We start from the raw sequence: 72089 nt of genomic DNA, 5'->3' as shown, positions 1-72089 counted from the left end.
AAGAAGCAAGAAGAAATGATGACTGGTCCAGGAAGCAAGCAATGAAGAAGTTCTCTCACAAAGAGAATAAGGTGGTTGATCAATTTATCCAAAGAGAATCAAATAAAGAAAGAGATCAAGGATGTGAACAACACCATGATCACCGAGAATCACTATCTGACAAGATACTTTGAATAAATCTTTTGAAAGAAGGTAGGACAAATCTGACAAAGAAAGGAAGGACCCTTAACACTTATGAAGGCCTTGGAGATATGAAAGATGCAGATAATTGATTCTACTCTACGAAGATGTTGTGATGAAGAATCCATCCAGCGTAGGAAAAAGCAATGTTGAAGTGATATCAGGATGAAGTCATGATGAGCTACTAGTTCGAAGCATGTAAACAAGAAAGTACAACGAAGCATCCATGGGAAGAGTATTCTCAAGCATGGACAGATGAAAAAGGAGTAGCCAGATGACAAGAAAACCTTATATATGACAAGAAAGCCACTTTACATGAAGGAAGAAATGACATGACAAATCAGGAAGGAAAGTGATCGATGGATGGTGCCCTACCTAGAAGAAGTTCGAACAAAGACTTCATGACATCAAAGAAAGGAAGAAGATAAAGCAGCTGAAGGACCCACGAAGAGGAAATTTTTGATAAATGAAAGAGTCCCTAGTTAAGAGGGAGCTATGACAGGTCCTTGATCAAGAGAGAGTTATGGATCACCCCTGATTACAAAGGAGTGACAATTGTGTTTTTCCATTTCATGTATCATGCACTAGACCAGGACTAACAATCATAAGTCTAGATGAAGGCCATGAATGGAAATGTAGACACAAGATAGACACAACATTATTGTCTTAACTTGGAAGAAAGAATGGGAGGATTAGGTAATCATCTAGCATCCGATACTCGTTGAGGATTTGTAGGGCATCCAAGACAAGAATAGGCAAGAGGACCGATATTCTTTGAGGGTTGGGAACCCAAGATAAGAATAGTCCTAGAAGGTCATACTCAATGAACACCCAGGTGGGTATGTACCTTGAGAGAAAATGATGAAGGTGTTTATAAATCATTGGTCTCGCCAGCATTGTAGCTCATGGTATCATGAAGAGATGGAGTTGTTAGTCAAGGCCTTGCACTATGACAATGTTGATTGACATGATGCTATAACAGATGGATTGCAAATCCAGTTTCTCTTATGTGAATTCTTCAAGAATGAAACATATCCAAACACCTTGTAATGTTGTATGAATACCTCCCTATTTAAGAGGGAGTGTTGAAGGAAGTGTAACTAGGTTCGGTCTTCATAAATGTACTTTTGATATTTGTATTTATTCAAGAAAAGAAATATTATTTTTATAATATATCAATCAGTTTCTTGCTCATTGAAACAGGCCTAGCATAAGTCAAAGTGCTATAGGTGAGTCAAATAGTCAAAAGAAAATGTTGAAGACCTTAAAGGCATGTTACACTATGCATATAATTGTATTAGAGTCAAAAGGAATACCTCCAAGCCAATTCAAGTCCTCTCCATGCAACGACATCCTTCAAGAAGAAAAAAAGATGAAGAATCTTCAAGTCGCGATGCAGCCTTCAAGTCGGCCTAAAGGAGGGACAGACCTCTATATATAGAGGTTGTCCACTCCCTCAAACGACAAGCACTTACCTCTGAAATTAGTGAAGAAGGATAGCCGAGAAAATGTGAAGAGAAGGTGAGGTTGAGGAGCCCCTAGTGCAATGAAGAAGGATAAGTCAAGACCAAAGTCAAAAGGACTATTTTTAGGGTGAAAAACAATCACACATGCAAGAAACAAAGTCATCTTTGTGGTCATAACAACAGAAATATAACAGTCCCATATCTATCATTGTTTGGGCTAGTAAGTTAGGCCTATAAGGCCTTCTACTCTAGCGAAGGAAAGACTCATATAAGCAAAGATCAAAGGAGCATAATATACAAGTAAACCATCCACACGTGCGAAGAACTAGGACTGTTGTACAGCCACACCAAGTCTATATCTACATCTCAAGAATGAACTCTTTTGGTTGAAAGAAGAAAAGTATCTACATAAGTAAAGGATATGGTTGAGTGTAGAAGAGAAGCATCTCATCTAGAGTTCACATAAACAAGGTATATGTACAGCTGGAAGAAGGAGGAAGAAGTGTCGGGGAGTGAAGTGTCGGAAGAAGAAAGACTAAGTGTCGAGGAACAAAGTGTAGACATAAGGAAGGACTTGACTTGTGCTTGGAGGACATTCTAATCAAGGATCTAGGGTTTGGCATTGATCAATAAGAAGCGTCAATAAGAGAAAACTTGCCGAAGGGTTTTCCTCTCAAGAGAAGAGAGGTTTTGGCCCTGGAAGAGAGCCAACATTTTGTGTTCTTGTTCTTATGTTTTGGTAGCAGTTTGATGAAGTACACACACATGCATTAATAAGAAGAAGAAGAAGATTAAGCTAACAAGAAAAAGTAAAAAGAATCCATAAATTGTTATCAAGTCAAGAAGAATCACACTACACCTAATTTCCCTAGATTCTTCAACAATACACACCAATCAAAATACCAATACAGACTCAATAGGACCTATTCTGATGGTCTCTAATCATCAAGATCCTCTATCTAAGGTGAGTTGAGAGCATACACACTAGTTGGAACAACAATACATACTCGAGGAAATTACATACTCAATAGGACCTATTCTGATGGCCGTTTGTCATTAAGATCCCCTATTTGAGGCGAGATGAGAGCATACACACCAGTACCAATACAAACCCTAGGATATCGTAGGCTTAATATCTTCAAACTCTCCAAGATTTCTCTTCTCCAAATTCTTGATGTCTTGAATGGAAGACTCCTCTCCCATTTATAATAGAACTTTAAATATTTTTGTCCTCGAATTTATCATAATTATTGTACTAGAACATCTCAAAAGATATTCAAATATTGTCCTGAAAAGTAATTACACATTGGAATTTTCTTCTTTCCAAAAAACCCACAGAACTAGCCTTGAAATTATCGTACTCAAAATATCATAAGGAGACTCAACTACTTGTCCTCAAAGAGAACCAAAGTATACATTTACTTTTATGGACTCTATTATTTTCCTTCAAATATATAAGCAACGGAATTTTGTCATCCAAACCCACAGAAACAAACATTTACACAGTGGAGATTTTCTTAATCAGATAACCCACGAAACTACATTATTAAACTGACACAGGTAGTGAAATCATTAGGTCCACCATGATTCTTCAAGGGAGGATGAGTCATTTAATTTGTAAGTATATGACGTTGCAACATAACCATGAGGTGGAAAATGAGTATACATATGGAAGAATGGTGAATTCATCATTGTTGGGAGCAAATCATCATGAACGTCTTGACAGTGTCCATAAAAAATACTTGACTTGGAAAAAAGTATCCAATGTGCTTCTTCTTGAATTAACTGCAACCAGCTTCCATGGTATAGAAGTTCAAAACAGAACCATGCATACGAGTGTGTTGTCTCTAGTATATCCATCTAAAATATATATGAAAATCGTAGGCTTGGTATATTGGAAAGAATATTATCTCTAGGACAATATTTATACATAAACACAGAGAACCATATATTCCACAGTAGTTTGGGATCTCCTATAGAGTTACAATCAAAGATAATCCATGCCGATCTTGTATACGTGACATATTTAAATATACCACAATAATCTTTGAATGTGATTCCTAGTTTAGACACTAAAACATAATGTTGATAGGTACCTCTAATATTATTACAAGTGATTCTAGGAGATTGATGGAAATCACTCGAATGATCTAAGTTATTCCTAGGACAATTTATCCAATAATATAAAATTAAATCTAACGCAGGATTGGTCTTTATTTTATGAACAAAACATTCCCAACAAAATATATATATATATATATATACAATTCTGAAACATGAGAATCCATTTGTATGTCAGTGGTGCTTTAGGAAATATTAGTTGGATTAAAAACATCTTCATATATGTCAAGGCATGGCCTTCTCTTGCTAGCAAGTCGGCAACATAGTTTTATTTTCCTACTTTGTACTCAGACACATGAGAATCCATTTGTATGTCGATGGTGCTTCAGGAAACATTAGTTGGATTAAAAACATCTTCATATCTGCTAAGGCTTAGCCTTCTCTTGTTAGCAAGTCAGTGACATAGTTGTCTTTTCCTACTTTGTACTCAATAGAAAAGTCAAATCCATCTAACCATAAACTCCATTGCAGAATGCTATTATTCCCCTATTTTAGAAGCCTTTTATTGGAGAGCGTCCCTTTCATATGTTTAAGATTTGTTCTTTCTATAAAATGAACTGGTTTAAAAAACAATCGAAATATTTTAATTCCATTATTTACAGCAAGTATTTATTTCTGTGAAGAGGGATATCAAGTAAACAGTCGAAATATTTTAATTCCATTATTTACAGTAAGTATTAATTTATGTGAAGAAGGATATCAAGTCTCTGTATCTTAAAGCTTATTTAAGTATACATACAAACTTCTTCTTTTTCGACATGTTTCTGCAATAACACTCCTGCACACACTATATATGATGCAAGAGTCTCCAAAATGAATGGAAATTCTAAATTTGACAATGTCAAACTTGGCAAGTGTTGTATCTTTTGTTTGATTATTTTGACATCACTTATCATTGAATTGATCTGTTTTACATTTTTTCATAATCTTTTCTACAAGTAGTGTACATCTCTGATCTGATTTCCATAGAATTGATGGATATAATTCAAGACCCCAAGGAATCATTGCATTTCTTTCTTTATGTTATTTCATCTAGGAATTCTTGTAAAGCCTTTAGCACATGGTCTCGCAGTTCCACTTTTCCCAATTGTTGAGATTAATCTAATATATTCAATGCGGGTTTTTGTAAATTCCATTTTATTTTTAGAGCAAATTAGGCCATGTTTATAAATTCTTTGATAAACAACTTCTAATGTTATTTATGTTGCCTTAAATCCTTTGAATAAAATAATAAATCATCAATATATAATTAAAAAAATCAAAATCCTGAAAGATGTCTTCCATATGTTTATGAAAGTCTAAGGGTGCATTTTTAAATCCAAATGGCATAACACACCATTGGTATTGTCCTTGTGGCACAAGAAAACTTGTCTGCTTGAATTATCCCAATTAGCTATAAACCACTCTTCATATCAAATTTGTTGAAAACATTATTTTAACTTATTTTAGCAAGCAAGATTTCTTTTGAGGGAAGAGGTTACCTTATTGGTAGTGATGCCTCATTGATTGCCCTATAATTGATTACTAATCTTGGCTTGCCTCTCTTCTGTTATGAATTCTTATTCACATGAATGCTAGACAAGCCCATGGGCTTCTACTAGGCTCAATAAGTTTTCTTTGCAAGAGATCACTAATTTATTCTTTGCACGTTTGAAGTTTTTGAGGTGACATAGAGTTTGCAGAAGCCTTCTATGGTCTACCTCTAAAATCTTCTTTGTAAGGATGATCTACAAAATATTGTTCTCGTGACTAGAATGCATCAGGATAATCAGATGTACAACCATTCTCATTTTTTCTTTTATCTCCTTGACTTCATATGCACTAGGTAAGGTATCATGGAATTCATTAATGAATTGTAAATGAGATAATATTTTAGGATGGTTTTATTTATCTCCCGAAAATCAACAAACACGCAACATTTACCATTTTTCTTAGGTACAATAACTAGAGGTGAGACCCGCGTACTGTTAGAAATAAGGTAAATGAAATCTGCATTAAGTGGTTTTTGGGGTTCTTCGTTAACTATATCCTTAAAAGAAAGATTTGTTCTTTGTTGGGGTTTCCTTATAGGTTAGGAATCCTCCTTGATGTAAATGTGATGGGTAATAAAATTTGGATTGATTCTTTTCACATTAGTATAGTCCCATGTGAATGCACTAATGTGTTTCTGCAACATCTTAATCAATTTCCTTGTTGAAAAAATTTTAAACTATTATTAATGTTTAAAATCTTACCGAGGTGGATTTCGACAGATAAGCTATGGTTCTCATATATAGCATTTAGAGGGGTTATAGTGTAATAATTTGTACAAATTCAGTTGGAGAGATATTTTCTTGAAAATGTTCTAAAATTTGTCTAAATGGTTGATAAATAGAGGTGTGAGGATGTGTTAAAAAAATACAAATTAGATCATCCTTTATATGTTCCTTAAACATTTAACTACTTGATCCAAAGTCATGACAGGTTGAAGGGCCTCCTCGTCATCGTCCTCGAGCCAATAAGGGCCCTCCTAAGTGAGAGAAGGATTTTCAGGAGGGATGAAGAGTGTTTCTTAGTGGAATTTCCAAAGGAAATGGTCATATTCCCTACTCTACAACTAATATATGCATTTATTGTGGCTAACCAAGGTCAACCCAGTATCATAGGGATACCCTCCTAGGTTGGCTTTGAGTTGTAAGACCATAAAATTAATGGGGTGCTCTCATGAATCCATAGAAACAATTGCATCTTCAAACTAGGTAATTGGATATTTTCCATAGTTTCCTTGGTCATGGCATTTATATCTTCCCCTAAATCCAACAAGATGTTAGGCATGGAAGTGTTATTGATATTAACAATAATAATCTGGCTCCCGGGATCTGTATATTTGGCCACAAATATTTTTCCTAACATTATGTCAAACATTTTCTCAATTACATAAATCATCTTAGGGTCTTTACTTTTTCTTCCTTAAACAAAGTTCCCATATAGGCTTACTATAAAGGGGAACATCTTCAATGGCTTGGAATAGGGGGATCTTAACACAAGAATTTCTCAACACCTAGAAAGTCAAACTCCATTTGTGTAAGAGACTCCATTTGTGTAAGAGACTTTGCTAAACATAGCCTTTCGAGATATGGAGTTGGAGTTGATTCTTCTATATGTGGTTATTTGGGAATGTTGATCTAAGTTGATTGAGGAGTTTGTTATGGTTGTCTAGTTCAGCAAGATTTTCCCCATCATCGTGTTCTCGGATAATGGGACTAGTTGGATCATGAATCACCTTTCCTAAGCATAAATAAATGTTTGTACAATCCATACGAAAGATGGCATGGGTTAAATAAGGGGGTAATTCGCCGTCGAAGGTGGGTTGTGCTACTTTATTATTTGTGTTAGGCATGGGTTGGGAATGAAACTCAATTGTTTCTAAGGAGGATGATTGGATGGTAACTAAAGCCATTGTTGAATATGAGGAAGGTGTCGTAGGGTTTGCAAAGGCATATTTGCGAAAGGAAAAAATCCTCGCCATCCTTGTGGCTTTTGGGTTTGGACATACCATTATTTCCAAGGCTTTGGGGAATACCAACCTTGAGGTGGATATTAGTACTAGGTAAAATGTTGAGATGGGTCGTGTCATACCTTGTCGTCACAGAGGCCATGATTGTTTCTTAGCTACAAAGAAAATTTGCCTAGTCTCTTCATTGGCTCCTTGATAAGTTGCCCTATGTTCTAGCAATGAGGGACAATTTTAGGTAGCATAGTTCTACTCATAAATGCCACATATTTCTTTATTGTTTAGTGGGAATTCTTGTATAGGATGTTTTTTCTGACACTTTGAACAAAAAATAGCCAATGTTAATTATGCTTCCCCCTTTTTCTTTTCTTACAAGGTATCTGACTGATAACTGAGGGTACTGAGGATTTCATTTTTTAAGTTATCTTGTAAGTTTCCTAATTCGACCTTTGTAACCCTTAATCCAATTTTTTTTAGCAATTCTAAAGGTTATCTCTTGGGGGCTTCTTATATATATTGAACTGTCATGTGAATAACACCTACACAATTCACAAATTGCATCATGTGACATTTGAGAGATGACCTTAACCCCCATAATATTTAATATATCAATACAAACCTCTCCAAGCCCCCTAAGAAAAATAATTTGAAGAGTTTTAGGGTCTAAAGCATTTTATTTCGTCCTCTGAAGGTTATATTGAAACCTCTTGACACGGTCTTCCAAACTTTGGTCATCTTTTTGAGTCCTAAAGATTTCCTCTAGTCTTGGTATATATCCAAGAACTTTTTCCTCATCTCGTCCCATGTTCAAATAAAATTTCCTCCCAATACCAAGAACTAGTGTAATTTTGCATCCTTAAAAATGGTTGAAAGAATTTCAATTTTTAGACATCAAAAGAGTAATCTTAACTATGACAAAGGACATCAAATTCAAAAAGAAAGATATTTGGGTCTTCACTAACTAAATTGCAAAAAGTTGTGAAGGGTAGAAAGTGGAATGTTCTTGATTTGAACCAATCCATTAGGATCTTGGATAGGGAATTCGAAACTGAGTGGTTCTTTTATTTTGGGTTTGTTACTTGTTCCCCCCATCCCAATATATGCGTTTCTCCAAAGCTCAAATTCATTTGATTCAAGTAAAGGCTCAAGTTCTTCTATAAGAATTTTGCTCTCGACTTTAGAAGATCCTATGGTTGGATAATTTATAATTGCATCCACTAATGATTCAGCCTTGGAAGGATTTCCTATTATATTGGATGTGATTCTCTTTCAGATTCCTTCATCAGGTTCATGGACCACCTTGGGGATTACCTTGTCCACCTAGTATTGTGTTAATGATTTAGGTGGCTCCTACTACACAAGGAATTTTGGTCATGTTCCTCTTTGTGCATCTAACTTGACTTAATGCAAGATACTCTAAACAAAGGTTTTGAAAGGATAGTCAACAATTCCCTAGGCTTACCTTGATCCAATACTCTGAACAAAGGTTTTCAGAGGGTAGTCAACAATTCAAACAGAAATCCTATTTCTATGAGAGCTTCCCCAACAATAAGCCAAAAATGATTGTGTTTGTGTTTTTTCTATTGTTTAAATTTATTCATACTACACAATCATTTAATTATCAACCCAAAGTCATGTATAATCTTGCAAGCCATTTGGTGCAATATACATCGCTTTAGTCAAACCCACTATCAAGCAATTAGTATACTTAGATATAATGTGGAAGCAATTTTAATCACACATCTATATTAAAACATAAAGGAATCAACCATGTTCTAGATCACATCCTAGTTGATAGCACCTCACATGGTAAAGCCGCTAAAAGCTATGCTCATGACTTCCACCACTCAACTTTGTTTCCCAAGCAAAATCAATAATCGGTTGATTATTTAGCACCTTGAATCCATATCACAACCTATAAGAAACTTAAAACTAGGGATGACTATGCCAATGAAAACTCTCACATTTATTTACTGGTAGAGTTCAAAGATCATCCCATGCACTAACATAACTGATATACTAACCTAGAGATACACTTGTACTTAAATTTGTGCATTGACTTACAGTTACACTTGTAGCTAACCATCCTTATAGTAATTAGGTTAACAAAGTTTATAATCACAACACATTATGACAACAATACATCTAATCTCAAAATAAACCTTAATATTATCCATAAAAGAAAATAAAAAACAAATCGTAATTATATATACATTCAAGCAAAATCATGATAAAAATAAAGTGAATCCTATACAAAAGAAAAGTCAATAAAGCAAGTAATTAGGTTGACAAAATTTATATGCAATCACAACACATTATGACAACCATACAAATAATCTCAAAATAAACTTTAATATTATCCATAAAAGAAAATAAAAAAGCAAATGGTAATTATATATACCTTCAAGTAAAATAATGATAAAAATAAAGAAGTGAATCCCATACAAAAGAGAAGGAAGTAAAGCAAGTACACTAGAGGCAACAATAAAATATTTTGGTACCAAAAAAATGACAACCTATCAAATGTAAAAATAACCAAAAAAGAATAATATGTTGCCAAAATCTTACAATTTCTCAACATAAACATACAAATGCAATGTACAACCCCACGAGAACAAGTTAACTGTCACAAAAACCAAAAACACAAAAATCATGAACAATTCTTAAGGGAAAAAAAAAAAAAAAACAAAACAAAAACAAAATTGTAATGCTCTGCAAAGATCAACAAAAGTTTTCACAATTGCCTAGATTTTTGTGATGGGAAGGATATTTAAATAATATCATTATGTGCAATCATAATAGTTTACAAATATCAATTCAAGCAAAACCATCATATAGCTTAACTTCAAAGTCTTTTAGCAATTGGTACATGCACATATCAAAGCTATACGCTAACTTCGAGAAAAAATAAAAAATGGTGGACCTAGATATAACGGTTGCAATTTAAAATAATTATGCTGAAAACTGAAACAAGATCGGATATTAATTGATATGAATCATGAGTATAACAAAGAAAAAAGAAAAAATCAACAAAAACTAAACAAAGAATTTTAAAATCAATCATTTTTATTTTTAATAATTTGATACTAATTAATTTATCACAACTAAAATTGTGAAATTAAATCAACTAATAAATAATACAAACAAAAAAACAAAAAAAAATAAAATAAAACAAAAATTATTAAGAAATATATTTATAATAATGAAATCATTTAAATAAAAACCATCTATCAACTCGTTTACATAGCAATTAACTTGAATTTAAAAAATAATATATAACATAAAGCTTGAAAACAATTTAAATACAAATAATAATAAACATAAAATTAAAAAATTAAAAACTTTGATCATCTAAAAAGTATTTGCAAAGGCTTGAATATTCTCGTATAATCATTTTGCATTCTCCATGCCCATTTAGGCTTATACTTTGTCCATGTTCATTTAGTTTTATAAAGAGTCCCTGTTCATTTAGTTTTATAAAGAGTTAAATCTCTGTTGAAAATTTCTATCAATCATTATCTCATTTTCATCTATAAAATCTGTTCATTTAGTTTTATAAAGAGTTAAATCTCTGTTGAAAATTTCTATCAATCATTATCTCATTTTCACCTATAAAATCGCTTAATTATTAGTTCAATGTCATCTATAGAACTTTTAAATTAATAAAACATAACATTAACATAAAAGTAATGTAATACATATAAAAACCAATTAAAATAATAATAAACCTAAAATACAAAATTCGAAGTACTTACATAGTTATAATTTTGATCATCCTTCGATAAGGCTTGAATATCTCATGTAACCAATTTAACCAAAGCACCCATCCATATTATATGTTTTACATTTGATACTATTATTTGCATATCAAAAAGGCCTAAGAAGACTGATCATCCTTCGATAAGGCTTGAATATCTCATGTAACCAATTTAACCAAAGCACCCATCCATATTATATGTTTTACATTTGATACTATTATTTGCATATCAAAAAGGCCTAAGAAGACCTAACCAGAATAAGAGGTGATAATTTAATTTTTTTGTCACCTTGCCACCTAGTTATTTCCTTACAAGGCACCATGCATATTTATATGTACATTTTAATATTATTTAAATATCAAAAAGATGTAACAAGAATAAGAGAGAATAAGTTTTTATAATTTTTTTTCACCCTTCCACCTAATTATTTCCTCACAAAACATCCTATTTCCTCACAAAGCATCCTACATTGATGCCACCACAATAAAATTCAACCACAAAGTTTGAAATGGGCGGGAACAGTCCCTCTGCACCTAAAACACCAAAATCTCAACTCATGAACAAAGAAGAACATAAATACAAGAAAGGAAATCCTTACGGCAAAGATTTTAACAATATAAAAATATAAAAATATATATAATTACTACACACAAAAACATCAATCCAATTCATATTAAAAAGATAAAAATATATATAATTACTACACACAAAAACATCAATCCAATTCATATTAAATATAAGTAATCCTGACTGCAGGGATTTCGACCATATAAAAAAATAAAAATATAAATAATTACTACACAAAAAAATCAATCCAATTCATATTAAATATAAGTTTCTCATTCCAAGACCTTGACCATATAAAACTCCGTGGCAAAGACAAATGGACTACACACAAAAAATCAATCCAATTCATATTAAATAGAAGTTTCTCATTCCAAGACCTTCACCATAAAACTCCGTGGCAAAGACAAATCGATTATCTTTGTACATTTGCACTTTCTCCTTATTCAATTTGGTGTTTGCACTTTTTCCATATCTTGTTATTCTATTTAATTAGTCTATGTAATAATGGACATGATAAAGACATCAATTTGGCACATTCAATCTTTGCACTTTCTCTATATTCAGTTTAGTTTTTGCGCTTCCCCATCATGTATCAATAAACTCTCCAGGTCTATTCTATCTTAGACTTTCTTCATATCCATTTAGTCCCTACACTAATCATGTACTTGGGAATAACGCTTACAATAATATTAGTAGATTTGGCTTGTTAACTAATCATGTACTTGGGAATAACGCTTCCAATAATATTAGTAGATTTGGTTTGTTAATTGGTTGGGTGGTTGAGATATTTTTCTTGGGAATAAGGCTTACAATAAAGTAGATTTGGTTTGTTAATTGGTTGGGTGGTTGAAATATTTTTTTTGGGAATAACGCTTACATTAAAATATTAGTAAATTTGGTTTGTTAAATGGTTGGGTGGTTGAGATATTTTTCTCAGTCATGTTTGGAATCTGTTAATCTTATAAGCACTATATACTTGGAATATATTTTGGCTTTAAAACATAATATACAATTTGTTGTGTATTTGTGCACTGTATTTTGTGTTGGTATCAGAATCTGTACGGGCTGGAATATGAAAGAAATGTCACCAAATTTTGTTTTAGGATTAGGTTAGCTTTGATGTGTGAAGATAGTGTGCTTTGTGATATTGTTTTTGCTAAGTTTGTCCATTGTTTAATATAGTCGCAACGTGGAGTCGTGGTGGAGGCTCTGCGCATACGGAGTCGTGGGATGTGGTTGTCGTTGGGTGATAGATCACAATTCGATTCGAAAGAGAGTGTGAAATCTGGCACAAAACGAACCATACATATGCGTGTTGGAGCTGCATCACTTGATGGTTGTCTTAAAAGTCTATTGGGGGAAGACAGAACAGCCAAGTTGAATCCCCACCTCTTGCACTAAATATACCTTGTGAAGTCTCAATGAAAACTCAGCCACGGATCTTCCCGGTCCTCGCGCGCAAGACGGTGAAGCCAGTGTTCGCATGATGCAGGAAGACGGTGTTCTAGAGCAGGTCATTTCTGTTTGTGAGAGACGACTGAATCATTCAATGCCTACTTGCGCATTCATCGCCAGGCATATGAAACGTCTGTAGTTCTGTAGTGAATTAATAACAGTGCAGACATTCAATTTCTTCATTATAATAGTCAGATCCGCGAAGTCAGCATCAATATTGGTCATCGGATATTTTGTTTTTTGTGCCTGTTGTTCTTGCATGACGAGAGGGAGGTGATCCATGAAAAGATACGAACCAAGCTGTTTTTCGTTCCATTTACTTACAGTTCTGTTGTGCATTCTCGACAATAGATCAAAGGCAAGGAGATTCATGACGGTCGTTCCATTTACAGTTCAGTTGTGCATTCTCGACAATAGATCAAAGGCAAGGAGATTCATGATGGAAAGCCCGACCTCCCAGGGTGAGCAATTTCATGAAACCCGACAGCGAATCAAATCCAAGAGTCAATTCCAGACCACCTGCAACAGAAAATTCTCTCCAACGATCACAGAGTAGCCTATGGATGGAGGCATGACTATAATCAACACAGCCACAGCGTGCCAGCGCTATTTTGACTTGGCTTAAATTTGTCCAAGAATGCAGGTAAATGGGAAATATGCTTGTGGTTGAATTGCAAAGTTTTCAGGAGTTGCATGGGTCGAGGTATGCATTTGATTTTCAAATTTGAAGTTTGTATTTGGATATATTGAGTCTAGCCAACTCAATATGTGAATGTGAGTTCATGGGAATTGACCACTCTAACAAATGCTTTGTGAAGACTAGAAACGTCAATACAAAGATTGTCAACTCAAAGATTGTCAACTCAGTATGTGAACGTGAGTTTGTGGCAATTGACCACTCTAACAAATGCTTTGCGAAAACAAGAAACTCTAATACAAAGATTGACCCAAGATGAGAAGAAATGATGCAACAACAGAGGAATAAGGCAGACAAGATTGTGTGGTTATCAAATTTGACTTCCTGTTTTTCCTCATTTTTAAAAAGATTAATTGTAAAAGTGCAAAATCAATTAACGCACAGAGGAATATAATTTAACTAGTAGTTCTCGACATTAGTTCTCGACATTGAAGCCTTCAATGTCGAGAGAACAAATTGCTAATTTGATTGTGAGCTGTGCAAAATCAATTAACGAACAGGAACAGGAATATAACTAGTAGTTCTCGACATTAGTTCTCAACATTGAAGCTTTCAATGTCGAGAGAACAAATTGCTAATTTGATTGTGAGCTGCTGACAGGTCTTCTTGTACTTTGAGCTTCAACAGCATCAGTTACAGATTATTTTTGGGATCCTTGTGTGTTAGACAGGTCAATTGTATAATTGATTGTTGAATACACTCGGTACCTAGACAACTTCCCTGTATAACTGTCAAAATTGTGGTTCGCTGCATTTTGATAAATGGTGGTAAGTCCGTAAAGTGGTTCGGTGTCGAGATTGTCCTTCAAAAGGTTAAGAAGCATCAATTCTACAAAGTCATAAGAAGCATCAATTCTACAAAGTCATTGTCATTGAATGTGTATGCAACATGTCTCTGCTACTGCAGACTCGAAAGCTTCTCAATGAATATTGCCCAAAACAGTAGAATCCCCTCTCTCCATAAAAGAATGATATCGCAATACTAATATTACACGGCATTATGAAAAAAATAATAATAATAATAATGCAGTTACACACAAATATCATTTATACCATATACGCAAATATTTAGTTCAATATATAATACCTAGAAACAACTAAACCTCAATCACACTATAATACATTCCTTGTGAAATCACGCTAATAATAGTTCAATATATAATACTAAAAACAATAATACCAAAATGGGTGTATGATACATTCCTTGTGAAATCAGGATCTAATAATCGGTCACATTAATAATACTAAAAAGTTATAATAGCGCAAAATTTTGGTTGTATGATATATCACAGAAGATAACTGCGGATTTTAACGTGTCTTCCAATGTTTAAACACGCATAGCAAAAAAGCCAATAGCGCAAAATTATGGGTGTATGATGTATATATCACAGAAGACAAGGAAATTTTATATCAAACAACATACCGAACTTCCAGATCCGACTCAGACAGTAATAACTCGCTAGGCAGGCCAAACAAACCAGTAGTAATGCAATTTTGCCAAAAGGCGGGTAACCAGGCACAAGCATAATGCAAATCAGTATTCACTAACCAATATACAATAATTGTATATTTTCGAGATATCTTTTACAGCATAAAAAGCTTCAACCAGACAAAACTAAAGTCATCCTTGAAAATTAGTGCCCATCATGATCAAATTATCGAACTAAAGAATCGATTCATGTGTCCTGCGGCATTACATCAGAGCAAAATATATGTATCTACTGCAAATGTGGATTAACCACTTTGGTCAAATTCTGCAGACATTGCGAAGGCCAGTTTTATCACACTGACACTACTTTCAAGGTCCAAAAGCCCAAAAATAAATAACTTGTTTTGACCACATTTGAATCAAAAGCTAGCTTAAAACCGATTATTGACATATAGCACGTGTACTTAATAATATGATTCTTGAAGTGTAACAATGCATCTGGAAATCCTTAACTAGAATCAATCAGCTACGTTAGAAAATCCAAAATCTGCTCTTCATAATCCTTGTTTTTATAAAAGCATTGGAACTTCAACAATAGTTATATATTGCGTATGTTCTACACGAAGATCACAGCACTTAAGATCTCTATGCTTTTCACTAAAATATGCTACAAAGGATACAATTCATTTGCACTTGCTGGTGAATACAATGTGCATTTTCTTTTCAAACGACATATTCCATACACAGCTACTATTACTCACTAAGAAAAACAGAGTGAATCTCCTGTAGAACCAAAAATCTGTCTCTTTCTTGGTGGCTACACAGATGTCATATTCCAGCAATTCCGTTCATATGTTGGTACTGATTGCGACAAAGCTCGCTCCAAAGGCATAGAGGCTCTCAGGGTACTACTCTGCAATTTCAGATAAATTGTTCCCACTTGGACCTGGGTTTCTAATTAAGACCAACTTCAAAATTCCTGCATCCCTAATACAAGTAAAAATTATTATTCGAATGAATGGACTTGCTCAGCAGAGGAAATCAAAGAACAAACTGCTCTAGAATAACTAGAAATATAAATATAGCATTAATTTGCAAGTGAATTCAAGAACATGCCACATCCCAGAAGTCCGACGCATATATTTTCCATCGTTTATTTAGTAGAAACAGCACCTTCCAGTGCAATATAATCTGAATATTTGTAATTTAGTAAAACATCATTCAATTCATAACAATGATTACAACCCTTGCCAATCAATTTGGCATATTAGCAATCTGTACCAGTAAAAAACTATTATTCAAATGAATGACCTTGCACAGCAGAGAAATCAAACAGCAAACTGCTCTGGAATAACAACAAAAGTAAATATACCATTGATTTGCTAGTGAAATCAAAACCATGCCACATCCCCGAAGTCCAAGGTACAGATTTTCCATTGTTTGTTTAGCAAAACCAGCACCTTCCAGTGCAAGATTGTATCACAGTAAAACATCATTCAATTAATAACAATGATTACAACCCTTCAATCAATTTGGCACTTTAGCATTCTATACCACTATTATATATTGCCTATCAATAGTTGTAGCCAATTTGATAACCCCTCCCAGTGGGAGGGATTACAACCCTTAATCAACTTGGCACATTAGCAGTCTAGCCAAGCTACTATACAGAATGTACCCCTCCGTCCAGTGAACCACTCAGTATATAGAATGTACCTGTGTTGTGTACAAGCCGTATCTATATTAGATAGTTCTATACAAATGGAGGTAGATCTGCCCCATGAATTTTAAGGCCAGTGACCGCTGGCATTTCTTTACCTATAAAGTGTTTGTCACGGGGCTAATTACCCCTTGATTGTTTAAAAAAGCTTTCTTTTCTACAAAATGATATAAACCAAAAAAGAGAAAAAACTAATTTGATAATCAAGTCTTTTGAAGAGGTAATGCAAAATACCTATCATTGCTGCTGTAAACACTAAATAACTCTACTGAAACATATAACCATATATTATTCACAACCCTGCAAAAAAATTTAGTTTAAACCCCACAAACATCTTTAAAACGGCAAAATATAATTGCCTACAAACAACTTTCAACCGATAAAATATAGTGCATTGGTTGACCATTGAGTTAGTATGCGTCTTCTTTTTTAAACTAGAAATGTTTCTTCCTGAATTTTACTTATACAAAGTTGTATCATATTTATCTTTAGAGTTCTTAGTTTTCATTTTCAGTCGTAGCGAACTCTCAATCTGACACTTCATTTTTCTTTCTCACGGACAGACAATGTTTTTGCCTGCTCTGCCCTTGCGACAGAGCTGAGACAGCACTTCATTCTTCAATGCCACGAACGGACAAGGTTTCTGCCTCCTCTGCCCTTACGACAGGCTAAGACAGCACTTCATTCTTCGGTGCCCCATTTGTTACAAGATTCAGGGACGATGCAATTCACCGCAGTGCATTCTTCGGTGCCCTATTTGTTCCCCATTTGGTACAAGACTCAAGGACAATGTCATTCACCTTCAGTGGCCCCATTCATTCCAAGATTTGAGGGCAACGCCATTCACCTTTTCAGTGGCCCCATTCATTACAAGATTCAAGGCCGATACAATTCACCTTATGAAGGAGTCACAGAACTCGCTCTTCAAATCCATCAGTAACTGGCCTTATACAGAGTGTCTCTCTGACTTCGATCTTCTTCACTCGGATCCCCTTCCACACCAGACACTGCTGGAATGACCACTACCTCCCAGTGCTTAAAAAGTGGCACCAAGTGGCAGGCACAACGCAACACCACCTCGTTAAAACAACCTCCACTTGCAAAAACCTTGTAGTGATCTCAAGTTCCGAAACAAAATAGAGGTTCCAATTTTAAGTTAGTTGGGGTATAGACAAGAAAGTAGAACTCCAGCTAGGTACATGATACTGAGAAAGATGGATTTCGCACGATGTGCTAGGGTTTGACTCTCCTAAGGTTTTTTTTCCAGGCGCTGCCACTGGTCTCGAGCCCAAGAAATGCATCAAACGATGGGAAAAAATGGTCCAACCCCATGCGGAATGGTCAAATTGCCACTGCTCTTTGCAAATGGACTTTGAGGGCAAGTGAATGCTCTGTCCTGTTGATATCACTTGTGAATGGCCTCGTCACAAGCTTGAACACAAGGAACAAAGTTCTAAAAAGGATTCCAAAGTTTGTATCTGCGACAGTGGTGTGGCATTTTCGGGATGGTGGCAGCAGGCAAGCTCTACAGTGCTGTTTTACTAACAGCCTGCCCCTCCCCCTCCGGCTCAAGGCTCACATACTTACACTGGTCATAAGGGATCGGCAGTCTTTGGAGGAGAGGCAGCCTGCGTACCAGAGTGATATTATATTTCCAGGAGATCCCTCTCGCTCCAACAGTCTGGAGCTGGACAAACCAGACTTTTATCAAGAAATCAAATGGGAAGCCCTCCCCATTTTGGGTCTCAGATTCGGACGAAGTGATAAATCTGAAACAGAGTGTTGAAAATAGGTTGGGCATTCTTATAAATTCCCAGTGCTTTCTTTTTTATGGCAAGCTGCTTCAGGTTCTTCTCAAATGAGGGATCACTGCATCTCTAGAAACTCATCCATAATCCTGAACTTGAGGCTGCATGGAGGAGCTTCAGGCCCTAGGAACCCTTGAGATCCTATTTCATATACGGATTCAGCGCAGATGAAAGGCTCCAATGTAGTATAACTCCCTGATTACAACCCAGGGCCCTACATCGTTGAACAAATGAAACAAGATCCTTCTATGGTAGTTAATCTATCAGAGGTAAACCATCTTTTCTCTACACTCCAATTTGGAGTTGTGATTTGCAGATTCAATGGTCTTTGGCCTCGATCTGATCTGCTGCACCAATGGGTCTTTTCAAATTGGAGACCCAACTATGACATTTATCTATGTTACAAAGGCTTCTTTATTGTTCAATTTAATACTCAGGAAGAAATAGAAATAGTGATGAAAAATGGGCCCTGGTTCCGGGGAAGAGTTGGGCTCTTCATCACCCCTTGTTTTCCATATTTTGATGCTACAAAAATGGTGGTTTTAACAAATGCCAATCAAGGTCAGACTAGCAAACCTTCACCTTTCTTTCCGGTACCACAGGGTCCTAGAAGATAACGGGAATACCTAAAAAGATGGACCTTGAAAGAACGGAGAAAGATCTTTTCTCCTTTGCTAGAATGTGTTAAAACAGACCTTAGTAAGGGTCTACCAGATCAAATTCAGCTGAAACACAAAAATGTGCAGTGGACCCAATTGTCAGATTATGAAAATATAGCATTCAAATGTCCGCTGAAACACAAAAATGTACAGTGGACCCAATTGTCAGATTATGAAAATATAGCATTCAAATGTCGTATATGTTATCAAACATGAAATTTGCATAACACATGCCCACAAGAAGAGGAAACCAAGGAGAATCCTACAAACCAAACAGAAGGGGATGTTGCGGCTCAAAATGGCATCACATCCCTATGTGTAGAAGGGCACCGAATCCGAAAAAATCAAAGCATCAGAACAACAGGAAAAGGAGGCACAATGAAAATGGGATGGGTGGTGTAAAGGGAGCTCATATTTCTAAGAGCTCAGACTCAAACAAAAATGTAGTAGTAATGGTACCAATTGATTAAGTGATTATTATCAACTTAACTTCGGCATTTTTTATGTGTGTTTTTTTTTTCTCATAATCTGAGAGGCTTATCCTTCCAAATGCTTTCAGCAATATACAAAATGTAATTTTGTTACTTGTTTAAAGTTGAATAAAGTTAAGATTTTTTCCTGGATAAAAAAAAAATTGTGACGCAAAACAGCTCCTTTCCCCAATTCTTTAAACAAAGGGTGACTTCTTCCAGGGAGCTCATATTTCTGAGAGCTCAGACTCTTCGGCATTTTTTTGTGTGTTTTTGTTTTTCTCATAAGCTGAGAGGCTTATCCTTCCAAATGCTTTCAGCATATACAAAATGCAATTTTGTTACTTGTTTCAAGTTGAATAAAATTTCGAAAGTTCTAACACAAAACAACTCCTTTCCCCAATTCTAAACAAAGGGTGACCTCTTCCAGGCAAGAAGAGGCACAATAGACCCGCATTCCAAATCTTCCAATTTGACTAAACGATATTCAACTGGAGTTTCTTTGATTGGTGGGAGCGATCCCCTCACAAGTACAGACACATAGGATAATAGCTTCTCATCAATTTGAACAGGAGAAATTGAACCTTGCATTTATCACAATATTGTCAAAATTTTCGTAATAATATTGCCCAGCCTCGATGATAATATTGACAATGTATATTGTGATTATTTGCCCTTTTTAAATTGTCTTGATAATTTAGATAATTATCATTATGATTATCATTGTCTTCATCATTATCACCTTATAACCAATGTTTTTGGTCATTTAATCCTCAATTTGTTAAAATGGGCTAGGAAATTGAGTTCCCCAAATATTGTCACTATTTTCCATCCACCAAACAAAGGAAATTCATTGTTTTCATCTCTTCTGATTCATCTATGAAATACATAGCCTAGTAGTTAATGGTAATATTAAATCTTTAACATTCTCCTTTATCTTTCATTGGCATTCTCCATTCACCTTTATCTTTCATTGACATCCATTGAAATTTTTAACATTATCATTAATTGAATCAAGATGTTTGAAAGTGGTTCCAACCTCATTGGATTTCATATGACAAAAAAAAATTATCCAAATCAAAATTCAGCAGACTTAACAGTTTTAAGGATTTTAGGATTGCAATATTTCAACGGAATTTTGTAGGTATGATAGGTATGATGACATGCAACTGACATTTAATCAAGATCACTAAGCCCTCAATGTACCTTGGTGACAGTGGCATTGAGGGTTGAACTTCACTCCCGACTCTAGTAAATATGTGCCCCTCACAAAAGCAAAATCACTGTTTATGCATGTTAAGCTTTTTCTATCAGGATCTCAAGTTATACCAAGGCTTTTGATATTATGTAGCAATTTGTTGTAGCGTGATTTTTTTTACTCTATAGACCATTTAAAGCCCCTTTTTCTTGATGCATTTTGGTTGAAAACTTGAAACATAAGATTGCACTCTGTTATTTTGGTTATATGCACCCTTGCTATATAAATGAGAAACTCTGCATATTTTTGTATAATGCTTGGATTGATATGGATGCACATGAATTATATATATTTTTTCAAAACTTGAATTTTATGTATTTTTTGGTCAAATCGATCTTTTGGCACAGATTTTTTTCCAGTTATAGTCCAAATCAAGATTTTGGAGTTAAGCAGTCTTATTTTGATAACACTGTTGATAACATTGTTGAGAATGTTCTGACCATTTTCAATCAAAAAAACAAGAGTAAAATCCAGTGTTTTCTTTGCCATGATTCATCTCATGAAATACATTTATTTTTGTTTTGAAGTGATTTTGTATCATCCTGTCAGAACATGTGACTCGGAACAAATATCATATTCCAATATCTACATATGATGCACCACTTGAGATCTTAAGTATTTTATATATCAATTTATTTTCATCTTTATGTAACAATGCATTTGTTTGATGTTGTTTTGTTTCAGAAGTTTGAAAACAAAAATGGATTATTTTCATATTTTTCAAGTTTCTCGATATTTTCCAATATTCCCCACTGCCCATAACGATAAATGCAACATGATTGAACACTGTTCCCAGGTAACACCTTCGGTGGAGACATTATTCAAGGTCTTGATCTCCTGAAAGTGCTTCTTTATGGTTCTCAACTTTGTTTCTTACTACTGGCTGTTAAACTATATCTTATAGATTAGATACACTATACACTTTTATAGTCGCTGCATTTGCCCCCCACCCCCCCCCCCCCATAACAATAAATGCAAACATGATTGAACACTGTTCCCAGGTAACACCTTCAGTGGAGACATTATCCAAGGTCTCGATCTCCTGAAGTGCTTCTTTATGATTCTCAACTTTGTTTCTTACTACTGGTTGTTAGACTATATCTTATAGATTAGATACACTTCACACTTTCATAGTCGCTGTATTTGCACTCCCCCATTATGTATGATTCTAATGTACCTAGTAGGCCCATTGGCCTATTTATGATTTTTGGACATGAACAAAATCATCAGATCTTTCCATATCATCTGCAAGAAGAACAGCAAGCGCCAGAGTCCAGACAGAAACACAATACAGATCCATCTACCAGATTAATGAACCCATATACACCACCCTGAAGTGTTAATGTTTTAAACACAAAACAATTAACCAACCCATATTCTAGAGACCAATCTTTCATTCTTTCATCGTTGAGACACCACCATGACATGTTATTGTTCTAAACATAGATAAATCAATTGCCTAACCCACATATTCTAGAGACCAATCTTTCATTCTTTCAATGTCGAGACACCACCATGACGTGTTATTGTTCTAAACATAGATAAATGAATTGCCTAACCCACATATTCTAGAGACCAACCTTTCATTCTTTCATCATCAGAGTGTCTCTATGGATTATTTCCAACTTCCTCCCAACACCGTCATCCTCTCAACCCGGGAATCTCGTGGGGGTACATTGTCAAGAAGTGTATTAAATCCTTTTCCACAATTGTTGGTACAAGAACATCTTTATCTTCCTCCATGTTACTAAGGGTGTATCCAATATGTTTATTATGAATTCCTCCTCCCCCTCTCATTCAGCATCTCTCCTACATTTGTTGATGAGTAGCCCTTTATCGTAGCGTCTATGCATATGCTTCTAAATGCCCCGAAAACATTATGGAGCAATGTATTGGCTTTTTCTCAAGAATTCTTGGTGCAGAAAGGGCATTTTTATCTTCCTCCTATTCCATCTCTGTTCCTGATAAGATATTGAGGCTTTCTCTTCCCCTATGATTCAACATCTACATATGTGGGGCTTTCTCTTCCCACCTTAATTCAACATCTACATATGTGGGGCTTTCTCTTCCCACCTTGATTCAACATCTACATATGATGATGTGTAGCTTATGCTTTTTGCCAGTTCTCATATTTATAAGTTTGCTTATTTTTATTTATAAGCCCTCTCACTCAACATCTACTACATACGGACCACGGTGATAGGTATCCCTTTCTCGTATTGTGTCTACCGCTTACGCTTCCCCATACGCCCCAAGATCATTGTCAAGTAATGTTGTTGGACACCTAATCCTCAATGGGTTAGTGTGGAAGCCGAATGGACAAAAGGAGTCCAAGAGACCTTAGGATGTGAAACCCAACGGTCACAATATGTACTATAAATGTATATCTCTTGTTAATAAAAACTAAATCTCATGTTTTATCTTTCATATTCTATTGTTGCCCATGTGTGTTTAACATGGTATCAGAGCGGGCGATTGCTGGTCCTGCTCCAATCTGGTCCTACTCCAATTTGAGCCACTAGTTTTGTGGCCTCCACCTAGGTATGCATGTTCTAAATTTCAGTCTTGCCATTCTGATCCTATCCTAATTCTCTGTTATATTCTCTGCACATTTAATGCCCTCTGCTATTTTTTCAAGAATCTACTACACTAACGCTCCCTCATGAAATACGTTGGTCCTAATTCGAACAACATTGTGTATTCTGACCTCTTGCATGAGAATCGATACTGGATTCTGCCTTGAAGAGTGATTGGTCGAATATCTGTGCACTGACTTGTAAACAAACGTTTTATATGCCCAGTGTATTTGCAACGGTTTATCTGAATTTTCCTGGAATCTCCTCAGCGCTGTCCTCGGTAGTTTCATATTGATTTTGTGGCATCTCTCATGTCAGTTCTGCTCTTTCTACTGCTTGTAAGAACTTGAGCGTTTTATTCTTCAATATGCGCCTGCTCATCAGAACTATCATGTCAGTTCTGCCCTTTCTGTTGCTTGTAAGAACTTGAGCATTTTACTCTTCACTGTGCACCTACTCTAATGCTCTGAAATCTGCCTGGAAACCTTGGCACCCCTCAGAACTGTATTTTTAGTATGTTGTTCCTTTGCATGCGCTGCTATGTCCTGTCAGATAACAGTTCCTGAAATCTTTGAAGCTTGTGTCTGGTGGGTGTGATAACACAGCTAAGCCTCTGGCTACCTTCTCGCTGCGGAATTGAATATGCTTAAAATTTCTTAATGAATTGAGCCACCACATTCGTAACAACTGCATGAACGGGCCGCGTCCATCCACCAGGCTTTAGATGAGGTCGTTTGCACTGATTTGTCAAGATTACAGGAATGATTTGCTCCACGGCACCCTGTCCAAGTCAATGACCTTGCAACAGGTGTGAGGAAGGTTAAGGTTGGCCAGTATTTGTGTCTCTGGCTTTCAATCCATGTGATACAATAATCAGGTTCAGCTCACTGCTATCGTTATCGCAGTTGTTCCTAATCCTGTTCATGTCGATATCCCTCCATAAAGATTCCAGAAATCTTGAGACATGGTCAAAGACATTGGCAATGGATTCGCCCTCTGGAAATTGGTAGAAAAAGCGGCCAAATCATTCTCTGGTCTGCTTAATGATCTTCATCCGCTCCTCTTCTTGAAAATTTCCGAAGTCCTGTTCTCTGAGATGAACATTCGCTAGAAGATTCAGAGATATTCATCCGCGCATTGGTACATTCTGGAATAGAATGGAATGAATGACAGGCAGTAGAAAGGCGTGATTCAATTCATAGTATGCTATTCGATTTATGGTGTATATGAATGGTGCGATTCAGTTCATAGTGTAAATGTTCGATTCATAGTATGTGATTCACTGTGCGTTGAAGTCCATGTTCGTGGGTTGATATAAAAGGTCTCCATGTATTGATTAATTATTGGAATGAAGCGTTGAACTTCCATTGATCCTAAATCGTTTGAGAAGCTGTTAAAAATGCGTTGAAGGTTATGTAACAATTGCTTTGAGGCTTGTTCCATTGACATATGTCATGAACCATTGTTGAGACAGTCGTTCTAGATACGATGGCTCCACATCAAGAGGAAATCAGGCTATGCAGGAAGATGAGTGGTTGTCCATGAAAGAAAATAAGTTTTTGGTGCATATGCGTTGAATCTCCTTTAAGCGTCATTGTTGTCTGCAAACTTGGGATCTGGACAACAGACGAAAAGTTAACATTTTTACCATCTAGAACTGGAATGATACAAGAGGTTCCAAAGAAGTAGTCGTAGGTATTGGAGACTTCTCAACATCGACAGTGACAAAAGCTTCAGATTATTGGCCTATTTTTGCTAAAACGTATTCTGCTAGCACATGATGCAAGTGACTTCTCTTGGACTTGGTGGAAGAAACAGTTTCGAAATTTCTAGAACTAGAGCGTATAACACTGGAAATAGATTTCACATCCTGAACCAACCACAAGTCGAGTACAAGGACCCGATCCTTTACTTGGAAGATTAGTTGGTATCAACAAAATAACAACTTCAGAAGCAAGCTTCTCTATTTCTGCATTTTGTTCTTCTAGTTGAATTTCCAATAGATATTTTGGTTATCAAGGTGCGGTGAGGCGATTTTGTCGATTTCTGCATGGAGATTTAAAGCTTTAACTGAACCTGTGGATTGTATGTGAGAATTGTGGTTTTGAGGGTTAACAATGTGATATTTTATTGAAAATTATGTACGAGCTGGTGAAAGGCGTTGGAGTGCAAAATCACTAATGGCTTTTTCTATGCCACTTAGTTGAATCTGGATGGCCATAACAAATTTTTTATGCCTGCCGCTTGCATCTACATCTCTCCCCAGACACCCAACTTCTGTATGTGGATTTCAACCTGTTAGCGGAGACTTGTACATCCTCGACAGCTTTTTTTGAGAGAAAGACGATCCGTTCTCATCTCTGTAGCAAGCTAGCAGCCTATCACTACAGAGCTGCTTTTCTTATTCCTGTAGCAGCTCATTCTTGGAAGGGGACGAACTAATGTGATTCATGAGCAGCTTGTTTGGAGTGCCAAGTTGGGTTCAAACAGTCCTAGATCAACCCATTCAATCTTTGTCCATTGGGATAAATTACCAGGTGTATTCTCTACATTAGTATTGTAAAAGTTTGGTGTTGCTCTCTGTGCTAGTTTGAAACATTGAAGGTTGCCAACTGAGTTTTATTTATTTTAGATTATTGTTGATGAATTGAGTTCACCTACTGAAGTTTAAAAATGAATCAAATTGGCAATTTATTAGAGTTATTAAGAACTCTAATTATGTCAACTACTGAAAGCACAATCAACATTAGCAAGGAAACTATTTTTGACATTCAAACTTGCTTGCAACATACACAAGAGAAGATTGATTTCTTGCAGCTTGAATCTCAGCTTCAGCAAGATGAGTTACAACAACATAAGCATCATGACATCCATCAACAGCCAGTAAATGGTCAAACCAGTAACATTGAGACAAACTTCTATCAGCAACAGATCAATAATGTTGTTCTAGGAGCAGAATTGCATGCAGATGCAGAAGTTCAGCTTGCACTTCCCAAGCCCATCATCAGACCTTGGGAACAGCTTGTCCACAACAAGCACAGAACTGGTCTCGGATATGAGAAGAGCTTGTCCTTTCATATTCCAGACTACTCCAAGCCCATTCAGTTTCAGAGTGCTGGATTCATTCATGACAGTTCACCTGCTCTTCATGACAGTTCACCTCCCGCTGTTCCAGATGCTGCCCCTCATCCACAGCAACAACAACAACAGATTGTGAAATGCCAACACTGTGACCAAGTTGGCCATTTGAAAGATCATTGTTTTGATCTTCATCCATGTAAGCACTGTCATAAAACCACTCATTCTTCACACAGATGCTTCAGAAACAAACATCCTGCAACAACAAAGATTCATCTTGGATGGATCGCTTCTTGGCAATGGGCATCAACAGCGAAGAAGATATTCCAATCACATGTCAGAACTTGTTCCAGAGTATTGAACAATCTTGCAGTTGAGTTTTCTCCATCATCTCACCTTGTATCTGACAGGGGGGGAAATGATGGTCATCTACAAGCTTCAAAGTCGCATCAAGCGGGCCTAAGCCACAACCTGCCACACCAGTTTCAGAGTTGTAGCCAGAAACAAAGATGCCCCTGAGCATGCCTTCAGTTGGTAATCTGGGACACTTCCTCTAGCAGAAAACTTCAGCTTCTTGCCAACCTCGGAAGAATTCTAGGAACAAAATTGAGAACACTTCCTCTAGCAAAAGATTTCATCTTCTCCCTAGTTTTGGAAGAGTTCCAGGAATTGCATTAAGCATTCTAGAGTTGTTGGTAATCCTTAAACCATCACAGGTTGAGACTTCCCTTTTCAGGTTGAAGTTCTCCCTTTATGCGGGGTGAGAACTCCCTTTCATGGTTGAAGGTTTCCCTCTTCAAAACAATAGGAGCACTTCCTCTAGCAGAAGATTTCAACTTCTTGCCAGTTTTGGAAGAGTTCCAGGAACTGCACTAAGCATTCCAGTGTTGGTGGTCATCCTTAAACCACCGCCCTTTATACCAACATTTCAGAGAGCACATTCAGCCTAATGCTGCCATGCATTTTTTGCACATTTTGTATTACAGCTCTCTTCTTGGACTCGTACATAACCCTTCGGATTAAGGGGGGGAATGTTGGACACCTAATTCTCAATGGGTTAGTGTGGAAGCCGAATGGACAAAAGGAGTCCAAGAGACCTTGGGATGTGAAACCCAACGGTCACAATATGTACTATAAATGTATATCTCTTGTTAATAAAAATTAAATCTCATGTTTTATCTTTCATATTCTATTGCTGTCCATGTGTGTTTAACAAGTGTACTGACACTTTCTCGAGGGCATTTTCATCTTCCTCCTCTTCCCCCTCTGTTCCTGGATAAAGTTATTTGGGCTTCCTCTTCCCACTATGATTCAACATCTATATATGATGATGTGTAGCTTATGCCTTTTGCCACTTCTCGTATTTGGAAGTTTAATTTACTTTTATTTGTACTTCACATCATATGTGTAGCCTATGCTTTTCGCCACTACTCATATTAATATTTTGAAGTTTATAGCTTATTTTTATTTTTATTTTTATTTTATATGTTCACCTACATGCTTGACCTCCATGTAAAATAAATTCATCTTCAACCCAGATCTATTAAGCACCGTGGGTGATTAAAAAAGACTAGGTTAACCATTTGTGTGCAATTAAAATAAATGCACAGGAAAAGGTGATTGCTTAAAAGATCCAGGGTTAAGATGAATCTAGTTTTAGTTTTTTGATTAGTCATTTTCTATATTGGTAGGTCTTTAATTATTGTCTTTTCCCATATTGTCAATTAATAAGTGGTTGAACTTTTCTTACATTAAAAGGTTAGACTTCAACTTCGATTTAAGTTTATTAGCATTGCCCACCATCATGACACGACCGATTAGGATCTAGAGTGTCCCACTTCTTTTAGTGCAATTGTCTTAGCTTATCATCTCAATTCTAACACTTTTTTAAACATAGTCCAACAGCTTGTTTCAGAAAGCATGGGATATTTAGTCTACGGCAGGCTTCCATTTAAGTTTATTAGTATTGCCCACCATCATGACACCACCAATTAGGATCTAGAGTGTCCCACTTCTTTCAGTGCAATTGTCTTAGCTTATCAAACTGACTCTTTTAAACATAATCCAACAGCTTGTTTCGGAAAGCATGGGATATTTAGTCTACGGCGCCCATACAAAAGATTCCTATCACAAATCAATGTCACCAGCAAATAGCCACATTCTTACTTTAAAGAACAAAGCAATGACACCAACAAAGACCGACTTTGTTACTCTAAATCATTGTGCCAAACACCATGTCACCAAGAATTAATAGCACGAACAAGTAGATTAAGACTGGAACCTTACAATCAAATCAAAGTTGCAAAACATTCAATATAGCCTAATTCTGATTTTGCAATGCCGCATTAAAAATAAATTTAACTTCGGTATTTCAATGAAGCATTAAAAAGACGAGTGTAAACCATTCGATAGAGATAAATCAATATTCAGAAATGAAATTTACACGTGAAAAATACACCAATACCAGATACCTGTATAATGAATAACTCAGAGACTATCAAAAGGAAGAAGATGCTAAATAGGAATCTGTCAGCACTTACAATTAAAAGTATTAGTTTAAAATTTATTTTAAACTAATATATTTTCAAAATTTAATGCCAGATATTTAAGACAGTTGCTTCGATATGTAGCTGACGCTTATGCCTTCCATATGCAGAGGTTTGTAACCAAAAACATACCTGCTACTAAACTCCTTTAAATATTTTAATGTCTCATCTAGTCACTAAGAGCGGTCCCCATAGTCTCCAAACCTGACACAAGAAATATTGTGGTTAAATACATTTGAGATCATCATTTATCAGGTTAGTTTTATATCATGCAGTAGTAATAATATAGAGTCCCAACAATCAATGACATCTATTAGTGCACTAAGATATCACAGAATGTAACCCAGACAATCACAGTATATCAAAGCATTCATTGAAAGGACTTTGAAGCGTGGCATAACTTATTATAGAAATCAACATGTACATCACTAGCAAGTCTGCTCAGATGCAAGCATAAACTAAGCTTTCATATGTGAAAGCATCTAATCAAAAGATACCTGCTACTGGAACCTGTCTGAGAACTAGAAGACTCCCCATAGTCACTAAAACGGCGGGATCCAGAACCACCATAGCCACCTCCTGACCCACCACCATAGCTACTTCCTGATCCACTACCGTAACTGCCTCCTGATCTGCCATAACTTGAACCCCCATAATCTCCTCCTGATCCACCATAGCTTGAACCACCAGATCGGCCCCCTCCCGAACCACCGTAGCTTCCAAAACGGCTCCCTCCTGAACCACCAGAACTTCCAAAACGGCTCCCTCCTGAACCACCAGAACTTCCAAAACGGCTCCCCCCTGAACCACCATAGCTTCCAAAACGGCTGCCTCCTGAATCACCAAAACCACCAAGTCTATCGTCTATTTCCTCTTTCATCCGAGCCAGCTGCACATATACACAGGCAAGCAGACTAAAAATCCTCACGAATAGAAGATCAAAATCAACAAGAGAGAAACTTTTAGCAATATTTCCCTTCTCTAGTTAAGCCATCATCGCAGTTGATCAAATATCCTATGTATTTTCCTGTTTCCACTCTTTTGATAAAAACAAGATTCTTTGTACTTCAATAAACTCCCTCTATGAGTCTACCTCATGTCCTGAGAGAAAGGGCTATGTACTAGGCTTTTTAAACATCGTAAAGAACTAATTGAAAGAGCAACAAGAAAACCATTTATATGGTATTTAAAATTTAAAATACTTTATGGTCAATTAGAAAAATAAGCCAAGACACCGACCTTCTAGGAGCACAAAAGTGTGAACAGACACAGACACAAGACTGTACATAACATCATTTACTCAGCTATAGGAATTTAGGGTGAATGATATAAAAAAAATGCTGGATTCCTTAACTACATTATTTTCCTTGCTCATTATTTTCCACAGATATATAACAGATCTTTCTCTGAACATATTCATATCGAACATGATAGAAATTATGATAATGGAGGGCACTACTTACTTATCATGACCCAATACAAATTTGAGGACCAATTTTGGCTTTAAGAAAACTGAAGTTCACAGTCAAATATACTGGAATCCAGACAAAATGGAGTCACTCAGAAAGTAGATTGGTAATGCTGCCACCAAACAAAATTCCTGCGGTGATTTCTCAAACTTAAGTCTTATCCATGCTTGGAATAATGATATTTATGCTGATAACGTTTTTAGTGCATATTGCAAACCTTAAAGCATCCAAGCCATAGAGATCATCAAACAGATGCCCATTCTCATTGTATAGACCATGTAAAAATTATGACAGATGTACTTGTTCAACCAGCTAAAATACTAGGCATGACTTTGATGAAAGAACTGTCCACTTCAGTTCTGCACTATCATGTTTGAAAACTGAGAATGATAACAATCGGAAGTAAAAGAACCAAAAAAGAAAAATCTGAAACCTAGATGAAATATACAAAAGACATGACCGGAGGTTCAAAAAAGAATTATAATTCCATATCTGAATAGTATAATTGTCATTGCAATTCCAAGGTGTTTCCAATCAATAGTCATGTTACGGATAAGAGCCTCCGATCATAAAAAAGAATGATGTCAAAATGTTGCTCGCTACAAACACGTAAGAAAACACTTGCTTCATAAAGTCACAACTAGAAATTTGTAAAGAATGTTAGTAGACTTTTAACCATTCATCGTCTTTTTATGATAATAGAAGACTTCCCGTCAACCATTGTTGACAAAATCAAGATAAATTCTTGTTTTATGCAAACACTCTCCAGAGTGGGAGACAAGCAAAGCCTTGTATCATCTAAACTCTAATGTTATTTCCACAAATGTTCTCTGTTCATCTCTGGAGTCAAACTATATTCCAAGATTTGTTGATATGTCATATCTTTTGGTCTGTGGTGTTGGCCTCCATTAATTACACTAGAGTTTGACACTGCAGGAATGAGCTTGACTGTTTCTAATTCCCAAAACTCACATCTGATGGTTTCATAGACTCGTGCCTTCCAAAGAAGCATACAACCAGTTGATAATAGGGAAATGGAGCTGTCACACCTTTCATTCTTTTTTCTGTGCCAAGAGTTCTTAACAAAAGAAAAATCACAGCAATGAATCAATGGTTTGTGGCAGTGGCAGTGGCAGCGTGCTATGTGACCATGACATCTATACACACAATCATGAATCTTCCGTGCCAATCCTCTGTCCCGGTTTGGGTGAAGCTCCCAAACTTTATTTTCCCAACATTAGGGCACAGATTTTAGAAATTTCCATTTAGATTATAACTTAGAAGAGATCAAGCTTGCGGAGGATGTGGCAACCTGCACCACGATGTCTGTTTCCGTAGACATCAACGGTGGAGTTTGTTGAGGATATTTACTGTCCCAGTTTGGGTGAAACTCCCAAACTTTATTTTCCCAACATTAGGACAAAGATTTTAGAAATTGCCATTTAGATTATAACTTAGAAGAGAGCAAGCTTGAAGAGGAAATGGCAACCTGCACCATGATGTCTGAGGTGGGATTTGTCGAGGATATTTATTTTGTGTTCAGTGAGTTTTCTTGGAGATGAAAGCTGATCAAGCTTGCAGAGGATATGGCAACCTGCACCACGATGTCTGAGGTGGGATTTGTTGAGGCTATGTATTTTGCATTCAGTGAATTTTCTTGGAGATGAAAGCTGGAAAGGATTTGATGCCATGAATATAAGCATCTCACTGTTACTGCTCAAACAACGAAGGACCATCCAAAAGGAAGAAAATCATATGGATGTTTAAATGTTTAAAAGAAAAGGTTAACCAAGTTCAAAGACCTTTGCTAAAACCTACATTTCAGAAGAGTATGTGAAGGAAAAAATGTACAGAAGATCAAAGAACAGACTAAGAGGAAACTCAAGATGTAGAGGAAAAAATGAATTTTCTTCCCTCATCACAAAAGGATCCGACTCTGCAGAGTATCATTAATGAAAAAATCAATTTCCACTTGACAAAGTTGTGGAGATAAAGGTAAAAAGTCCCTCCACATAAGGAAGCAGTGGCACACAAGTGAAGAAAATACCAGAAGATAATAATGAAAAGGAAAACTAGCCTCCTTTTCTCCAGAGGTATTTTATGGTTCTCCAGATAGGAATCCAAAATTATATGGGTGATCCCCTGCATCTTCCAGATGGAAAGGTAGAACATTCTGGTCTTGTTAGGAAGGGGAAAAAAATAAGTTTTCTTTGTCATACTTATTTTGAAAATTTTGATATTGGTGAAATAGGAAGCATGTACTGACCTTCTATGGAATGTTTATCAGAAATTAAGCTCTCTTTGAGCATTTGTTTTCTGGTTTCTGCCCAGGTGGCCCAGTTTACTCTAGAAAAATATTTTATATGCCCGGAAATCAAAATTTGAAGGAGAGCATATCATGAAGTTAGATAAGGAGTAGCAGTACATACCTCTTTAAACTTGGAACCTATATCACTTTCAATCATCTTAACTTGTCTAATCTGTTGGTCGGTATGGATAAGGATAGCATTGCCCGTCCTACCAGCACGCCCTGTTCGCCCAGATCTATGCACAAAAATCTCTGAAGTTGTTGGGAGCTCATAATGAATAACCTGAAAAATAAAATGAAGGAAATCACAAAAAATGAAAAAGTTGAAACAACTTTAGATCCAAGAAAGCAAAAAACAATGAATAAATATTCTTCTTCATAATTTCAAATGTCTGGGAACAATGCTTATTTATTTCCAACACAATTCAATGCTTAAATTTGAAAATCAAGCAGCTGTAAGAAACTTAATTTGCAGTACTAATTTATATCTTAAGAAGTTTAAAAACAAAAATCACTATCCAAGGGGTGCAAGTAACACAAGAAGAAAATTATACCAGATCCACATTAGGAATATCAAGACCGCGTGCAGCTACATCGGTAGCAATCAGCACATTAAAACGCCCCTCACGAAATCCAGCAAGAGTCTTCTCTCGCTGATTCTGTGAAATATCACCATGAAGAGGTTCACATGGAAGTACCCGACCCAGTGCCATCGACAGACTATCCGCATCTCGCTTTGTTTGAGTGAAAACAATACATTTGCCCCCTTTGGCATATTCCTGAAGAGGAGAAGTAATTATAAATTTATACTTGTCAGCAAGAGGAATCAAGATATAAAGCTTCAGTCCGATTAGTCTAGACTCTAAGCCATGAATATATTACATTCGTTAAAGAGTACAATAGTAAGACTGGAAAAGAAACAATCATAAGTTTCTAATTACAATAATACTCAAATAAACACCATGAATATATTACACTCGTTAAAGAGTACAATAGTAAGACTAGAAAAGAAACAATCATAAGTTTCTAATTACAATAATACTCAAATAAACGCTGGCAAGACTAGCATTATGTCGCCATATTCCCTTTAAAACGTGTACATTGATAATTTAGGACTATCACCAAAAGTATGACCATCCATTTGTCAAACTTAATCACACAACACAGTACTGAAAAGTATGTTAGTAGATAAAAATATCATCTTCAACAGTGATCATTTCTACATTTCATTCAAATTTACTAATTTCTTGTTGAATCTCTGGCAAACACTGTAATGTGCGCCTTAGAAACACTTGTTAATCAATACACCACACGGAATACTAAGACTGCAAGCAAAAGGACACACTTTGATCGATATTAGATACATGGCACAACCAAAAGAATATGAAACCCAAGATCATCTGAAAGGTGTAAGCACCATACAGTTATCAGTGGATTGAGAATCGAACGTTTTCCATAGGTAGATGCAGCAATAGAAAAAAGTGAGATTCCTTCTGCCAACTTCTGAGATGATTCACCAACCTGTAACCAACCAGATTCACTTAGGATAATACATGTGGGCATAAAACACATACTGTTGAATTAATTTATTGAAAGACTGTAGCGAGTTTTTAGTCCATAACAAACAAATATACAGAATCCCTGAGAGAAGCAGCTTATGGGTAATATACCCTAGAAAATATCCCGGTTAACTAAGACATGCTTAGGCAACAAAGCCAACATCCGGAGAAATATACTATTGTTAATAAATTCCAACAGAAACAAATGAAGCTATTTTATAACTTACAAGATCAACAACAACTGGATCATTTAAATATTTCCTCGAAAGCCTCTGCACCCAGACAGGCATTGTAGCAGAAAAAAGCATACTCTGGCGCTTTTTTGGCAATCTTTGCATAATCACCTCAACGTCTTCATCGAAGCCCACATTTAGCATCTGGTCAGCTTCATCCAAAACAATAAACTGTACTTCTGACAAGACTAATGCACCACGATTGATTAGATCAATAATGCGACCAGGTGTTCCAACAACAACGTCTAAACCCCTTCTAAGAACATTGATTTGGCTCATTATAGGTACACCCCCATAACAGCAAAGAGTATCTAGGCTTGGAGCAGATTCTTGGAATTCCTTGTCAACTTGGCGTGCAAGTTCTCGTGTTGGAGCCAAGGCGAGTGCCAAGGGATATGATCCACGCCTGTACATGACAACATTGCTTTTTAAGAGAGATTACCCTCACAAGTATGCACGTTAAATATTGTTTTACTGTGATCCAATTTCCCGTTTGATGAATTTTGGGTGAAAAATTGCCAGATCTTTCTGAAATGGTAAGACTCTACACAGACTCATGGAAAGTTTTGAATTTTATGTCGGAGAGCTTTATGTGGCACACACACATTATTTACTAACTAAAGTGTCTTCTCTGAGCCAGTGTACTGAAAGGAATGTAATGTCAAGATAATAGTAAATATAGAAATATGGAAAGAAAATGAAGGTCTATGTACAGATGTTATGGAGCTGCAGAATATAGGACCAAACCCTCTCTATAACCTTCTGTGTAAAAAAATAAAACAAATTTTCCTTTTTGTTTTAAAAAAATTAATCTCTACACTACTTTGTATAAAATAAAATACCTGGCAGATATCTTTAGTGCATCGATATCATTTTTCAAAAGTTACAAAGATATAGAACCGGCCACTACAAAGTAAAGGACAAACCCATTTTTACGGTTGTGCTGAATGATTTTGTCCAAGATTGGGATTCCAAAGGCAAGAGTCTTTCCAGTTCCTGTCCTGGCGCGACCAATCATGTCACGACCTTGCATTGCTGGTTCCAACACTGCTTTCTAATTGTGTCAAGAATAGGATTAGCAGTTATTCACAATCTAACAGCAAAAAAATATAACATTTCCAAACGGTTAAAACAGGCAATCTGAAATACAGAAAATTTAAAGCGTACCTACATTAAAATTTTGAAATACATTCTAAAAACCTAATGGTTTCACAAACTAACCAATGATGTGTAACCATGTTCTTGATCTAAACACAAATATTCTAACACCGTTTCAGAGACCAGATAAAGAAAGACTCTTGAATTAGAAATCCAAACGAGTATTGAAAACAAACGATAAACTCACTACTCCAATCAAAGTCCTATAATGTCAATCCTCCAAATTCATACAAGCACTTTCACACTTCTCCTGTAATAGGAAACCACAGAAAACAAACCTCTGAACATATGCAAGCAACCTTCTAGCCCCTAAATGCTTTCAAATACTTCGAATTTTCAGAAATCAAATACAACAAAGGATTTTTATGCACATCATACACCGATGATTCCAAAACTGTTCACACTGCCAACAAAGAAAAAAAGAATTAGAGGAAAAAAATATTGAGAAAAAACAGCATATATACTTCAGACTGCTCTGGACACAACAGTAAACATAGTAGATATGGACACAACAGTAAACATAGTAGATATCGATAGGGGTATTAGGCAATCTAATTTTGTTGGAAAAACTTGGAACTGAAGTTTCCAACAGTATTGCCTGAGTGAAGGTTCATGCCAAAGTGCAGCAAGAGAACTTTATCATTTAATGGGTAAATATCGATGAAGTTATTTTCTTTGAAAAAATAAGGGCATCAAGACAAGGCTGGAGCAGGTACAGGTGTAATTTACGCAGCTATAGAAGCATCTATCTACTAATAGTGGTTGCTAGGGAACCCAATCCCAAAGTTTCAAAACACACAAAACCTCATGCACTTCTTTCTAAAATATTAAACCGTATCCATTCTAGTAGTATTATCATCAAACAGCCCCAGGAAAAATATATGGTATATACTTCTAACTGCATCAGATGGACAGGTTGGTAACTACAAGGGATATTTGGGGATGGTTTCAATCTTGTTTTGTCCTAATATTTTTGCATTTTTTAGTTATTATACTTTTTCCAATGGGAAAGGTTCACTTCCCTGAAAAGGTCATTTAAATAACTTAAGAACTTTGAGGAAAAAATGGAGCAAACCAGAGCTAGGGTTATCTGCACGAAAATCGGGGTTTCGGAGCAGCCGCCATGTTCCTTCCCTCGGCCGGCTAGCTGGGCAACAAGGAATCTGATGCACCAGGTCGAGGGAGGCTCCATTCTCTCGGATGGGTTTCGCCAGATGGACCAGTTCAGAGGGAATAAACAAGATACTGGTTTGCGGGCAACCTGGAACTTGACGAAACAGAAGCCAAATGTCCAAAGGAGGTATCTGGAATCCAGGCAACTAGACCGTCAGTGCACTTCCGCTTTCTTTCTCCTTATCTTTATGGGTCCATAGAGGTCAGCTCTCTCAAGATGGTATGTTTGTCACAGTTGTGCTGGATGCTTCAACAGCTTGAGAGGACTGCCCTTTCCACAGCAAACTTTGAATGTGTTTATCTCAGGATAGGTGCCGTGGTCCCTTGTGGCGGCCTGCTTCTTGCAGATGGGTTGGCTTTGGAGAGCGGCTTTGCTGCAGGTGATTTTGGGCGGATGGGTCACAATGGTTTTTGGCGCTGCGGTGGAAACGAGTCCTCTGCCACTTCAGAGCTTTATCACTGCGGGGGGGCATTTGGAATACCTCATCCGAAGGGTGGGCTTCAAAACCTACTGCCACCATTGGCCCCCTGGCATGGCCTTGTCTCTGCGCAAATGCTCACTCATCAGCCCTCATGTGCTTCGGCCAGTTCTGGGATTGGTTCAGGGCCCGAATGAGGTGGCCCAATATCTGTTCCTAGCCTGCATGTGCCCCCTCAGACCTATGCTCATTTTGAAATATCTGCTCTTGAGTGGTCTTTCGATCACATTGGGGAGTTGGGTTCCAGAAACCCGGAATGTTCACCCTGTTTCCAAATTTTTTTTAAAACCCCTGCGGGGTCTTTAGTTTTAATCTAGGTAAAATGCACAAGACAAAGTGATAGAACTGAAGCAAAACATCTTGAAAAAATTCAGATACCCTGCCCAATCACAAAATTTGATCTTCAAAGGCAGAGCATTACAGGACCACCGGTCCTTGAAGGAGTATCATATCCTTGTTGCTTCCACCATTACGCTCAACCTAAGATTACGTGGTGGGGCTACTTCAAACTGCAAAACAGGTTAGGGAGGCAACACAACAAAAGGCGCGGGAACAAAACAGAAGCACACAAATGGGTGACTATCATTCAAGAACATTCTTCAAGAGACGAAGACAGCCACAGAACCAACCAAACAGGTAGGAAATGCTCCAAGCCCATACATATTGGAGCAACTGAACTACACCCCAGAACTAAACATAGACTCGCCAGAAACAGACGAGCACTGCAGTCTGCGCCTCTTTCGAACCCCATGCAATTATTTGTCGTTTTAACTGCTTCTGGCCAAAACCAATTGAACTTTTCCACTGGATTTTTACTAACTGGTCATTAGATTGCGATATACATCTCTGCTCAAAAGGCTTCTTTATTGTAAAGTTCCCAACACTTGAGGCTAGAGACACAATCCTTCAAGAAGAACCATGGTTCAGGGGTTTGACTGGCTTTTTCACTACACCCTGGTTTCCTGACTTTGATGCAAATACCATGGTAGTCTCCCGAATGTCGGTTTCGGTTCAGATGCACAATCTCCCCCTAGATTTCTAGGACAACAGGGTCCTAGCTAGCATTGGCAACAGTTTTGGGCAATTCATCAAGACTGATACCGAACGAGTAGAGGAAAGGGTCTACACTTATCCACATACATGTGGAGAAGTAGCTACTGAACAACATCCACCTAATACACAACAAGCGGATTTTAGATTATGAGAACACAGCTTTCAAGTGTAGGAATTGTAGGCAAACAGTGCACCTACACAATTCGTGTCCAGAAGCTAAAAAAGACACTCAAAGAAAGAAGAGTCTTGGGAAACAACCCAAAGGTTGGCAATATCCCCCACCAGAACCCGAAGAGGAGGACGAAGTTGAGGATGAACCATCACCAAAGGGGAATAACCAGAGTTCAATGGAACCTGAATCACAAGGGGGAACCCCACAAGACCCAACCGAAACTCAGAATCACCTGGTGCAAGCAAACTTGTTTCCGGAAGATGGGGACATCAATGGGAACAAGCATGTTCACTCATCTGATAATTCAGATTCAGATGAGGACAACGCCAAAATGGATGTAGGGAATCGGCTAGCACTTGTCTCTTTAGAGTCGTCCCAAGGGGAATGGCGAAGGGTCGAGAAAAAGAAGGGGAGAAAAGCTTAGCTTTTTCCCATCATGTATATTATCTTGTATTTTCTGCTTGTTTATGATTATCATCGGTCTTTGACAAGATGATGTTGTCTCTTATCCAATGCAACATGTAATTTTGTTCTCATTAATAAAATTACGCTTTTTTCCACGGAGAAAGAACAAAAAAAAGTCATTTGAATAACTTGCAGGTTGTAAATCCAGGAATTATCATGTCCATGTTTTAAAACCATCTCTTAGGGGCAAAATCAAAAAAAAATATAATCTCCAAATCAAGGAACTATTGTGCGAATGATTTCAAACAATTTCATAAAAAATGGTGTCCCCTTGCATCCCCTTCCCCATTAGGAGCCAATTCAAACATCTAAAGTTGCATGTCTAACTATTTTCATCCTCACATGCATCCTCCAAAAGTGACATGTTATATATGCATGGAGCAATCTCCTAAAAATGGATCTGGAGGAACCTACTAAATCTGTTGACAAGTGTCCATATATACATTGATATAAGCATGGCATGCCCTTTAGATACTCCTGTAATATATCCCAAACCATCATTGTTAAATCCCCAATATCAATTTTGAAAAGATTCATTTTGGCATTAAGTAGATACATTGATGAAAAGGCCTTGCACTATCAATACTTATTTCTTGCCCGTGAGGAATTATGTTTCTTAAATTTAACTTACATGCATACGTTAATAAGTGAAAGAGGCAGCAGTATGATGAATAAAAAGGAGTTCATCAAGTTGTTGGTTAGGAGAGACAAAAGGATCATTGTTCTAGCTAAATCTTGGTTCAAGGACAAATTCTATTGGACCTCATTTTCTTAAATGAAGAGAATTGCAAAAGTGGAATCCCATACTCCAATGGTGACAACACCATTGATGTAGAGGAATCACAATAAATTGCATTCATGTCTTTAATAATTCTCTGTTGTTCTCTTCAGACCCAAAGGCCTTACCCTAAACTTTTTTGTACAAACAATAAGAATATTCATGGCATTTTATATAGATAAGAGGCCTTTAGAGGTATTCAACAAAAGCCGCATCCAAAGGAGATAACTACCATAAATTGCCATGTCATTTTTTAATAGTTTTACAACAATCACATCCTAAACATTGAGTCTTTTACTTCGACTATTACTTTGGTTTATATTTCTTTTATTTGACAAGAATGCCATATTTACTAGCAAAAATATGAAATATTAATAATGAACTAACCCCTAAATTTTCTATAAAATGTGCACAAAATAATCTTGTAAACCCTAATACATAGTGAATTAAACCAAAGTGAAGGGAGCTAAGCAATAGTCTTTATGACGTCGAACCCCTAGGCAACCACCATTTAGACCAAAAAATTAACCTTGCATAAAATGCCATCCAATAAAGACGCAATAAAATAAATAAAATAATATATATATATATATATATATATATATATATTAACAAACAAACAAAAAAACTTACCACTAACCAAAATTCCTTTGGTAAAGAGCATAAAATAAGTAATCAAGACCCTATATGTTGTCCCTTGAAAGCCTACACTCAAGACCCTTTCCCTCCAATATAAATAAGGGAGTTTCAAAGTATTGAATTTCTCATGTGAAATCCTAAAACCCACAACGAAGAGTCTTTTTTATGTGTTTTCTTGTCACCAATCAACTAGAGTGATTTCCATTTATACTTGATCAAATGGAGATCAAATTTTTAAGTCTGGTCAGTGCTAGATGACTCATCTATTGAGCATGAAAACACAAGAAGTATTTAAGAATTCATAATCATTTAGAATGCTGCCATTGTTCTTCAATGAGGCCAACACAGATGATTTCTCCTTTCAACAATGTAACAAATACCAAAAGGAGAAAATTTGTAGTGACCCTCATTGGAGAGCCCTTTGTATCAGCTTTGTCTAGCATTTTATAAAATGCAGAGGTCATATCAGCTTCATCTAGCATTTTACAAAATACAGAGGTCATATGCCCAATATATCACCATTTTCTTCGCATCTATTTTTATCCTTTATTTATTATTTATCATTTATTTTCCATTCATCCTCCATTTCTCCACATCATCCAATTCCTTGTTGAGAAACCAATAGGGTAACATATTAGGGTTGATTTCTCTTACTTGATAATTGCTTGTGAGTATTTGTTGGCTTCTTATTTCTTTTATTATGTTCTATTCATCAAACAATTACCAAAACATAAAACATGAAAATCACAAGGGGCAAAGGACACAAAGATGTAGGCTCGAAGCCAAGGCAAAACCCCACAATGGGGAAAACGCAAACAACTTCTCTTCTTATAGAATCATATCAAAGTGAGATATCCACTGTTAATCAAGGTTGTCATTGATGTCAATATGGCATTGGCCGAGATGACAAATATTCTTGAGATGCCTAATGAATATCATGTAACCCTATACATAAAATAATGAGGAATACCTTGATGATGAATAAAACCCTAAAAACGTATGAATATTACCTAAGCAGCGTATACCCTACTTAGATGAATCTCTAAACCCTAAAATGCTAATGCATGTCCCTTGCATATAATGCTCTAATCTATAAACCCTTGCATATCTAATGTAATCCTAAATTCATATTTCATTGTAAAAAAAAAAGACCCGTGAATAATAATAATAATAATAATAAAAGAAAAAAAAAGTGCCCCTAGCCTAGGCATACCAAACAAAAGTTAAAAAGGAACCCATGTATGCCAAATATATGCCAAAGAAAAGGTAAATTATTTACATAATAAATAATAACAATCAACAAATCGACTTTATTATTATGGCCCCTTCAAAACTCATCTCCACATTACACGGCTATTCAACCCTCAAGTCGGCCCTCCACAACGTAGTGTCTTATATTAAGCTCGTATAAAAACATGCACCTTAATTATGGTAATGTGTGTCTTGGTCCACAGTGAAGAAGTTCAATATCTCGATCAATCAATAAAGGGAGAAGCGAAGGCATTCACCGATACATCTATTGAATTTTTGAATGATCCTTGGAGATTCGCTTATAACAGGGTTTCAAACATAATGTAAAACGCTACCATTCTGAGCATTTCGATAAAGTTTTTTTTGGGCTTCATTTACTTCTCTTCAGGAGCTTCGTTTTATGTTTGCAGTTCGGTCTATACAGACCAATGAAGCGGTTTTGGGTTTGAAATTTAATACGAGAATTGCAGGTTTGTGAAGGGTCAGACCTGTGGTAAACAAGACTCAGGCCTGTTGTAAGCACAACTGTGGAAGGCTCAGATTTGTTGGAGAGGCTCATTGAAGCTCGAATAGCGAACAGTTTACTTTGGAAGGCTCGAACAGACCTGCAAGAAGTTGCTCGAACCTGTAAAAAACTATTTATTCTAACCTGTAGAGGAAATTTGTGAAGAATGAACTTTAGATCTCATGAAAGATTTGTGAAGATACGTTGTTAGACATCAGTGCAAATCTGTGGTGGATTCCATTCGGTCTGTGATTACAGAACTGTGAAAAACTATTTTTGTGAACATGTGAAGGATTTCCTTTGATAGTATATCTAAATTCTGATCTATGCCAACTATTGTTGCAGACCTGTGAAAGAGTTCTGTGTAGACTTAAGAAGCACCTATTTTCGAAAATGTAGAAAGATCTTTGGAAATATAATTTCGGATATGTTACTTGTTTAAGGCACTTTTTGGACCTACAGTAGCATCTTCTTCAAAACTGTGGAAACCATCATTTCAGACCTATGAAGATTACACTTCAGACTTGTGTTGGATTGTTGCAGACCTTCAGTGTTGTCACAGTTTTGGATTGTCCTGCAATTATAAGCACAATATTGACATTGCTTTTGTAAACCTTATTTTAAGGATTGGAGTCCTCAAGTGTATAGCAAATCTTGAAGGCACAATATTGGTAGTCTATTGCAAGCTTTGGAAGCACAAGAGTTGGCATTTTATTGCAAAGGATTGACAGTTCATAAATGTTTGAAGACATTCTTGATTGGGAAAAAATTGTTGAGCTTGATTGAGCAATTTTGTTGGGCTTGATTGAGTTACCTTGTGGGTTTACTTTGTGGGCATCTTGAAGCTAATCTTGGAGATATTATTGAAGACCATGATGCATTGATTGAAGGCCCTCATGATGTGAGCTTGGAGATTTTGTTTTGGGTACAATGAAGAGCCATGGAGACACCTTCATAATAAAGTTGTCATTGATGTGATTTGAGGGCAGTGCTAAAGGTGAAGAGATTGGTAGGGCTCGTTGTAGATGATATTGGGCGTCGTGAAGAGCTAGTAATCTTATATTGACAAATTGAAGTTGTGGGTTGGAGCCCTAGAGGATAGGTGTCCTCAAGAAGCCAAGGTTGGTGCTTGTACCGAAGATAAGGTTGCAGCCCTAGCAAAATTGACAAGGTTGGAGCCTTGGAAGTCCAAGTCGATGCTTGGCACATTACAGGTTGGACCCTGGGGAATTGAAGATCGGTGTCTTCATCTAGGATTGGAGCCTTACATATATTGTACTTGATTTATTGAAGAAATTAATAAAAGCATTTATTCTTATTGTTCATTTTGTGTTCTAAATATAAGTGATCTAACTAGTAAAAGTAACAATTGAAAAGAAATATTGATTCACCCCCCCCCCAGTATTTCCAACAATCTACAACTCAAAAACCAAGACCAAGACTTTCCACAAGACCCATGTTAGCCCTCCTTCAAACCTTCCTCAACCAAGTCAAATTCAACAAAGTCAATGCTAGTCAACACTCTTCAAATCTGGTCAAACTCTGATTTTCAACCCTACAATTATTCCTAAAATTTTCAACCCTGCAATAGATCAAAAATTTCACACGTCTGGTAGATTAAGGATAGAAAAACACAAGATTCCTCTCCTTTGACCTTTGCTCTCTATCCCTTGACTTTTCGTTCTTCTTTTCTTGTCTTTTCGCTGGTCTTCTCTCTCTTTTCTTGGCACAAAAATCAATGTGGTGAATTGGTGCTACAATGAGGTCGAACTACTCTCTATATATACACATCCAAGAGGTCAAATAGGTGCCTTTTTGGGTTGACTTGTCCAGGAGGGCCGACTTGGTCTTGTAGAGGACAAATTGACTCTTTTTGACTCAAATAAAATTATTTTTCCTCTTTCTTACATAAAAGCCCAAATGGAACTTGACGACTCAAGTACAACAGATTGATCATGACAAATTTTTCTTTTAACTCTATAAATCCTAGAAGCATGAAGAACATGCTTTGACTAGAAAATAATAATAATAATACATTTATTTATTTTCTTTTTGCTTTTACATGAAATACATAATGATACAAGTACAATTATAATTACGAAGATCGAACCTAGTTACATTTTTCAACACTCCCTCTTAACTAGGGAGGTATTCATAATGACTAACCAAAATACTAGGATACTCTCAAATTGAAATATTCTCATAAGAAGAGTTCAGATTGATAAGCATCTTCATCATCATAACCAACATTGTCAAACATAGCAAGACCTTGACTAACAAGATTTATCTCTCCACTAGATCAGAGCACAAGGCATTAATTTGGACACAACCACTACCTCTCTCCAAGCACATACCCCATCCATATGTTCACCAGGTATGCCCTCACAAGACTATTCTTATCTTGGATACCTTATCCTCAAAGAATATCGATCCTCAAGACTACTCTTATCTTGGATACCTTATCCTCAAAGAGTATCGGTCCTTGGGACTACTCCTATCTTGGATACCATTCCTCAAGGAGTATCAGTCTTAGATGCATATCCAATCTACCATTCTCCCTACCAATACCTTCACTAGGCTTACAGTTGTTAGTCCTGGTCATACTGCATGACACATGGAAAATACAGTCCCCTTCATCACTGCCTCTCAACTAGGGAGATAATCCTTACTCCCTCTCAAACAAGGAGAAACAACCACGAGCCTAAGCTTGTCTCAAAAATAATCATCAACATTCCCCACCCTTTTTTTGAAATTTTGATGAAGTGTTATTATAATACAAAATTACTCTACCCCTGCATTATTTACTTACCTTGTCCTTTACTTAGCCATTTTTTGCAACCTTTTTCTCCCCCTCCTTGACTTGGCCAAAATGCAAGTTGCAAGAAGGTCTTTCATCTATTTCCAAACCCACAAGCCTACAAAAGCCCACATCACTCAAATTGCAACAGTGTTTCTACAGTCAACAAATTGCACCCACATTTACACAATCACTAAATTGCACCCGCATTTCCACAATGACCATATTGGACCCCACATCACTCATTACACCTTCATGACTTACTGTACTCAAGCCTTTTATCATTTTCTATACCTGGTCAATCTTTGGAGACCTCTCTCAGTTCACTACATCACTTCTCCACATTATCGGATATAGGAAATTTGATAACCCCGTCTTCATAATAAACCTTGAAGGTCAAATCTAATTACACGCCAAGGCCCTAATAAGGCACTAGGAGCCCTTCCTCTCACTATAAGCTTGGAAAGTGTAAATTCAAGGAATTGCGGGCTTTTTTGAAGGTACACTTATTCATTTGCAGATTTGGGATATACAAGGTCCGACCATTTTAAAAATCTTCAAGCAAATAAAAGATGATCAAATACCGCGAATCATAATTTGAAAAGAGATAGATAAATCAAGGACCTAGGTTTTTTTTGATAGAGCATTGCATGGTGATCCTACAAAAGGAGGCGCCAGGGGCGAATACTATTTCTTTCTAACCATCATACTTTAAAGTTCAAAGCATGGACAAAAGTACAAACAACAAAACGGAGTTGTCAGTTTTAAAACAGCTTCTCTTTTGTTGTTGAGCAAGTGCAAAAGCTGCAAGTAATGCGAGGATTCCATGCAGGTTATTAACTGGATGAAAGGGCTAAGTACCATTTAAGGCCATTATACAAGGAAGTTACATTATTGAAAAATTAGTTCCCAATGTTACCTTTTTGAAGGTACACTTATTCCTCCACAACTTTGTGTTATACAAGGACTGGCCATATTAAAAAGCTTCAAACAAGTAAAAGATGATCAAACACCTCAAATCATAATTTGAGAAGAGAGAGATAAATCAAGGACCTCGACTTTTTTTTTATAGATCGTTGCAGGGTGATCCTACGAGAGGGGCTGCCAAGAGGGAATACTATTTCTTTATGATCATCATACTTCAAAGTTCAAGGCATGGACAGAAGTACAAACAACAAAATAGAGTTGTTGGCTTTAAAACTGCTTCTCTTCGGCTGTTGAGCAAGCGAAAAGATACAAGTATTGGGATGATTACATGCAGGTTATTAACTTGATGAAACGGCTAGCTACCATGCACAACTTTCTAATGAGGCCATTATACAAGGAAGTTACATTATTGAAGAATTAATTCCTAATGTTACCTTCCAACATGTTTATAGAGAACTGGCAGATCAGCTCTCCAAGGCTGGCTTGGGTTTGGGTCTGGGACAGTGACACGTCTCGAACAAACACAAGGATTTATTGGCAGACTACAATCACAGACCTTTCTTTTAAAAAGGACCTTATGGGTTATTTGCTAATATATTTTGCTTGTGGTTTTTGAATTTATAACTGATGCAAGTTCTTGATGTTTGGGAGTATTTCCATCCACCTGATCTATTTCTCGGAGGACGATGCAACGGGAGGAGCGCAGGTTGGACCCAGGGCGGGCTGGGCCGAGGGCCTAGCTCCCATCAGGCCATTGTTAGCAGGAAGAAATGACTAAGCAGGGCTATACACCAGAGGACGGAGCCGCTGGCAGATGGATAGAAGGCGACAGCACCCAGGGGGTAAAACAGCTGAGGAAAATCAGGAGCTTTTGGAAGGTAAGAGGTTTTACTGTGGAAAACAAAGGATTAATATAAGACAAAGGATTAGTGTATTGAGCTGACACAGACTCAGCATCGATCCTGGAGAAATAAGATTGATCTCAGCGTTTTCTAGTTAACCGGCCCAGTAACCATGGTTAATCCAAGAGAAGGTGTGGATCTGGACCCAGCCCCGGAAGACATCTTATCGGTCTGGGGAAAGGATCCAACCGCTCAAAACCTGGAATGGTATTTTGGAGCGTTAGACAGCTGTGGCATCGACCTGACTACTCCAGAAGGGCAAAAGGATAGTAAGCAGCGCATACCTCAGCCAACAGATTACTTGGAAGGGAAGGAAACAACCCATCAGGGCAGTAAGGGAGTGCAGCAGTCAAGAAAAATGGAAGGGATCGAGCTGCATGCAGGTTTCCAACCCCGGGTCCAAAGCCACAAAGGTAAGGTTTTCTCTATCGGGCCAGTTCCCTCAGGAGGTCTTGAGGACATCGTAAATAGCGGAACGCCTTTAGGAATAGGGTTTGCAGAGGGTTCTGGGAAGGCATTGGCAGTTACCAGGGCTTCTATCGCAAAAGGATTTGGAAGCCCCATCAGGGGTGAAGGAAGGAGGATAGCAAGATCTGACGGCATTCCAAATCTACAAAAGAACCATATAGGAACGGAGTTACTGAACCAGGAACCATCTCAGATCTCCCTCGAGCAAGCCAATGCTTTGACCAGTGATACAGTGACAGCAACTTATGCAACAAGATCTGCTATTCTGGGGTACGAGCAAGACCTGCAAGAGAGGATTGAACAGAGTCAGCAAACAAGAGCAGAGGGCCAAGGGGCAAGGAAAACAAGGGAGAAAAGAAAGAAACAGAGGACAATAAATTCACAGGAACTCGAAGGAAATCTAGTGTTGGGTATGGATGTGCAGATAGAAGAGGCGCTGGAAGTGGCTGAATGCACTTTGGTAGGTCGGGCGAGGGGGTATAAATACTCAACAAATCATATTAATTCATGGGGAGATCAAAACTGGAAGTCAAATCTCATCAAAAGCTTTCAGGTTTCGGCCTTAGCCAAAGGATGGTTCATGGTGCGTTTTGAGAACAAGGCAGCAGCAGACTGGGTGGTAGAAAGGAACTGGGCCTTCGGAAGCATACCTGTTCTTTTCAAAAACTGGAGGCCAATGTTCGATGCGATGCATGAAAAAACAGATGCTTTTCCGGCGTGGGTAAGGGCTCCGGGTTTGCCATCTTTTCTCTGGGGGGAATCGGTGTTTAAAGCGATAGGGAACAAGTTGGGCACATATTTGGAAGCGGATATGTCATTCTTGCAAACACAGAACAAAGCAATGTCAAGGATTCTAGTCAGGCTAAATCCACGTGGAGGCCTAGCAGAAAAAATCAACCTTCAATATAAAGAGTACGTTTTTTAACAGGTTCTGGATTACGAACATTTGCCTTTTCGATGCCATAGGTGCCATGCCTATGGACACTTGGCTAAGGAATGTCATTTAGGGAGAAGACATAGGAGATATCAGAAGATAGCTTCTCAGATTGAGAAGGTAGTGAATCAAAACCAAACAAGCCAAAGGACAGAACCTTCGTCTTTCCAACAAGAAGGGGTCATGGAGGTGGATACTATGCAAGAGGGGAAAACATCGGAGGAAACTTTTCAAGTCAATATGGTCAGTAGGGAAGAAGCTGCAATCGTGTCTGGGACCGAAGGAGCAGCTCAGGAGATCTGCAAGGAAGCGGCAGAATTACAAAACCCTTCTCAAGTCGAGGACTCAAAGGGTATGGGTTTGGTCCAAAGCAATACATCTTTTCCTTCTGAAATAAAAGATGACTGCTTGAAGTCTGAAGTACAGAATAATAAATGTATTACTGAAGATAACGATCTTATGGAAATGCATATTGAAAAGCAAATGGAAAATGATGTTGGAATCATTTCGGCTGCTATTCCCTCCATAAAGCTGAATCGTGATGATGGCCCTTATGAGGAGCCTCCCCCCTTAATCGCTCCTCCTTTCTGCCACTATAATCTTAGATCCCTAGATAACAAGACTGAGATTTTAGACTCTGTCGGCGGAATAGGTCAGTCCTCTGCACAGTGTTCAAAAAGAAAGTCTAGAGGAAGGAAATCAAAGCTTTCCAAGGCCCAAGTTAAAGCAAAACACGATGTAGCTGATGGTAAACAACTATCAATTCTCGGGGCACTTAGAGCAGTGCAGGCCCCTGACAATGGTTTATAATGATTTTCACATCCTGGAATTGTAGGGGTTTAGCCAGCAAACCCAAAAAACTGGCGCTCAGGGAGATGTTTTTAAACTCAAAGGCGGATATCTTCTTTCTACAGGAAACTTTGGGGAAGGGAGTAGAAGTAGAAGCTGCACTGAATTCCCTTTTGCCGGGCTGGCATTTCTCAGCTATTGACTCAGTAGGACACTCCGGAGGTATGGCGGTAGGGTGCAGGGAAGGGAAATTAAAGATCACAAATCAATGGGGCATGAAGCATGCAATGGGCATTGAATTTCAGTCCCCAGAATTTGCATTTCCCTTAACATTGATTAATATCTATGGACCTTGTCAGGGAAGAGTATCCTTTTGGACAGAATTTCTGTCAAAATCGGTGGTGAAAGACAAAAATCTAATTTTGGGCGGAGATCTGAATTTCTCAATTGGTAGGGCGGAGGCATGGGGCCCATCAGCCAGAGAGGACTCACTCTCTGATTTTTTTCACAATCTTTTAATCTCTAACAACTTGATAGATGCAAATCCAATCAAGATCAAGCCGACATGGAGGAACAGAAGAGTAGGAGAAGGAAGAGTTGCAAAACTCCTGGACCGCTTCCTTATAAACAAAGAGTTATCCTCCAGAGTGTCCCTATTTAGACAATGGGTCGAAGAGGGAGGACCCTCGGATCATTTTCCAATATCCTTAGAAATATCCAGGCCTCCACTTAAGCCGGCAGCTCCTTTCAAGTTCAATGCTACATGGCTGCAAGAGGAATCCTTTGAAAAATTGTTCAAAGAAACATGGCAACACCCAGACAGGAATTCAACCGAGGACAAGGGGTATTTGTTTATGGAAAATTTAAAGAAACTAAAGAAAGCGACTATTGAATGGGCAAAGGACAGGAAGCAGAAACAGAATGAAGATTTATCTAGGATCGCAGAGGAATTACAACGGTTGGAAAGCACAAAAGAGGATAGTTATGCAACACAAGAATCAAAAGAGAAGATCCTTTCCCTGGAAAAACGCCAATCCCAAATACTTTTGGCAAGAGAGGAGGAATGGAGGTTAAAGAGCAGAGCGATTTGGCTTAAGTCAGGGGATGAAAACACGAAATTCTTCCATAACTATGCAAAAGGAAGGAAATCTGCAAACACAATTTGGAACCTCAAGAATGAAGAGGGTAGGGAGATAAAGACGTTTGAGTCCCTTTCAGCGCTTGGGCAAAGGCACTTCCAAAGCTTGTATCCAAACCAAGGAGAGATTACAATCGCTGAAATAATCGTCGGATGGGTGGACCATTGAGCTTTTCCAACATTTTTTCGATTTGATAGGTTCTGAGATAACTAAGGTGGTTGATGAATCAAGAAGAAAGGGAGAGGTATTCAGTCTGTTTAATGCAACCTTTATAGCCCTCATCCCTAAAAAGGAAAACCCTGAAACATTTGAAGACTTCAGGCCTATTTCACTATGCAATAGTATTTACAAGATTATTGCCAAACTGATCGCGATTCGCATAAAGCCGATATTGACAAGATGCATATCCAGCGAACAATTTGGGTTCCTAAATGGGCGACAGATACATGAAGCTATAGGCGTGGCGCAGGAGACCTTGCACAGTGTTAAGCAGAAGAACATGAAGGGAGCTGTAATAAAAATTGACTTATCAAAAGCATATGACAGAATTAACTGGAATTATCTCAGGCTGCTTTTAACCCATTTAGGCTTCAAAGTGGATTTTATTAGTTGGATCATGGGCTGCTTTTCAAATGTCAGTTATGCAGTCCTCATAAACGGGGCAGCCACTTCTTTCTTCAAAGGACAGAGAGGCTTGAGGCAAGGATGCCCCTTGTCACCCCTGCTTTTCCTATTAGCTACTGAAGAACTAAGCCAGCTGATTAAAAAGGCCAAAAGGGAAGGCAAGGTAAAAGGGATTGAAGTGGCGGTAAATATGTTCATATCCCATCTTCTTTTTGTTGACGATATTTTGGTATTCTCAAATGGAACCTCCAATGAAATAAAGGAATTAAAACTCATTTTTGACCTTTTCTTGAAAGCAACAGGAATGTGCATAAATAACAGAAAATCTCAGATAATTCAGGAAGGTTTAAATAGACAAGAGAAAGCACAGATCCTTTCATCTTTTCCTTTTGATATATGCAATATGGATGTGTCTTTTAAGTACCTAGGCTTTTGGCTGAAGCCTAACGCATACAGGAAAGAAGACTGGAACTGGTTGATAGCCAAAATGGAATCCAGAATTGCGCATTGGAGCTACAAATGGTTGTCCAGAGCAGGGAGATTGACCCTAATTAAAGCAGTGCTTTTAGCCATGCCGGTTTACTGGACAGCTTTAACTTGGGTACCAAAAGGGATACTGGAGAAAATAAGAAGAATATGCAGTAAGTTTCTCTGGGCAGGCTCAAAGGAAGATTCTGTCCTCCCATGGGTTGCCTGGGATAAAGTGGCAAGACCAAAAGAATGGGGAGGATGGGGAATAAAAAACCTTTATGATTTCAGTCTATCGCTGGCAGCCAAATCAGGCTGGAGGCTCATAAAGTTGGAAAATTTATGGACAAGAGTTGTAAAGAGAAAATATATAGATCCGATCTCGTTAGAAGACTGGATTAGGAGCCAAAACAAGAAAAAGAAGAATTTCTCGGTGGTATGGAAAGCAATGGTGGAATCCTTCAAAGTAGTTGAACAAGGGTTGGCATGGAAGATAGGGAATGGGAGAAATCTGCAGTTAGGAAAAGACCCATGGGTGGGCTGCAATGAAAACTATGCCCTATCCCCTGGACTAATTGGACAGTTAGAATCAAAAGGTATCTTCTCCCTAAACCAGGTAGAGAAAGTTGGTCACTCTTCAATATGGGGACAAGCTTGGAAATCAGGCGAAGATTTGGACTTAGAGGCCCCTTGGTGGAACGAATGGAATGCATATATCCAAGAACTATCCAGAACAAATGTCAGAATAAAAGAGGAATCGGACCAGCTGGTCTAGGCTCATGCTGATACAGGAGAGTACACACCACAAAATGGATACAAATTCATCATGTCAAGAAAAGGATGGGAAGAGCCTGAATGGTGGGCTAGGAACTTATGGAAACTAAAATGCCCAGCGAAAGCCAGGGCTCTCCTTTTGGTGCATTTTAAAAAGGAAAATACCTACTTGGGATATTCTACAAGCCAAATATTTGCAAGGACCGGGTCGATGTTCTTTATGCAGAACGGATTCTGAAACTATCAACCACTTATTTCTTTTTTGTCCAGTAGCCAAAAATGTCTGGGCAGAGGCAGAAAAACTGATGAATAAGAAGCTAGATTGGGTAGGAAGGAATCTGAACGAAGTCTGGGACAAATGGTGGCAAAATTATCCGGAAGGTAACATGCGGAACTTACCTCTTATAATCTGTTGGGGGTATGGATCGCATGAAATCGGAGCATTTTTCAAGATAAGTAATGCCAGGGAACAGCTATAGCAATACAAAGTACTATGATCTACTCAAATATCCCTGAACCAGAGAAGAACAAAGTCCCGAGACAGAATAGGATAGAACAAATTCAAGAAGGCATTCCCAGGGCATATTTCGACGGGGCCTCTCAAAACAATAGGGCAGGTGCAGGAATAGTTTTTCACACAAATACTCATCAGACTTATAAAGCCTCTGTTGGTCTAGGTTCCGAATCAAACAACTATGCAGAGGTCTCGGCCTTAAAACTCCTTTGTTGGCTCATCCAAAGGAGCATTTTCAGGATTCAGATCTTCGGAGATTCTTTAAATGTCATTAATTGGGTTAATGGTCAAAGCATGTGCAGAAATCATATTTTAATTTCTTTGGTTGATGATATTCAGGTCCTCAAAACTTCTTTTAACAGCTTCTCACTATCCCACATATACAGGGACCGTAATGATACAGCAGATAAACTATCCAAGGAAGGTTTGCAACTGAATATGGTAAGTTGGAAAATCGTTGAAGAAGAGCATGGACAGATCCGAGTGTCAGAGACTCCCCCCTACATTTATAAAACAGGGGAGGCAATTAGGCGGGGCTGTAAGAGGCTGCAAGCTTTTCGTTTCTGGCGAGAGTCCGCTCCACCAGAGATGACAACACCGTTTTGACCGTGGGGATTGGGGAGCGTGATCGCTCTGCATCTTCACATTCAGAATGTAGGAAATCGAGATCGGATCTCATTCTTCCTGAAGACACAGTGTTCTCTGCCATTGCCCTTTGTAAGTGTTATTGAGCAACAATCTGAGTGTCGTGAATTGTGGTAAAGATGATTGGATGTTTCTTCAGATTGCAACGAGAATTTCAAGGGATTGATTTCAGAATGCTATGTTTTTAGTCTTTCTTTTGGAACTCAGGGGAACGTATTCATAAAACTAAATACTTTTCAGCAAATACGTTCGGATGTAAATGTTGTTTTCCTCTTCTAAGGAGACCTGTTTTCTATGCCTGTTTGTCTAACCTCTTTAGGGAGAAACTCTAAAAAAATATAGCTGGGAAAGCTTTAGCTTTTGGTTAGAACAGTTTTGCAAGCTTATGGACAGGTGGTCCTTAGTAAAAGGACAGTTTTTGTTTCACAGCAGCGTTATGGACTGCTCCATAACAGCAAAGGAATGCTATGCATATGCAATGTAACTTTTTATCTCTTCAATAAAAAGTTCGCTTTTTCTTCGGAAAAAAAAAAAAAAAGGTTCTTGATGTTTGTATGAGATTGATATTTAGAGTAAAAGCTTTAATAGTATCTAAGGAGAGAATTTGTTTCTCTTTTGGGAGTGAGATCTTATTATGGGTTGAGAAAACTCACCAATCTGGATGTTTCTTTATGGCGGGTTACTGAGTAAGTTTAAACTTAAAAAGGGCCGGGAAATGCCTTGGGCATCCGCAGAAAGAGATTTGTTTCCATACACAAAATTATGATTGTTTACTGAGGGAAAACTTTCTGCGTCTGTGTGTTCCATCCTCTTTCAGTTCTGAAAACAAAAACAATGACTCAGGTGGTGAAGGCAGCACCGGCATTGTAGAGGAATCACAATAAACTGCCATTTGTGTCTCCAATAAGTCTATGTTCTGTTTTGAAGTAAGGACAATCTTGGATAGAACTTTTTGTAGAAAATGCATTCTTTTCACCTATGAATAAAGCAATAAGTACATGCATGGTATTTTTATAATAAAAAGGGCTACCGGTGTAGACGCCATAAGCAACAGCTAAAAGGGAACAATCACCATTCCAGTCTTTAATAGTTTTCTGTAATGTGCTGCTTGGACCACAGGACAATCTCGGCCTGAACTTTGAATCTGATTGTATATCAATTTTGATGGTGTTGATTTCCATTATGATTACACCCTTCAGCTGGACCAGTGCTTTGAGTTATATTTCTGTCTGTTCAATGTGATTCATTTCTTTGTTGCCAAAATGTAAAATAAGAATAATAATAATAACCCACCGGATTGTGGTCTATTGGCTGCCTTAGCAAGATGATCATACTTATATTAAAGGGAACAACCAGGTTCGAAATCCCGGGACCGGCTATGAATGAGGCCGGATGCAAGTCCAGGTGGTTGATTTTTTCACAGAAGTACCCCTTATGGCGCAGCAGCTTAGCGAAAGGAGCAGCTGTATATTTCTATATGCAGTCAGTCAGTCAGTCAGTCTCTCTCTCTCTCTCTATATATATATATAAAGAAAAAGATAGAGAGAGAGAGAGCGGGGAGGGGGAGGGAAATGGGGAGGAGAGTGTAGTTAATTTCCCAACATATATAAAAGAATAGTTGATTGGAATCCATCACTGCAATTTTTACAATGTGAAACCCCAGTAGAAGTGAAATGAACCAAAGAAAATGAAAACAAATAATACTGTCGTATTTTTTTATTGTGTCAAAGTCCAAGGCGCTCATCGCGACCAGTAAAACTAAAGATATTCATCATCTCAGATGACAAACCCTGGCATAAAGAAAAACAGAAAAAATGCACGACTGAATAAGAAACCCTAAAATCCCTTGAGTAAAGAAGAGTTAATTATCATTTTTAACACAGACCTGAATGGGGAACAATCTAGTAATACCGCGCCTGGCGAGAGAATTAATAATTTCTTCATCAATTCCGAGCTTCGCAACATCAAGCCCTCCGTCGTCACCGCTGACTTTCTTTTTGGCTCCGGCTTTTTTATCATAGTCGCCGTATTCTGAATCCGAGGCGTCTCGACCTCCTGACGCCCAAGACGCGTGCCTCTCATCCTCTGCGACTGCATATTCCGCTAACAACTGGGAACCCGCACTGCAGCCGAACGCTCCGACTGGGGAGTGGAAGCATCTCACCTGGCTGATATTGCCGCCGTTGATGGTTTTAGCTCTCCTGATGTCGTACTGACTGGCGGATTGCAGGCTTCGGAGGATTGAAATCCTTCGAGTGAAACCCCGAGAGACGGGCGACAAAGGGTTTATGGCTACGGGATTCTTTAGAGGAAACGAACACGAGGAGAATCGAAGCCCTGTTGGTCCTCCTCCATTGAGGGATTTCAATAGGGGGAAAGCCGCAGCGGCTTTGGCTGCCTGCGAACTCAGCTGTCTGCTTGTCATGCCGTCCAATTTCGGAAAAATTGAAGCAGCCACGGTTTTAAAAAACCCTACAAACCCTACAGTCGACTGGGGTTTAAGCATGCATCCGGCACATTGAACAAGTGGAACAGATATAGAGTATATCGGAGTCTTAAACCCTAAGCCCTTCGTCGAGCAAAATATCTTAGGGATATTCCGTAGTATTTGTTTTAATATTTTATGATCAATGTATTGCGGGGTAAAAGATCTGCTTGCATATCAATTGGGTTAATTGTTGGCTGCGTGCTAAAATATCATGGGCTCTATACTTGGTTGTTCGTTGTTGGTGTTTTAGGGTATGGTTTTTTGGTTCATTGGTTCATGGTCGTTATAGTCACGAGCTAACAAATTTAATTCAAAAGGTACATGTATAGTGCAAAATATATATATATAAAACATGAAACTAATTGTTTTCTGGTTAATGCTTGATTTGACGCTGAATATTAAAAAAAGAGAAGTTTGAAAGAGTCAAATAAGAAAGAAATAGGCTTTCAAGTTTACAAATAGCTCTTGAGAAAGAAAAACATTGATTTCATGGTTTTAATGAGGGAAGAAATTATCTTCCTAGCAAAAAATAAACCCAAGTTATTTTGGAAGGAGCTTCAACCGAGAAAGAAACAAATTGAAAATAATATTACAACTTCCCAATGGTTTGATTATGCAAGGCAGCTTTATAAGCAGGATTCTAAGGCTGACCCCACCTTCCACCCATTGGTCAACACTACTATTAAGCTTTTTACTGTGGAAGAGATCGAGATGAGTATTGAGAAGTTGGGTGTTGGAAAAGCAAAAGACTTAGTTGAACTTCAAGCAGAGTATCTAAAGTGGGGCTTGAAAACTCTTGCACCTCACATTGTGAAAATATTCAACAACATCATTCAGCAGGGGTTCAGTACAAATTGGACAACTCGTTTAGCAATGCCTCTTTTCAAGAGCGATGACATCAATAATCCCTCCAATTATGGAACCATAATGATAAATCCTTTGTTTGCAAAACTATTTGGAAGTATGCTAGAAAATAGAATTAGGAAGTTGTTATGCAACCAGTTCACAGAAAAGATAGATCAGCGACTTAAAAACTATCCTCTTCGAGGGGGAAACCTCCTTTACATTACACAAATGAACAATTTTTGGATGATACAAATGACAAGACCTCCTTTGTATATATAGGAGTCTAAGGGGTCACAATATAATCAGAGCCTACATAACAATAATAATGTAAGGGCACAACAATAACAATAAAGGGCTTCTATGGGGCACAACAATAGCAATATGGGGCTATATGGGCATAACAATAACAATAAGGGGGCTCCACTAACAATAACAGTAAGGGGACTACACTAGTATTATAGGTACCTAACATGCCCCTCTCCTTCAAAACAGTGTTGTCCTCAACGCTTGAATAGTTTTGGATGCATATGTATAAAATTCGCATCCTCGCGTGTGGAATCTTCAATGGGTAAGTTCTTCCACTTAATGAGATACTCTAAAATTGATCGATTCCGTAGCTATCGGGTTCTTATTTTCGTGACTACTTCAAGCTCAAATATGATTTTTCCTTCTTCGTCAAGTTCTCGCAACATTGTTTGAACTGGAAGTTTGTCACTGATAACCTTCTTTAAGCATGAAACATGGAAAACTGGGTGTACTCGGGAAGATGCAAGCAGCTCCAATTTGTATGTCATAGTACCAATCTTTTGCAACACCTTGTAAGGACCGTAGTACTTGGGTGATAATTTATTGTCCTTCTTAGCTTGCTTGAGAGACATTTGTTTGTATGGTTGTAGTCGTAAAAATACCCAGTCACCTACATCAAAACTTATTTCACTGTGATGTTGATATGCCTATTGTTTCATTTGATTTTGCGCTAGAGTGAGGTTATCCTTTAAGAGTTGGAGAACTTGTTGTTGATATTCGATGTGATCTTCCACTGCTTGAACCTTGAAATTTTCTCTTAAATATGATGTGATGAATGGTGGATGCTATCCATAAAGTGCCATAAATGGGGTTATTTTTGCTGCAGTATGGAAGGAAGTGTTATACCACCATTCAGCTAGAAATAACCACTTGACCCATTGTGTTTGTTTATCAGGTAAAAAGCAACGAAGATATCATTCCAAACATTTGTTCATTGTCTTGGTCTGCTCATCAGATTGAGGATGATAAGATGATCCATGAGCTAATTGAGTACCAAGACAAGAAAATAACTTCGTCCACAAAAATCTAGTGAAAATGGGATCGCTGTCACTTACTATAATCTTTGGGTTTCCATGAAGCTTTTGAATTGTTTCCATAAATTCAATAGCAATTGTATTGTCTTTAAAGGATGATATAATGCACAAAAGTGTGCATACTTGGTAAGTCTATCAATTACCCCCATGTTAACACTCTTTCCTTTAGAATTGGGTAAACCTATGATAAAATCCATTGAGACCTCCTCCCAACGCTGACTTGGAATGGCTAAAGGTTGTAACAGACCCGGTGTCTTAATTGTCTCAACTTTATTTTGTTGGCAAACCAAACATTCTGCCACAAACTTTTGAATATCAGATTTAAGGTCATCCCAAAAAAATCCTTCTTGACCCTATGGTAAGTTTTTAAAAATCCTGAGTGCCCTCCTAAGGGATAGGTGTGCAATTCCAAAAGAATCTTTTGTTTGAGTTGGGAATTCTTACAAAGATATAAGTGATATTTGTACCATAATGAATCATTTTTCCAACTAAAGGTATCAGATGTATTGGAATCTTATTGCAACTTTTGAATGAGTGTCCACACCTCTTCAGCATTCTTCCATTCACCTCTTGCTTCGGTTATCCACTTAGATTGGATAATAGAAATGGCACAAAGCAATGCTTCCACGATCCTTTCTTGAGAGTGCATCTATAACAACATGTTGCTTCCTTTTTTTGTAGATAATTTCAAAGTCATAACCCAACATCTTTGTCACCCATTTTTGTTGCTCTTCTGAAGATAATATTGTTCCAAAAAGTATTTAAGACTATCATGATCTGTTGTTACCTTGAAGTGTCTTCCCATTAGGCAAGGTCGTCATTGCTTTAGTGCATGTAATATTGCCAACATTTCCTTCACATAAATATGTTTATGTAAATATTTTCTTTTGATTGGATGACTTTCAAAAGTAACGGGTCTTCTTCTTGCATTAAAACAACACCAATTCCATTTCCTAAAGAATCACATTCCACAATAAAGGTTTTCGTAAAGTTTGACGTAGCTAACACCGGTGCTTGGCACATTGCTTCTTTAAGATGTTGAAAGACCTTAGTTGCTTCTAGTGTCCAAGAAAATGTATCTTTCTTTAGTAATGATGTTAGAGGTGCCACTATTCTCCCATATTAATTAACAAACTTGCGATAATACCTTGTCAACCTGAGAAATCCTCAAAGATGCTTTATGGTTCTGGGGATTTTCCATTCCTTAAAGGCCTTAATTTTGTTAGGGTCTACCTTAACACCCTCATGAGATACAATATGACCAAAATATTCCACCTCCTGTACTCCAAAGAAAAATTTGGAGGTTTTGGCATATAATTGTTTTTCCTCCAATAGTTTGAGCACCCTATCAACATGTTGAACATGATCCTTCCAAGACTTGCTATAGATTAGTATATCATCAAAAAATACTAACACACATTTTCTAAGGAAGGGTTTGAAAATGCAATTCATCAAACCTTGAAATGTGGAAGGTGCATTAGTAAGGCTAAAATACATGACCAAAAATTCATAATGACTCTCATGAGTTCTGAATGTTGTTTTCGGAATGTCTTTAGTCATCATTCTAATTTGATGATATCCTAAACAAAGATCCAACTTGGTGAAGTAAATTGCTCCATGTAATTCATCAATGACATGAATGAGAAATTTATCTTTAATAGTGAGCTTGTTGAGCTCCTTATAATCAGGACACATATGCCATGATCCACCCTTCTTGTGCACAAATACTACTGGGGCAGAGAAAAAACTTTGACTAGATTGAATTCTACCAGCCTCTAGCATTTCTGCAACCATACATTCAGTTTCATTCTTTTGGGCATAAGGATATCTGTAAGGCTAGATGTTTGGAGGAACACTTCTTGGAATCAAATGAATATCATGATCATGAGCACGAATAGGTGGGAGGCCTTTAGGAGTCTCAAACACCTTGGAATGATTGTCTGAGACTTTTTGGAGATATGGAGAAATAGATGATTTTGATGTTTGAACCTCTATTGAGCATAATTGTGCAATTACACTATGTTGTTCTTTCTTCAAAATATTTGGCATGCCATTAGAGTTGATTATCTTTCTTGGTTTCCCTGCAATACCCCTTAATTCAACTTCCTTTCCTTCCCAAAACTAATCTTAAAAAGTTCTTGAAAATTGAAAGTTATCGTCCCAAAAGATTGTAACCATTGGACTCCTAGTACAACATCAACACCACCCATTGGAATGGAAAGCATTGGACTATTCAATACACATTACCCCATGGTTAGCTTGATATTATGGCACTTTCCCGAGCAATCTATAGTTCCTCCATTTGCAACCATTGCTTGACACTTTGGTGCTAGATATAGGAAGCAATTCAATTCCTTGGCTATCTTACAATGAATAAAATTATGGGTACTACCCGAATCAATCAACACTATTACCTTTTTCTTCTTGATATATCCTTCTATCTTGAGAGTTTGAGGAGTGGTAATTCCTACCAATGCATTACAAGATATGGTCGGATTCATTTCTTCTTTCTTTGGGGTTTGTTCTTGGTGTATGTCCTCCTCTTTTGATGTTTCTTGTTCCTTTTCTTCCTCCTCTTCACAATCTATATAGAATAATTTCTTCTTAGCACACTTACGACCTTTAGTGTTTTATCTACCACAATTGTAATAAAGCCCTTTTTCTCTTTTTTCCTCCAATTGTTGTGGTGTCAACCTTGTAGGTTGTGGAAGACTAGGAACAACAACACTTCCATCTTTATAGTTGTGAGTGGTAGACTTCCTTGTTGCCATAATTTTTCTTTCAACTTTTCTTGCCACCCTGAATGCCTTCTCCAATGAATCAAGTTCCCAAAGACGAACCTCATGTTGGATGTTATCTTTTAAAGTCCCTATGAAGACATCAATCCTATGCTCCTTTGGAATATCGGTTACCCTAATATTCAATTTTTGGAAGTCTTCAATGTGCTCTGCCATTGAACCCTTTTGTTTGAGATTTATCAATTGGCTAAAGAAGGTGTTTCTCTTTGTATCTTCATAATGTGCTATCATTTCCTCCATAAAAAATGACTAGGTGACAAGTGGTTTATGAGAACAAAGACATCTATACCATACAAACTGATTGGGTTCTAAATATAAAGATGCAATATGTGCCTTTTGAGGGTTGCACATCCTGTAGATTAAAATATTTTTCCATTTGTAATATCCATGTTACTATATCCTTGCCATAAAACTTCCTCATATCTATCTTTAGAACGTGGTAGTTCTTAAACCCAACATTGGAATCTCTAAAATCATAAATCATATTCATTTTATCCTCATCATGATTTCCATGGATTACCTTGTCACCACTGGTAAGCTTTTCTTGCAGCAACTTTGTCAAACCTTCCTTCAAACCTTCCATGTTTGCTTGTAAACCTTCCATATCCCCTTTTAAACCATCCATGTCTCCTTTTTTTTTTTCTCTAAACCTTCCATCTTAACATTTATCACTACCAATTCATTTTTGGTTGCTTTTGAAATTTGTTGCACTTGGTCTTGTAACTTTGATATATCATGTTGCATTTCTTTCTCTTCTTCATGCGTCATATTAGAGCTTTTTGGTTGCTTACTGGGTGTCTCCATTTTTTTCTTTTAGGCACATTGGAATGAAATAATGATATCTACTCTTCTCTATGCCCTTTGAATCACTTCAAACTGATTCTTCAAGCAAATTTTATGCAAATTAAAAATATATATACACACATTCTTTTCCTTGTTTTTTGGAGCTAGATATTAGAATTGTTATATCTCTGTAATTTCAACTCTCCAAGATCTAAAATTCAGCCCTGTGTTATCCCTCAATGTCTTCTTTCCAATGTCACAAGTCATACCAAATTTGGATTCTTCAAGATAAATTTATGCCTAATCCCCCACGATGACTTGGTTATGGACTAATTCAGTAGAGAAAACTTCTAAGGAGTGTCATGTGTCACTGTTTCATCCTCCTGCCTTGAAAATGATAAACGAAATACTACAGTTCGTGCACTTTTGGTCACTGTTTATGAAATTCAAATTCGATGCTTGAAGAGAAAGTTATGACTATTTTCCCTTGGTAACTTGTTTGAGACTGAATTCTGGATCATGAAAAACCTTAACTTCTTCAGACCATATCTCAAAAAATATAGCGAACCAAGATATGAAATTTTGGCACGAAGTTCACCAATATTTCGTCTCTACGTGGTTGCAATTTCAGCTTCTGAAGCTTCGTAGAAAAAGAGTTATAGTGAAAATTTCACGATGACCTATTTGAAGTAGCGAAACACTAGAATCCAAAGCTCTGATACCAAATGTTATGCAACTAGCTCACAAAATAATAATAATAATAATAATAAATAAAATAAAATAAAAAAATCAACGACTTAAAAATTATCCTCTTCAATTGGTTCCATTATAGAGAAGCTGCTGCGGATCGGTGGTTCGAATCCCGCAGAGGGCATTCCTTAGCGCCTGCAGCCCGGGCGTTGGCCGTCGTCGCAGAGGTCAAGAAGGCCGTTGTCGTGCTCAAAGGGAATCCTCAGGTCGAGGCTGTTGTCAATCTCTCGCAGGAAGACAACGGCAGAAATAATAGACTTTTGGGTTAGGTCAAAAATTTCATTTGGTTGGAATCGCATCCCCGCATGGAGGCGCTGATATTGACCTAGCAGCGCCAAGCCAGTCCTTTTCACTCCGTGCGATTCAGACATGGACCCTGGTGGGGGCTCTGTTGCTACCCCCCCAATACCTCCAAAATTAGAAGCGTTCAGATCCTTAGTCACAGCATCTGGGAAATGGACCACTGGCTCTTAGTCTAAGTTTGTCAAAAAACTAGGAAGCATTCCCACGGTGACACTGCCGGTGGAAGAAACATGTAAAACAACGCTGAACCTCGCCGAAAGAGGCCTTATCGGTCAGTTCACAGGGTTATGGCCATCCCCGAAAGCTGTTGAGGAATGGGTAAAGCGAAACTAGACACCTTTGGTCAGAGAAGGAATAAAAAGTCATTTCGTTGGCAAAGGTTTCTTTGTGTTTGTGTTCGAAAACGCTGAGGATAGAAGTCTGATATTTAGAAACGGGCCATACTTCATGGGCCCTCAAGGGCTCTATCTGAATAAATGGTCTCCTGATTTCGATCTAGCTCAGGACGTGCCCACGGCGGTACCTGTTTGGGTACGCCTCCCACATCTCCCCCTCCACTGCTGGAGTCAGAATTCATTGCAATCCATAGGTAACGCTCTTGGCAGATACATAGATCAGGTGCCGAGGAAGGATCAATACTCCTGTGCCCACATCTGCATTGAGGTCGATCTGGAAGTTGGTTTACCCAAAGCCATCAAACTCTCAGTAGCGGACTGGACCCATATCCAAGAGCTCGACTATGAGCAGTTGCCTTTTAAGTGTCGACACCGCCATGAATATGGGCACTTTGCAAGATATTGCAACAAAAAAAATGAGGAAACTACAGAGAAAGAAAAAGGAGAGCAATGGAAATAGGTAAAGAAACCAGCAAACAACAGGCAAAACAACAAAAACAAAGGCAAAGAGACAGGAAACAAATCAGGGCAAGAAAATGAAAGCACTCAAAACGTTGGAAGCAAGGAAATCATCAGCATAAAGGAGGAAAAAAATCCTTTTGAATCTCCCATTCCACCCTTAGATCCTCCAGAGGCAGAACGGGAAGAACCTCCCCAGCAGAACAACATCGAATCTTCAGATCCAAGTAATACTTCAAACCCGAACCCATGCAATATCTCATCCCCCTCATATGCTAATATAATCAAACAAAAGAAGAAGAATGTTGAAAACGAGGGCTCATGGGAAGAAGAGACCCTAGTAAGGACATCAAAGCGAGCTGGAAGGAAATCAAACAGAGAAACTAGGGAAGAAGAATCAGAAAGACAAAAAACCCTGGGAAGCCAAGCCACCATAGAAATGACTCTCGGAAGGAACACCAGACCAAGGGTCCCTAAGGGAGGTGGACCTACCCCAACAAGTCATAAATGATGCAGCTGGTCTCTTGGAACTGCAGGGGTCTGGGGAATCCCACTAAGGCAGAGGCTATCAGAGATTTATTGAAGATGGAAACCACAGACATACTCATGCTCCAAGAGACAAAAATAGAAGGGGAAATCCTTCTTAACACTAGCAATACAAGATGGAAATTTGATTCAGGAAAGGTAGTCAGCGCAAGAGGTTCGGCTGGAGGAATAGGCACATTCTGGTCCAAAAACTCCTTCTCTTTAGAAAGCTCCTTTGTGACCCAACATTGGATATATACAGAACTGCGCCACATAGCAAGTAATTTTAAGCTAGCCCTGTTTAATTTGTATGTACCTGTGCATTATGATGAGAAGAAAGAATGTTGGAAAACTCTCTTGGACTATTTGGACCTACTCAATCCTATGAATATAGTCATAGGAGGAGACCTGAATATAATCTTAGATCCCAAAGAAAAGAGAGGAGGGACCACTCTGAGAGACCCCTTCCTTGCCACAGTGGAAAACCTCATCCAACAATGGGACTTAGTAGATTTCAAACCAGTAAAAGGAGAATACACCTGGACTAATAATAGAACAGGGGATCACCACATCTCTGCAAGGCTGGACAGATTCCTCACCAGCAGTTCTATTATGCTGAATAAAAGAATTGTTTTCTCCAAGATTCTTCCGAAACTAACCTCAGATCATAAACCAATCTTATTATGCTTAAAGGAAGAAGAAGACCTCGGCCCCCTTCCATTTCGTTTCAGTCCTCTTTGGGCAGAAAGGGAAGGGTTCCACGAAATAGTTCAAACTGCATGGAGAATAGAAGTTTCAGGTTCCCCAAGTTACGTTTGGGAACAAAAAATGAAAAACACAAAGAAGGCATTAAAAGAATGGATAAAGAAAGTCACAGTCACTCCCACTAGCCAGAGAAAAGATGCAGTCAACCAGCTGGAAGATCTCCAAGTGGAAATGGAAGAGAAAGACATCTCATCCATGGATCTAGATAATGAAAAAATTGCTCAAAGGAAAACATACAACTCTTTTAGAAGCGAGGAAGAATATTGGCGCATTAAGTCACGCAGCTTGTGGCTCAAAGCTGGGGATAGAAACACTAAATATTTTCATAGACAATACAGGGCTCGTCTTTCGCGAAACCACATTGCAGAAATCATCACAACTAGGGGTCAGGTATGCAGAGGATTTGATCAAATCAAGGAAGCCGCTGTGAACCACTTCCAAAACCTTCTCAGTGCAGAAAAGGACGGGAGTGAGGAGGATATTGCAGAATTCCTCACAAATATTCCACAGCTAGTCAGCGCAGATGACAATAACACTCTTTTGAGCCCTGTCACGGAAGAAGAGATTGCAAACATTGTCTGGTCCATGGAGCTAGACAAAGCACCTGGGCCTGATGGTTTTTCAATCCACTTTTACAGAAAATGTTGGGATCTAATTAAAACTGATCTCATCATAATGGTTCACGGTTTCATGAGGAAGGCAAAGATTGGAGGCGGTATAAATTCTACCTTCCTCACCCTAATTCCAAAGGAAGCAAGCCCAAGCTCTTTTGACAGATACAGGCCAATCTCCCTGTGTAATTCGTCCTACAAGATTGTGGCCAAACTGTTGGCGAATAGAATCAAACCCCTTTTGCAAAAAATAATATCTCCTGCCCAAGGGGGATTTGTGAAAGGAAGACACATTCTGGACAATGTCATTCAAGTCCAGGAAGCTCTACACTCCAGCCACTCACGCAAAGAACAAGGTATGCTCATAAAACTTGATATGTGTAATGCATTTGACAGAGTTAATCGTTCCTATTTGTACAGGGTACTTTTATCCTTTGGTTTCAGTCAGGACTTCATTAATCTTATCAAGGCATGTCTGGAGAAGATTTGGATTGCGCCCATGATAAACGGTAGACCTGCTAACTTCTTTTTAGCCACCAGGGGCTTGAGACAGGGTTGCCCCCTTTCACCCTTTCTCTACATTCTGATGGCAGACTCCTTGAGCAGAAAACTGACTTTGGAAAAACAAAAGGGGTGTCTACCAGGGATCAGAATTGTGAAAGGCATAGACCCGGTGAACCATGCACTTTTCGCCGATGATTCACTATTGCTTGGAGGGGCCTCTCCAAGAATAGCTAAATCCTTCAGAATCATACTTCAGAAATATTGCAGCATCTCGGGAGCACTGGTAAGTGAGAGGAAAAGTGTTGTGTATGGGTGGAACACAGAGCAGCACAAGATTGAGACAATTGCAAACGAGTTGGGGTACACAGGACATGCAGATTGGGAAAAAATAAAATATTTGGGCCTTCCAATAACACTGGGATCCAACAGAAATCACCTGTGGGAGGAAGTTATCTCGAAATTCAAAAGGAAGATCACTGCGTGGGGAGGCTTCTGGCTAACCTCAGGGGGCAAATTAACGCTCATCAAATCAGTCCTCTCTGCTCTGCCCACATTCCAAGCGTCTCTCATGCTGGCTCCAAAACTAATCTCAGATCAAATCTCCAAACTCATGCGCAATTTCTTGTGGAACGGTGGGAGAGGAAACACAAACAGATTTCATTTAGTAAGCTGGGATATGGTGAAACGCCCGCTGGCAGAAGGTGGACTTCAAATCCGCGACCCAGTCCACGCAAATTTAGCTCTGGGCTGTAAGTTGTTATGGCAGCTCCACGCAGAGCCTTCTCATCCAGTGAGTCAGATCTTCAAACTGAAATACCTTAAAAATCAGTCATTAAAAACATACAATACGGAGAAATCCCCAAAAGGAACGCAGGTCTGGAAACTGTGTAACAGAAGCATTGATTTTTTCAGATCCCACTTGTATCGAATCCCCGGTAATGGCAAAAATACAAAGCTATGGAGAGACAGTGTTATGGGACATCGCCCTCTAGTAGAAAACCACGAGATTACAGAGGTAAGAGTTTGGCTACAGTCTAAAGGTATAAGGAAAATAGAGGATATCTCCAGCTGGGACAGAAAAGGGAACTGGCAATGTTGGACTTTCCCCAGAATCCCAAAACATTTAAATGCTCAGTTAGACGCTCTTCAAGCCGCAATCTCTGACTTTGCCCCAGTGCACATAGAAGACGAAGATGTTTGGGGCTGGGGTAAGACCGGGGTATACACAGCCAGTCAAGGATATTATCAGATGCAGAGCAAAAAGGATTTGCCACACCCGGAATCCGTGTGGAAGCAGATTTGGGACAGCTTCGGCATTCCCAAAATCAACTTCTTCTTCTGGACACTGTTCCACAACAAAATTTTGACTGGAGATAATTTGTGTAAAAGGAACATAGCTGGACCACATAGATGCGTCCTCTGCAAAAGAGCCCCGGAAACTGCAAATCATCTGTTTTTAGCCTGCGAATTTGCAAAGGCGGTCTGGTCTTTCTTCCTCACCGGGCTGAACGTGCCTCCTCCAACTCAAAGCACGATTGACACCATGTTCTCCTCTTGGAATGACAGATATCCCTTCAGCATAGTCAGCAACTCACTTTGGCAAAAGGTGTGGATAGCTGTACCAAAGTATGTCTGCTGGAAACTTTGGTTAGCTCGGAATGAAACAATATTTAACAACACAGAATTGCCCGCAGCAAAAGTGGCGGAATAGGCAAAGAACCTCCTCTTAGAAACACTGAACCACTCCTCAGTCAAAGACGACAACTCCTTGCGAACCGAAGAAAGGGTGTGGTTGGATGCTTATACAGGAAAGGCCAATCTACCAGCACCCAATCGCACAATGCACAAAGGAAAATGGCAGATCCGAGAACCAGAGGATAGCTTCCAGCAATGGTGGAAATCACAGGCCAAGTGTACCATTTTTTTCGATGGAGCCTCAAAAGGAAATCCAGGGAGGTCTGGAGCAGGAGGGGCGATCTTCTTCCAGAACGGGAAAAAAGACGACTTCAGTTGGGGTCTTGGAATGAAAACCAACAATCAAGCTGAAATTCTCAGCCTCTTGAAAGCCTGCCAAATGGCCAAAAAAGGAAATCCAGAAGAAATTCTAATCTTCGGTGACTCCGAACTGCTGATAAAAACAATGGTAAACAAGAAAAGACTCAAGGACCCGGTGCTAAACAAACAACTCTCAAGAGTAACCAAAATTCTGGAAGATTTTCCATCGGTTCAATTCTTCCACATCCTTAGAGGATTAAACAAGGAAGCAGACAGATTAGCGAATATTGGATGCACTTTACAGCAAGGAATGATCAGCATAAATGTAGAAACAACGACCATGGAGAGCCAATGTAAATTATGAAAATTGTAATGGTTGATTAGGCTCTGCCCAACCTGTTATCTAGCAATAAAACATAACCGTTTCAGTTTAAAAAAAAAAATAAAAAATAAATAAAATAAATAAAATAAAATAAAATTAACTATCCTCTTCAAGGGGGAAACCTCCTTTACATTACACAAATGAACAATTTTTGGATGATACAAATGATAAAACCTCTTTTGTATATATAGGAGTCTAACAGATCACAATATAATCAGAGCCTACATAACAATAATATTGTAAGGGCACAACAATAACAATAGGCTTCTATGGGGCACAATAATAAAAATATGGGGGCTACATGGGCACAACAACAATAATAAGGGGGCTAGACTAACAATAACAGTAATGGGGCTACACTAGTATTATAGGGACCTAACAGAAGCGAGTGGAAGGAAGGATTAAACGTGCTAATGAGCAAGCAGGCTTTGGACCCGAGCATTCCATGGTTGATCAAGGTATAACATTAAGACACACCATTGAAAAAGTGTGGGAGAAAAAGGAGGAAGTTTTTTGTTGTTTTGTTAATTTTAAGAAAGCTTTTAACATGGTCCATAGGGATAAATTTCGGCACATAATGGAGGACTTAGAGTTCCTTTACATCTCAGAGTAACATTCCATAAGCTATATGAAGAGGTTAAAGTCAAATCATAACTTCGACTGGCATATCTAAAAGTTTTAGGAGCAATATCGAGGTCAAGCGAGGGTGTCCTTTGTCACCTACGTTAATTGGTCTATATATTGACAAACTTAAAGAGCGTTAAACAATCAAGATGGCGATAGTGCACTTTCGGGTGATTTTTTGATAAGGCTTCTTTTGTATGTAGATGACCTTATTTTGATTGCTAGATCTACTCTTGGCTTGCAAGTGCACTTACTTTCCCTTGAGATTTTTGTAAAATGGTGGAAATGCAAGTCAATATTAGCAAGATGAAAGTGGTGGTTTTTTCTAACAAAATATATCATAATCAGCATAAGTTTTACTTTAAACGCAACACTCTTCAAGAAGTAGCATATTACAAACACCTTTGGTTAGACTTCAATAAAAATCCAAGTTGGGAAAGTTGCAGAAAGAAGAGACATTTAGGAGGTTGGAAAGTGTTTTATGCTTTTCAAAATAAGTGTAGAGAGACAGAGTTATGGGACTGGAAGACTACCTAAACTCTTTCTGGGCTTTTATTGATTCAGTTGTTCTCTATGGGTGTGAATTGTGGGCCAGTAGTACCTCTGACTTACAATGGAAGCAAATTGAGAAAATCCTAAAACGTTTGATTACAAACAAGTTCAAAAGTAAAAGTTTAGTCCCTTATGATATCATGTTCAGTGAAATGGGGGTTTTCCCTAGTAAAGCACTTGCTATGGCACAACTCATAAGATACTTTTAAAAAGTAGAGAAAATGGTAGAGGACAGATGGTCTAAGACTGTTTTCAATGACTTTTTGTACAAAAAGAAAGAAGACCTTGATGCTGCAAAATATCAAATGGTTCAATAAAGGGGATATTTACCTGAACATGTGTCCCACGAATGGTAAAGAGATAAAAACTTTTGTTATTGATAAGTTACACTAATGTATTGGGATAAAGGAATAGGGAGAAAGAAAAGATATCATCAAGAGCCAAAATTCATTATAAAAAACGTACATAGGGGTCATTATATCATGGAGAGTCAAAATTCTCATTGCCCAGACAAGGACTAACTCTCACCAACTCCATTGTGAAACTGGATGTTGGAAAAGATCAAAAGAAGATTGGGAATAAACAATGTGTACTTTCTGCACTCCTGAAAAAGTAGAAGCAGAAAAACATTTTATTTTAGAAAATGAAAACATCAATGATAGTAGGGACAAATATGCAAATGGTGTGACAACGAGCTCTTAGGATAATTTATTCAACGAGGGGACAGTTGAGGAGTTGGGGGCACTCATCATTACGTTGAACATGAGAAGGGTTGAAATGCATTATTTGTCAAATGGCTTGTCCCATAGGCTATTTTTAGCCTCATGGATGTTGCAATTTTCTTTCTTTCTTTCTTTCATTAAAAGTAATAATAATGTTTTATGATGATCATTTTTGTAGTTTTTATTTTTATGTTTCTTAACTTTTACGAGTTTCAAAGTCATAAATATTCTAAAAGTATGGGGTGGCAAGTATAGGGAATCATTATTGTTCTTATATGTCAGCATAGATTCATCTTAACCTCAGATCTATCAAATGTCGAGAAGGATCAAATCTCTCAAGGTGCAAACCTCTTTTTTGAGTGCAAAACTCAAGGAAAGGTTTGTGCATTGAGAGATTTGATGTATCTAGACGCTTGATAGATCTGAGGTTAATATTGATCTAGATTGGTTTCAGTCGTGCACGATCACACCAAATTTTGATTTTATCTCTTTCTTTAATGCTATTTTGAATGTAAAGTGACAATGTAACAATGTTGAATGATATAAAATGTGAATAATAAAAATGTAGTCAATTACAAATAGTCTTCATTGTCATCAATCTCAAACTATTTTATTTTATTGTTCTTATTGTCACACCTATTAATTTTGCCATCTTTTCATATCGATCATATGAAAAGGGTGGTTGAAATCGTAGACCATTCAAATATTTAACAAGAGCTATCGTAGTAAACAACATCCCTTGTCTCTCTTTCTCTCCAATATTAATAGTATTGTTCTCCAAAGTCAATCATTGTGACTTATGGAGTGTTAAACCCCGAGTAATTTCCAATGGTAGTTGTTTTCTATTACCTTGTTTGAATGCAAAGTGGCTAACCATGTTGAATGATGGAAAATGGGAATAATAAGAATGTAGTCAATTACAAATAGTTTACAGTTTCAAGAAGTAAAAGTTTTAGGTAAGATGAAAATTCAAGTATCTTCTTTATGGTTGAATTATTGTAACACATAAATCAATGCATGTTGTTAATCTTTGTTGTGCTTACACTAAAATCAATGAACATTATTATCTAATTACTTTGAAATTAATGTACAACATACATCGAGTTACATCAAATCATAAATCAACATCTACACTGAAATCAATGCATCTAATGCAAGCAATCAAATAGGATTAGAAATCAACATCTACAATGAAATCCTTGCATCTAGTGCAACCAATCAAATATGATTTGAAACCAACAATCACATTTATATCAATGAATTTAGTGCAAGCACTCAAATAGGATTAGAAATCAACAACTACACTAAAATCAATGCATCATGTACAATTTTTGTTTTCACAAGAAAGAAACAACTAGCTTTTTATCAAACAAAAGTAGTTACATGTTGTGTGTGATGAACCCATACACTACTGGGAACAAAAAGGAAATGCCCAAATGGGAATGGGGATACAAGAAGTATCATTACCCAACCAAATTGGGAGAGTCCAAATACTCAAAATGGTAATAACAAATACCAGAGAAAATGTGGTGACTACAAAAAACCTACTTAGAAAAAACAAACATGTTGCAAAAGAAACATGTTGGAGACTGAGAAAAACAAAACAACCCTGCTTCCAAGAGCTAAAAAGGGAAAATAAAAACAACTCCTTAAAATATAAAGTTTCCATGGCCACTGGAAATCCCATCAACAATAGATGAAGAGCAAAAAACACCTAGGGGAGCAGATCTCCCATGCTTGGAGA

General features: G+C 37.7%; 1 protein-coding gene across 3 annotated transcripts; it reads right to left on the bottom strand.

Annotated features, from left to right (window-relative positions):
* Positions 1-15713: 15713 nt before the first annotated feature.
* LOC149225943 (DEAD-box ATP-dependent RNA helicase 53-like) lies at positions 15714-56062 on the bottom strand. Of its 3 annotated transcripts, none has more exons than XM_089377342.1 (9): positions 55389-56062; positions 35776-35903; positions 34844-35255; positions 34480-34578; positions 33612-33836; positions 33179-33340; positions 29778-30169; positions 29413-29484; positions 15714-16152 (listed from the first exon to the last, which is right to left on the bottom strand). In XM_089377342.1, exons 1-8 carry the CDS (start codon positions 56007-56009, stop codon positions 29457-29459), a joined length of 2067 nt encoding a protein of 688 aa, XP_089233468.1. In that variant the 5' UTR covers positions 56010-56062; the 3' UTR covers positions 15714-16152; positions 29413-29456. The 3 variants fall into 3 exon arrangements, with proteins under 3 accessions (XP_089233468.1, XP_089233469.1, XP_089233470.1); XM_089377343.1 differs by having other exon boundaries at positions 15714-16144; XM_089377344.1 differs by having other exon boundaries at positions 16066-16881.
* Positions 56063-72089: the final 16027 nt, after the last annotated feature.

This window comes from Pinus tabuliformis, chromosome J (assembly GCF_031772625.1).
Source record: "Pinus tabuliformis cultivar Carrire ecotype Pingquan chromosome J, CPIR1, whole genome shotgun sequence".
Lineage (NCBI taxonomy): Eukaryota > Viridiplantae > Streptophyta > Pinopsida > Pinales > Pinaceae > Pinus > Pinus tabuliformis.
Note: the sequence above shows the minus strand (reverse complement) of the source record. Positions and strands in the feature narration are given on the sequence as shown.

Coding starts and splice junctions, on each gene's coding strand:
- LOC149225943 (XM_089377342.1), bottom strand. CDS start 56,009: ATGCTTAAACCCCAGTCGACTGTAGGGTTTGTAGGGTTTTTTAAAACC. Junction 35,256..35,775: donor CAGCACAACCGTAAAAATGG/GTTTGTCCTTTA, acceptor TGTCATGTACAG/GCGTGGATCATATCCCTTGG. Junction 29,485..29,777: donor CAGACAGGTTCCAGTAGCAG/GTATCTTTTGAT, acceptor TTCTTGTGTCAG/GTTTGGAGACTATGGGGACC.